The sequence below is a fragment of the Falco rusticolus genome, chromosome 6, assembly GCF_015220075.1.
Source record: "Falco rusticolus isolate bFalRus1 chromosome 6, bFalRus1.pri, whole genome shotgun sequence".
Lineage (NCBI taxonomy): Eukaryota > Metazoa > Chordata > Aves > Falconiformes > Falconidae > Falco > Falco rusticolus.
In genome coordinates this window covers 23,043,213-23,115,301 of record NC_051192.1, presented here as the reverse complement: position 1 = coordinate 23,115,301, position 72,089 = coordinate 23,043,213, and the positions used below count along the sequence as shown (strand labels likewise).

The following is a 72,089-nucleotide window of genomic DNA, read 5'->3' as shown; positions in this document are numbered from 1 at the left end:
GGTTTTTTCTTTCTTTTTTTTTTTTTTTTAAAAGAGCTTTATGGTTTGAATTGTTAATGTACAAAAGCATTTTTACCACTACAGTCCCAGCCCTCTTTAACATGTCTCTGTTTACACACTCTTATTTATCAGTTTAAATATTTTTAAAACTGTTAATAATCTTACCCTAGAACAGTAAACAAAGGCACTGGCTGGAGTAACAAGGATCTATAGTTTAGTTTGAAAATCCCTCTAATGATATTTTGTCTTTCGTGAGTTAAAAGCTACCAGTGTCCAGTAGCATGCGTGTAGCAAGGCCTGCCTCTGCATCTGTTTAGTCAAGATAGTTGCTGGGAGCACTGCTGTGTTCCCAAAGGCTTCATCATGTATTTTATTGTGGTGCAAGCATAAAAGACACGCCTTCAATGTCTGCAAAATAGGATCCATTTCAGAGCATGAAATACTGTTATTGCCAGTTCAAAGAGTGTAGCAATCGCTACATCTCAGGGGTGGTGTTATATGAGGCTACATCTTCATATTCTGATTTTAGAGATAGAATTGCCTTTCTTAGCAATTTGCAACTTGCAATATGTTGATATAAAGCTGGAAAGTAGTTTGTATGTTTATCTGAAACTTTTTGATCTTCTATTGGTACTTTATTAGCTTGTTCACAAGCATCAACAACTTCTTCATCCATACTTTACAGGAGGTTTGGGATACCAAGGGGAGTCTACCCACATAGCATCACCAGCAAGTAGCAGAGAAACAGCAGATCGATTATCTCCAGTTATTACTGTGTTAAGTAATGAGAGATCAACCCAGTATTTTCTCATGTGTATATAATTTATTCATTCATTTATTTGCTTAAGAGAAGAGTTACTTTGAAATTTTCTGAGTGACAGAATATTCCGTTGTCTCCCAACTGCTAAAATTAACCCAGTTTTAATACACTTCCAAGGAGGAAATCAGTTGATCTGGAAGAAATTAATAGATTTTGCTTGTCCTTCAAAACAGAATCAATTCTAGAATAACAGCAAATAGTGTCAGCCTGAATGCAATTTTGACAGTTAATGAGGACTTGAAACAGGGGTAGATAATGACAATCTCAGTATATTGTAAACTCTAAATTTGCAGCAAATGCAACAAAATCATTAGTTCCACTGTTCAGTTAATACATTTAGATGGTTCAGGATATAATGTAGTATTTCAGCATTGTTCACCTTGCAGGTTTCCTTACTGTGATCTCTGCTTGAGTATAGAGATAAGGAATTACAGGACTTCAAGTCATGATTACTATTGCAGAACTGCAAATATGCATGTTCTAGAAACATGAGAGAACATGCAGAAATTGCCATAATTATCTGGAGGGAAAACCCTCACATCTGTACTGAGCTGCAGCTGAACAGAGTAAAGTTGCAAACACAACTAACCGAAGAAGTGGTAGGGAAAACGTAAAAGCCAGCAGGAATATTACAGGAACAGCATCCCAAAGTTAGACAGACAAGGACAGAATGATTATCAACTTCTTTTTGCCCAAGCAGATGTTGAAATAGTTGGCTCTTCGCTGGTTGCACCGAGGCTAATACCAAGAGGAGCATAATGATTAGCAGAACAAAGGCTTGTGTCTATGTCTTACACTCCTTTAGTATTTTCTGCTCAAAAATGCTTTGTGCAGAAGACGGGTTTTACTAGAAAAAGAGCGATGCTGTTTTTTAAATATGAGACACAGTTGTACGCTTTTCAAGCTCCAGTAAAGATATGCCAAAGTTAAGGGCTATGACATTATGAACATAGTTTAAAGTATCTTCACTGTCATCCTTGAGCACTGTGGATTTGTTCTGAGGCACAGCAAAACTTCCTTTTGAAAAATTAGTACAACAGAAATGTAGCAGAAATTAACAGAACTGACAGTTTCTTCAGAGCAGAAGCATGGCCATATTAGACAAAGAGAGAGTTAAAAAATATATCTTCAAGACGGGATGCTTTGTTACTGACGAATTTCAGCAACTCAGCTTTAAGGAAATGTAGGTAGGTGTCAAGTAGTGCTAATTGCTCCACAGAGAATAGAAATGGATGCTGCACAAACTGTAACTGATGGTCCTTTAGTTTAGAAATGTTGAGAGTGAGTGTAAATCATGTGGGCCATTAAAACACACAATAATGTTTTTAACCTTATGTTGAGTTCTAATTAGAATTACAAGAAATTTTAAAAGAAGATCTGTAGCTCTTTTGCAGCCCTGTCATAAGTCTCAGAAAGAGAAACCAGGATTTTGTATAGTTCATCTAGCAAAGCAGGAAAGAAATAGAAGGAAAATTCAATAATTCAACCATGCAGATAAAGTCAGAAAAAGTGATGGGGAGTGTCTCTGATGTCCGACCTACAGCTACTTACCTGTCAGTTGGCAGAATCAAAGCAACTGCAGTGCTTTCATAGCCTTTTCTCAGTGAATTTCCCCCCTTGATGAAATCTCTTCATAGTAAAATGAGAAGAAACCCAGTCAAAGTATACACAATTTGTACTTTTCTTGAACATGGTTTTCAGTATTACCTAAGGAACTATGTTTGTCCAGTAAAAGAAGATATTAAAATGGCTTTAAGAAATCTCATTAAGGGATTATAAAACCAGCATCTTTTAACATACAATAATATTCCTCAAAAATAAGAGAAGACATAGAAATAACATCTTATTTTGTGAGATTTCTTATTCTTACTACTGCTACTACTACTACATGTCTCGGTTTCATCTGGGACAGAGTTAATTTTCTTCTTAGTAGCTGGGGCAGTGCTGTGTTTTAGATTTGGTGTGAGAACAATGCTGACAGCACACTGATGGTTTTAGTTATTGCTGGGTGATGTTTATACTAAGTCTTTTCAGTTTCTCAGGCCCTGACAGTGAGAGGGCTGGAGGGGCACGGGGAATTGGGAGGGGACACAGCCAGGACAGCTGACCTGAACTAACCACAGGGATATTCCACACCATATGACGTCATGCTGAGTATATACAAGCTGGGGGAAGAAGAAGAAAGCAGGGGAGGACATTCACATTATGTCATTTGTCTTCCCAAGTACCCGTTACGTGTGATGGAGCCCGGCTTTCCTGGCAGTGGCTGAGCACCTGCCTGCCCATGGGAAGCAGTGAATGAATTCCTTGCTTTGCTTTGCTTTGCTTGTGTGCGCAGCTTTTGATTTACCTATTACACTGTTCTTTATCTCAATCACGATTTTTCTCGCATTTACTCTTCCGATCCTCTCCCCCATCCCACTGCGGGGGGAGTGAGTGAGCAGCTGCATGGGGCTTGGTTGCCAGCTGGGGTTAAACCACAACCCTACAACCTCTGTTAGTATTGCTTTGGCACCTATATCACAAATAATGAGGCTCAGAAGTAAAATCGGAACACAGCCAAGCTCACATATCATTTGACAGTAGAAATAAATGTGGACATAATCCATACTATTATTATTGTCTTATAAATCCCATTGACAACAAAGTGAGGTTGCATTGATTGTTTTTAAGATGGATATGCAAATGGAACAATTGATTTCCAGTCCAGATAACAGATAAAAGTGAAATAGCTTAATGTTACATTTTCTCTACCCTCAATACTATTGATAGCAAGGTTAAAGATGGATTTTGGAATGCAAAAATAATCTGGATTCATGTATATATGTATAAAAAACAAGGATTCATGTATATATGTATAAAGCCTATCTATCCAATGTTAAACAGCTAATATATCCTGAAAAGGTTACTGTCTCAGTGTAGTAGCATTTTACATGGTCAGAGGTACTAAAAATACAGCTGTATGAATTAGTGTATAGGACAGACACGCAGCTGCAGTAGTAGTGCAAGTCACAGAGATATATATAGATCCTCTATCATTGTTTCCACTGCGATTATGCACAGTTCTCTCTTTGGAGTGGCTTGATCTGGTTTCCTCAGTCCCTAAGAGCATATATCCAACAAAAAGAGCTGTCCTCTCAAGAGCAGGTAGAAAGCAACATGCACTCGTTCTCTGTATGTTATATGTTCTTTGGTGGTAACATAGGAAAGAGGAAGGCAGCTGAAGTAGCTCTCTATGAATTAAGTTGATCTCTACTATAATTCTGCAAAGGTCCTCTGTTACATAGCCACATCTTCAGCACAGGCAAGTTCCTGCATAGAAGATGAAGGCAGTTTCCAACAGTCTGTTGGCGTGTCCAGAAGAAGCTGGCTCAGCCTGCAAGGAGCATGTGGCTATTGGGAAAAAAACCTCCAAGCCACACTCCGAAGATGTGCTGACTCCTAAGACTGCAATGTAGCGGAGAAGAAAATCTCTGCTGGCAACACAGCTTCCAGGAAGAACTCAAATTGCACTTGTGAGTCTACTGCTAGGGAAGGGAATCAAGACTAATGGAATTGCAAGGGAAACACATTGGATCATGCCTGCCTATCTGGAGCATCCCATAAAAATATGCTCTGTTAGATTTTTAATTCATTTGTTGATGAAACATAAGCTACCACATTATCAGCTCCTCCAGTATGAGTGGCAGACAAAATAAAAGGAAATATACTTTTTTACCTATTTGTAAATATTTAATGATACTTTTCCTTTTTGAAGAGATTTGATCTTTTCTTCAAGTAGTCCTGTCTGATAGTTTGCCAGTAACTGAATAGAGCCTGCTGAAGTGAATATGAACTTTAGTAGAATCTCTTTTTATGGTAAAAGGAGACAACAGCACATAGCTGAAATGCGCTTTCCCATACATTGAATTAATTCCTACATTTTGGCATCCAGTGATGCTAAAAAGGTCAAATTTAGGACCGGATGCTTGAGCTCAGCACTGTCTTCCAGAGAAGACTCTTTGTGAAGACCTATCAATGTAATGATAGAAAAAATGCAACAAAACCAGATCCAAAGTTCACTTAAGTCTTTATGCCACAAATTTCTCTGGGGATTTAAAAATACAACTATCAATATCCATTTCTCTCTTTCTTCTATGCTGTAGGCTAACAAGTTTAAAATTCTTACAATTTTGTATGTCTGTGTGAAGAATGTACAGAGGAAAAATAGAGTGAAAGAGCTGAAGGTTTTAATGTTTACTTGGTACTGCATTCTCTTTCTGACAACAATCTGCATTCCTCCAGATCCTGAAATAATTTTTGTCTCCAAAGAAGATTTTGCTCATAGCAAAATAAATGCCACAAGGTCCACAATTTTAATTGTTTTGAAAAGAAACACAGTCTATCTCTGGTCTCCCCTGAGAATGTTCACAGCAATGAACTTCCTGTAAAGCCCAGGGACAGTGTTTCTCTTGCAGGACTGATAATTGACTTGCTTTCATTCATCACAAGAGACAGATCTGACCAACTGCTCTTAGGCGGTTGAACATGACATTTTTAGATACGTGAGTGCAATGGATAGATGTATTGGTGTCTGCTTATTTCAGTATTGAAGAGAACTCTGCTGACTGCACTCAATGAGCAAATGACTTAAAAGCTGCAAGTGGGAAGCTGGGAATCTTAGTCTTTCCTTGGGATGACGTATTTTCCCTTGACACCATGGAAGTGAATAAATTTTGAAAGTATTATTGATGACTTCTCTCATGGTGTAACTAATTTTAGACGATTTTACTACTGTCAGCTAATTTTAGTCATGTAAAAGTTTTCAGTTTGAGACCTAGTCTTACTGCAGGTGTCTTACAGACACTTCAGAAGGTGTTTCATCCCTGTGTGATACTAATTTCTAAACTAGAATTAATTACCATCTGGAGTTGCTTAGTTCTCCATGGCAGTCAATATAGGCATGGACAGTTGCAATACCACTGGAAAAGCACGCTGCTCAAATCAGAATTTCCCAGAACATACTACCAGCTCATATGGTTGAGCTGAGATTTTTTTTAACGATGAAGTCTGCTACAGTCTACTAAAAGAAAAAGACCCTTAGCCATTTATGCAGCCCTCAAACCAGCTGTGTGGATCTGGAATTTAAGTCAGCCTCTGAAAGTGATACTGAAATTTGTGACCACTGATACTGACCATTGGGATCGTGTTACCACTATCTGGTTTGCCTCTGGGCTTCCACTGGATTTTCCTTCCTTGAATTTTTGTACAGTCATCAACCAAAAGAGTTGTTAGACTTCAGGAAATGCTTTTCACTGTAGACTTCTTCCTGCTACATTGGAAAGAATAAGGCTTCAAAGCCTCAAATGCCCATCAATTTATCCTATCTGTTTGGGAATATCTTGGCAGGTAGAACGAGTTTGCGCAAAACCCCCTGAAATAGGGTCAAAAAATGCAGGCGCAAAATTAGTCAAGGGGCTTGGCTGATGATTCTCCCTTATGAGTCAGGGGAAAAGGTCTTGGTTTTCCTGCCCTGATAAAACCCAAGCTGTTTGGCTGGATAGCAGAGCTCATGATATAGGTAATGGAAGACCCTGTATTTAGGTGAAGGAAGACCTTATATTTAGGGTTGGGAGACTGTGGAGCTTAGTGCTAGGGAAAGGAGTCAAGTAGTATCAAGTATCCTTCTTTCCTTCTTTCCTGAGCAGTTTGTGACAACATGGAAGGTAATAGCTACTGTTTCTATCCATCCTGTGTCCCAAGAAGAACTAAGAAAAATCTTAAAAACATGATAAACTCAAGCAACTGGCTGACGTAAGAGCAATAGCTTATGTTTTTCTTTCTTCAGTGCCCACCTGCTCTCTAGTAGCATTTCTACCCTGCTGAATGCAGATCACAGTGCACACAGTGTTCGACTATAAAGCATTCTCTAAAACAAAATTTACTAAGGATTTTATATCACTGCTGTAACAATCCTTTAACTTTTGAACATGCATCCCTGAATATATTTTGTGTTTAGCACTGAACTGGAAGCTAAATACATAAGAATTTATATATATATATATATAAATAAACAAATTTAACATGCTGCAATTAATTGCATACCCTTAATGCTTTTCTTTTGTTTCAGCCCTTTACTGTGATGTTCTTAAAAGATGTCACCAAATACGTCCTGTGGCACTGGTATACCCTTGAAATATCATTGCACTCAGAGAGTCTCAAAAGGCATTAATTTAGAAAGGACATATATTCTCAGGTTTCCTTACTTTTCTCTTCTTCGATTGTTATGATGAAAAAAGGCAAACAGTAGTTGTTCATGCATGTTGTGGTTCTACCATTAATGTACCCAGAATCGTACACACACAAAAGGAAATGGAGTTCAAGAGGTCACTTAATTCATCCTCTACCCTAGCAAGGCCATTTAGAAATTGGAGTAAGCTCTGATCTTAGCCCCTGAACAACCTTAGTTCTTTGAAACCTGGAATAAAAGGAAAAAGCTCTGGGTATGCTCACAGATTGTCACTGTTTAATAGCACACTAATAGTGTTTGTTTCTATTAGCAGCATCAGCAGCCTTTGGCAAAGCTGAGGGTGAAGTGTTGCCAACTCGCCTACAGAAGACCAAGGAGGGGAGAATTACATTATACTGCTTATTTTAATTAAATAGAAGTTACAAATAATTTTTCTAAGGAACACTTAAGTATGGAGACATTCTGTAGCTGGTCCTTTTTCTTTCTTAATACCAATGAAATAAGAAAGAGAAAAAGACAGCTATAGAATATTTTGGACCAGTAGAGGTAGACTGTGACACGGGATGGATTTCAAAACCATGAATAATGTGATGACACCTCATTATCTGATTGCTTGTTCCATTATCTGCCAGAACACGTAATAAACTCAAATTTGGCTAACATTCTTGTTGTAAGGGCTCCTCTGCTCCATCAAGCATTTGCAGCAAAATAAATCACATTTTTCACATAGTATTTTAAAAAGTATTTAATTTTTATGCTCTAAAAGGTGTGTATAGGACCCATTTTTCATCTTACACCCAAGCCTCCACACTTAGACAAAGTGTCCTGTACAAGTGCTGCCGGTAAATATTGTCCTGGCAACAATATCATGCTGGTCTGGAAAGGAAGGAAGAAAATGTGGCAAGATCCAGGTAGCAGAACCCTGTGAACAAGGGAAGGAGAAAGCATTGTTTTGGTGACACAGGGATAGGCACATTTGCTCTTCTGTGGAGATCAGCAAAGGCATCTGCATGGATTTAAAAATGCCAGGACAGAGCACATGCTGTTCCAGGTAAGAACTGTCATACCACATAAGGCCAGTCTGGCTTCTTGTGTCTGACCATGATGGGTGATGAATACGTCCTCTTACATCTCTTGCATACTTAAGAGTTTACAGAACAAAGTGTGCACAGTGTGATTCTTTACCTGGTTTCCACACCTGGTTGTGGAAGTCTGAAGTTCAGCAACTGCGTCATGTTGCACCTACACCCATCATGCTTAAAATCTGCTGATGACCCAGTGCTCCATGAACTGTTTAATTTGCATTGGAACATATCTTGCACCCTGGCCTCCGGCAACACATTTATTCTAAGCTTGTTGCCTGTTAAGTTCATTTCCTAGTCACCTTCTCCATATTCATAATATTTTAAGATTTTATAAATCTTTATAATGTCCACTTGTATCCACCCTTTTCATATGCAAGAGTCCTAGTCTTGTCTCATTATCTCACAGACAAGCCATTCCACATCATTGACCATTGTTCTTGCTTCTCTTTGTAACTTTTTGGAGGTAATAAAACCTTATTGACCAGATGTGTGCCCATCATATTCAAATTTTTTTTTCTGCTTTTAATTCCTTTTATGTGTTACAGAGCTATAAAACCAACAGCTGTAAATAACTGTAATTTTTCGAGGAATGAAGCTGGGTTAATTAGCATTGATAATATACAGCTGTGGGCTGGCTTCAGAGGCAGAGGGTTGGCTGATGTAGATAAGGTGCAGGTGTGGCTGGTTCTGTGAAGTGGTTGAGAGCCAGTGAAGAGAGAGCAGCTGAGGAAGAAGCAGGGAGAGGAAGAAGCAAGAGAAGAGAGAGTGGGCCTTGGATGAGGAGAAGGCAGCAGAGGGACTGGCATGAAGAGTATGTTGGTATGTGGTGGTAAAAGACCTTGTTGCAGCTTGATAGTTTGGAGAGTGCTGCAACAGTCATTCATAATTAAAACTAAATAATACTCTTCAATCACTAATCAAACAAAAGCTTGAGAAGACAGAAGGACTTTGCAAAGTTCTTGAAAGTTGCTATTTAGGGTATCGGATCAATGGAGACAATGAATTCCAGTGCCAAAGGTCCTCCACTGTGTATGGCCTCTCAGCATTCTCCAGATATTTTAATTGACTGACTTGTAGATGGAATATCTCAACCGCTATCATCGACCATGGGACTTCAGGCTGTCATCTGAGTACCTAGGAGCTTTCTGAAGATCAGGCAGTTTTATTATATGGTTGTGTTTGTTGTTTTTTGGTTTTTTTTTTAAAAAATGATATGTAGGCAGGTTAGCAACTGTTTTCCTCCTCTGAACCTCCCTTTGATTTCTGTTCTTCTTTTTCCCTTGTTAAAGGCTGTCTTAGTATTTAAACACCTACTCTGATTTTTATCTGCTATCTGTAAACTAAGTCTGATACCTAGGAAGCGCAATGTCTTTTCATTTATCATCAGGGTGTGTTAAATTCACCTCTTGTCTGCATAATCAACATCTCAATTACCTTTTAAAAAACACTGAAAAATAAATTTGATACAAGGACTGGAAGCTATCAGATGGTTTCTTAGAGAAGACTGGAGTCTAGCCACCACATGCCTCATAGGTATTAGTTCAAGACAGGATCTTACTGACGCAGGATGCTAATCTTTCTTTTTCTTCTTTTTTGACAGATCAAAAAAGTAAACTTTAAGCAGTCAGCTATTTAAATTTGTTACATGGAACTAGGTATTGCAGTACACCAGGTTATTTCTAGTATCTTACAATATTCCATGAAATGCTAACCAGTAGAATCGTACTTCTAGCAAACCAAGAGTTACTAAAACTGCATTCAAGTAATTAATTTTGCTGAGAAAAGACAGTTGTTGGCTGGTACCTCCTTTATATATTAAAGGTAAAGCTTAATTTTTGTTAAAACGTTAACATTTTCAGAATAGAAAATTTGCACATCACCAATTAACACAGAGTTCTTTTTTACAATGGTGTGGGTATTTGGCACGTTTATTTTTGAACTATGGAATAGTTCTTTTTACATTTTCACAGTATTCCATCACCCTTTGCTATAATATTAAAACTCCTGTATAATTTTATTCTTCAACAATTCCGTATTTTCACTTAAAATTACCCTCCTCACGTGCTGAATATTTTTATCTTACGTATATTGCCTATTATTGGGATTGGGGATTCTCTTTCAAAGACTGTTCAGTAGTATTGTGATATAAGTAATGAATATCTAGTATTTTCCACAGATTTTTAGGAGGGGACTCCAAGGTGGTCATCCAGTCATTTCTTCATCCCAAAGCAACGTCAAAGGATCTACATCACTCCTCTCACATGCTTCTCTTGCAAATTATCGAATCATATGTCTTCTCAGACAAGCTACTCTACTACTGCAATGGCTATCAGGAAATATCTTTCTAGTATCAAAGCTAAGTCTAACCTCCAAACAATTTAAGGACAACTAGGAGCTTCCTGAGACAGATAATACAACTACATTGTTGTATCTTGGGTTTCCATAGCTGGGGGGGGGGGCACGCTACAGAGAGGGGCTTCTGTGAGAAGCTCCTAGAAGCTTCCCCTATGTCCGGTGGAGCCAACGTCAGCCGGCTTCAAGATGCACCCGCCACTGGCCAGGGCCGAGCCCAGCAGTGACAGTGGTAGCGCCTCTGGGATGGTGTATTTAAGATGGGGGGTGGGGAACCCTGTGCAAGAGCAACTGCAGCCAGAGAGAGGAGTGTGACTGTGTGAGAGAAACAACTCTGCAGGCACAGAGGTCAGTGAAGAAGCAGAGGGAGAAGGTGTTCCAGGTGCCAGAACAGAGATTCCCCTGCAGCCTGTGGTGAAGACCAAGGTGTGAGGCAGGCTGTCCCCCTGCAGCCCATGGAGGTTAACGCTGGATCAGATTTCCACGTGCAGCCTGTGGAGGACCACACTCCAGAGCAGGTGGATGCCTGAAGGACTTTCTGACCCCAAGGGAAGCCCGTGCTGGAGGAGGTTCCTGGCAGGACCTGTGAATAGAAAGGAGCCCAGGCTGGAGCAGGTTTGCTGGCAAAAGTTGTGAACCTATGGGGGACCCACACTGGAGCAGTTTGTGAAGAACCGCAGCCCATGGGAAAGACTCATAGAGAAATTCATGGAGAACTGTCTCCTGTGGGAGGGACCCCACACTGGAGCAGGGAAAGAGTGTGAGGAGCCCACCCTGAGGAGGAAGGAGTGGCAGAGAAAATGTGTGATGAACTGACTGCAAGTCCCATTCCCCATCCTCCTGTGCTGCCTGGGGGGAGGAGGTAGAGAATTTGGGAATGAAGTTGAATCCAGGAAGAAGAGAGGGGTGGAGGGAAGCTGTTTTTTAAAATTTCATTTTTGTTTTTCATTATCCTACTCTGATTTGGTTGGTAGTAAACCAATTCCCCCCCCCCCCCCCCCCCCCCCCCAAGTTGAGTCTGTTTTTCCCAAGACAGTAATTGGTGAGTGATCTCCCTGTCCTTATCTTGACCCAAGAGCCTTTTGTCATATTTTCTGTCCCCTGACCAGCTGAGGACAGGAGTGATGGAGTGGCTTTGGTGGGCACCTGTTGTCTGACCAGGGTCAAACTGTCACAGATGTCTTCTGTGGATGTTCGTTCTATGATCTTTACTAGTGTTACCACGGCAGTTTTCAGCAATCACCAGAGTTTGGCAAGAACTGCAGGACATACGCCCTCTCCTGTGTTTCTCTTCCAGATAGCACAGTTCTAACTCAGTTCCCACTTATATGGAATCCGACCCATATCTCTTGATTGTCCTTGTTGTCCTTTCTGAACCTTTTCCAATTTTTATATCACTTTTCTCTGATTTATGCTTCCAGGTTGGAATCATTGGAACATGTTATGGTATTATCTCACTGAAACGTCTTGCAGAATGAAAGAATGAAACAGTTACACAGGATCAGATTACGACAGACCCTTGTGGACACATAGGTCCTTGCATTTGGAAGCAGATCATTAATTAACAGCTTGTTGGGGTATGATTATTTCACCATTTTTACATTCTCACTGTACAGAATTTTAATGTAACCCATATTTCCTGGGCTTGCCAAGATTACATTAAGTACACCTGAAGCATTAAAGCCATAATACCTGACACAGGGTATTTCTTCGTACTTGACAACATGTATTATCCTGCCAGAGGAAGAAATTAATTGATAGACTCACACTGGCAGTTGTTCCCTTGCACAATGCTATGTGTCTACAGGTTTTGTTCTGGCGATTTCACTGGAATTTAAGTTACACAGACTTGCTGATAAATCCCCTGGTTTTCTTCCCCCCCCCCCCCCCCCCCCCCCCCCCCCCCCCCGGCAGGTACTACACCTGCTTTTTATGAACCCAACCAGTCCTCCAGGAGTCCATTTCAGCTCAGTGTTGACAAGTCTTCGGAGGGAGATCACATGGCACAGCTAGCTTGAGAGCACCCAACTGATATTTCCCTAGGTCGTTCTCAGAGTACAGCAACTTCTCTTTGGATTCAAATGCTTTATCTGCTTGTTGTAGCTGGGAGTGACAATTGAAACAAAAAATCTCAACAGATAACTTATGAACATTTGTTCTTTGCTTCTTGTGTCATACTCTGTGTGTTATTTCTATTATGAAGTCCTGCTTCGGTTTTTTTTTAAGGTTATAGCTCCTAAATCCTCCTTTTCCTGTGTTTACTTTGAAAGTGCTAGTAAAGTCAATCACACTTTTCATCTTTGCTCTGTGTTTCCTACTTCATTTTCAGTCACCCCTCAAGTTTAAAGCTCCCGGAGCTTGACGGGTGAGCCCTCTTCAGGGCAGAGATGGTAGCAGAGCTGCCCTCTCCCGCTCAGGTGCATTTGCCGGGCGCCATTGCCACCTGTAGCTCTGAGGAAACTAAGGCCCCGAGCCACCACTGACAAGATCAGTCAATCGACATGATTTCAAAAGGCATTATTTTCTTCAAAAACTGATACAAGCTGTTAAATAAGATGTTCAAATACCCGTATTCCATAAGTTTTGGAAATTTATCCCTATCTCCCCGTTCCTACCCCTTTTCCTTTGCCCCCAAGGAAAAAAGTCAACTGAGGTAAACGGGCGCGGACTACTGCCAGCGCGCGGCTCCTGCCCGCGGCCCCGCCCACCGCGCCTGCGCGCAGCCGGCCGGCCGCGGAGCATGTGCAGAGGCTCGGGGCTGGCGGCGGCCTGGGCAGCCTCGGCGCCGCCACCGCCGCGATGGGCTGAGGGGAGAGGCGGCGGCAGCGGGGGGTGTTAGCGGCTCCGGGCTGGGCGCCCCGAGGATGGAGAGAGCTATGGAGCAGCTCAACCGGCTGACGAGGTCCCTGCGCCGCGCCCGCACCGTGGAGCTGCCGGACGGTAGGAGAGGGGACGCAGCCGGCGGGGCGGTGGCGCGGCGGTTTGTCCCGGCGCCGCGGCGGCCTCCCCGGCCCGGCCCGGCGGGTGAGCTGAGCCGGAGGCCATTGCGTGCCCCTCCGCCCGCGCCGGGCGAGGAGATTCAGGAGAATGGAAACCGGTCCCTCCATCCGCCTGCGAGGAGCCGTTCTTGTTTGTGGTGGCGATAACCACAGCGGCTGCTTCCCCCGTCCGCTTCCTTCCCCGCTGCCCCGCCGCCGGGGGACGGCGGTGACTGTCACGGGGCGCGGGTGCCCCAGCTCGCTGCTGCCGCCGGGCCTGGGCGGGCAGGTGGCCTGGGGTGATGAACCCTCGTGTTGTCCCGTGTTAAAGCCTTCGTTAGATGCTTCGTCGATGACGCACTAGTGATGGCAGTTCTTTTGTGGTTTTTTTTTTTTTTAATTTGTTTCTTATAGTGCTGAATTTTGTTTGAAAAGGTGTCACTGGCCATAGCCTAATTTTTTTTTTTCTTCTCTAAACTACTACACTTGGGCTAGCCACTCCATATCGGGATGGATTTGAAAATACAGTTTCAGGCTCTTAGGCAAGCAGTTTAGTGTTCCAGCCAGATCCAGCTTTTGGGAGGGCTACCTCTGCAAAAGCTTTTGAGATATGCAGAAGTTTCTGTTCTTGTGAGTCACATGCTGTCGTTGTGCTTTCTTCAGGGTTTATTTTTACAGATGAGTCACTTTGGCTGTCTGCCTGCCAGCTTTCATCTCTGACGGTGGAGAAAAGGGAATAATCTATTTTCTCTGTGTGTTCCCTGTTGGGACTTCCTGGCAGCTGCTTATGGACTTCCCCCAACGCTGAGCTGCTGCACCCTTTCCTTCTTGTCATCTGTCAACAGTTTCAATATCTGCCGGTGCAGTTGCTCATAAATTTCAAAAGATTGACAGATGAGTTTCATTCGGATTTTGCTGCTTCTTGTAAGTCTTTGAATGGCAGCAGTGAAAACTGATGTACTACATTGTTAATGTGAGCTCAGACTTACAGAAATATTGTAATAGCACCAGTTCAACTAATTGATGATGGTAATATGAATAATGCTTAGCACAATGTGCCAGTTGGAGCTGCTTTAAATTTACTCCAGTATTAGTGTGGGCAGATTAATTCTGAATTTGAGTTTAGCCGTTTTCTTCCTATCTTGGATGTTACTATCTTAACACTTCAGAGGTAATTATGTCTGTGGTAGTGCAAGCCCTGTGACCTCCAGAACAAGTACTTTTCTTGCCTTATAGTGCAGAAGGAATGTCAGTCCTATGTATTCTCTAAGAATTACATGAAACAAATCACAGCTGGACTGAAATAAAGAGATAAATGGTCTTCAGGCGCTGGAGTCTCAAATTACGTTCCAAGAAAACCTCCATTTGATGGCCACCTAACTTTGGGTCCCTCTTAGCTCATTACGTGCCTTCTTACTTGACCTTGGTGTTCCCTAGGTTCATGCAGGCCTGCCCAAACTCTTCTTGAGAAGCAGGTTTGGGTTGTAGTGTTTTGCTCCAAACATGTACTGACAGGATCAGCTTAGAAAATACCACAACCAGCCGAGTATGTCATGCAGTTTGGTAGCTTCTTGTGTGCTGTGTCTGGCTTCTTGAATTACAATTCCCGCGCCCCCAGCCCCAACATTTAAATAGCTTTGATTTGAAAGATGTGTAGTTTTAACTCTCCATCTTTAAACTGAGAGTTACAGTACTTAGGAAATGGGAGATGTATGTTTGAGCTTCCTTATGCTGAAGAAGGCACTAAATCCAAGTATTTAACTTCCTCTGCACGTGCTGTAGTCATTAGGGTACTATATGGATGGTGCTGACATTTCTTTAAAATTTCTAAAGATCTCTGCCAAATCCAAGCCAATATCTCTTATGAAATAGAATAATCAGTGTATCTTGTCAGGGCAGGATTCTAGATGATGAATTTTAAGTGTGTTCTTTTTTTTCTAAAGCAAGCATTAACACCTCTGTCCAGTGCCAATGAATACCCTGAGCTGACCTTGCCAATAGGAAATAGTATTGTTCTTTTCATCACTCTTCTGAAGTATCCTTCAGCAGGAATTTTCTGGGAACTGAAGAGCTTGACACAGATTTCTGGATTCTACTGTTAAGGCTCGGTGCCTGAAAACTAGGTCGTAGAGCCCAGAGGCTGTAAGTTTTAGGCCCTTTGTTGTCTCTGACTCTGCATTTTGGGTGTGCTTTTTGTCTTTAGATATTCATGACTTGAAATGCAAGCAAGTTAGATAACAAATAAGTTTTGTAAGTGCATGAGGCATATAATGCTTTTTCTTTCCCTGGTGTCATGTACTTTTACATCAGTAGGAGCTTGTTTATGAATGGGGTAACATTTACCAAAAATAGGCACAAAGCCTCTGTAGTCACATACTCTTTTAATTATTTATGTACAGAAAAACTCTGGGAAAATCTGCATATGGTCCGCAGTGTAAATTTTGTAACTAGAATAGCAAAAGGCTTATTTTTATAACTGTACCATAAACACCTTTTGTGGTCCAGCTACACTCATATTTAAGTGTCTTTCTAGATAACTGCACTTGCAATATAGTTACATTTAATTAGGCAGAGTATTAAGCATTTCAGTTAAGTGTGTTGGAGTATTTAAATTTTCGTGGTTTTTTTATTTGGCCTTTTCTCTTTAATAGGGCATGATTGTGCAAATACATAAAAATGTTATGCTTAGATTTAGTTGGTGCTCTCATGTTCTGTTTTTTTTTTTTTCAATTGGAGAGCTTTATCTTCCTGCCAAGAGATCTGTGGAACAGAGCTCAAGCAAGAGATTTATTTTTTTTTTCATTTGTACATACTGGGAGCTAATAATGGATACATTTTTAAAAAGTGATCAAATCTTTTCCACTGTTGATATCTTTATTTAGCATCTATTTAATTTTATTTCCAGGACTCTCCCTCCATGTGTATCATTCCTGCTTCTGCCCCCCCACTACTTTCCCACCCAGCAATGAAAATTCTAGTAGTGCATGTTGGGGATGGAATTATCTGGTACTTACAGTGCTCTGATGTAAGGAGCAATCTATAGACAGTTCAAACTCTTGATCTTGGGGATGGTTAGAGTGACTCTTTGCAGCTTTGAAACATCATTTGGTGTTTTGAGAAGCTTGTGTATCTTCTACCATGTGATCACTGTAAGCAGCTTTATTTTTTTAAAATTTTTATAAATAGTAGAATTAATGTGATTTGAATTTGAATATGAATATGACTTACCTCTTTTTATTGTTCAAAGGTAATAATAGATTAGCATTGCTTCTTCCTTTTGTTAGCTATAGACTGCTTCAAATAGTGGGTTGGAACACTGGAAGAATAATGAGTAGCATAGCTGCAGCATGATAGGTAGGGGTTTCTCTGACTCCACTTGATAACTGAGGAATTGTTTGTTTAATATTTGGTAAGTGTCAGCTTGCCTATCTAATGAATATATAGAAGCATGGTACGTAAAAGGTATGAGAAGCTGTACTTGCGTGTCTGTTTTAATTCTTCCTGTTCTGATGGCTTTGTAACTTTGATATTGGGATCAATTAAGATGATGAGGGAAAGGTTCAAAATAAAAGTTTTATGAGAACAGTCCTATATTTCCATATCCTGAAACCATATTCTTGGGTTCCTAGGAAGTATAGTCCCTCCTGTCATAAGCTGGCATCTACATGAAGAGTCTGTAGGGACTGTACTCTCAACAGTGGGTAGTTTGCTTCAAGCTAGAAAGTATAATCATTATACATCACTAATTAATAATTATTGTACACTAATATTTTTAATAATTATACATTAAAACCTTTTAAGTTTTATCAAATTTATCTTTTCAAAATAATATTTTACTTCAGAAAGTCTGTAAATGACCAAGCAGGCATGTCATACCCGTACAGTGTGCTGGTGTGTGCAGCAGGAGTACTGACAGGGACTGTGTAGCTCAATGTCAGTTTGTTCCCACCGTTGACTTGGATCTTTCGAGTTCTGGTCTGTCTTCATTGCCTTCACATGTGGAATACGAAACTGATTAGAAATTGAAATGAAATTTATTCCATTCAGGTATTCAAGTTTAGGGACAAAAATGAATAGTTATGGAGTAACTTCACAGAAATCACTTTTACAAACTCATAGTTATCAGGACTATGGAAGTCACCTTGGAACACAGATTTCCTTCTTTTTAAAATAAGCTATTTACCTTTTTTGTTAATGTGCATTTCTTAAATACTTTGGCTTAATCAATAGAGCTGTCAATTTAAATAAACTGATGCTCCATTGAAAATTCTGCAATTACTTTGTAAAAGAGCCACACTGAAATTTCATGTGTTGCAATCCTGTTAATTACCTCTTTTGAGTGGTTTTTTCTTTATAATGAAACTTCAGGTATGTATAACCTGTGTAAAAAGAATGATCTATTGAGCATTGGACACTTTAAAAGGTAAATAAGTGTCTCTAGAGGAATTTATTTTACATGAAAGATTTCTTTATGATAATGGAGTAATTTAATTCCTTCACAGATAATGAAACTGCTGTCTACACGCTTATGCCGATGGTTATGGCTGACCAGCACAGGTGGGAACTTCTTTAAATTCCTTTTTTTTTTTTAAGATCCAAAAAAGCATGTTTGCTAGAGCTGTAGCTGCTAGAGTACTCTCAGAAATTCTGCTGCTGAATTGCTGAGACCTTCTGTAGCTGAAGTTAGTAATTGCTTCTGCACATCCCAGCATATTTTTACCTGAAAACCTGTTTTGTTTTACGCCATAGACTGGAGCTGGGATTTATTCTGCTGATGCACAGATAAATTTGTCTTAGGATAAGAACAAAATCGTTGTTCTGTAACTGGGTTGTGGTTCTGATTGTGCATGTATTGATGACATAGAAGCTCTTAGTCTTGTTAGACATCTCAGAAAGACATAGAACTAGAGCTGGACAATGAAATTGATACTTCTGGGATTCCTCGGATGAGCAGCAGTTTCTCTTACCTATTTGTCAAAGTGGTTGGGACCTGGGGCTGTATAGTGCCAGCTAAGCGGTGCTATCTTCCGAGTCTTGTAGGCAAGCAGGTAGTAACTCTTACTGATGTTGTAAACTGTGTATCTAATCAGGATAAACATTTGTTCTGCTACATAATACTTTGTTGAGATTTTATGCAAGGGTTTTAAATTATGTGATCAGCTCATTACTGGAGGTTGAAATGTTAGTAGTTCACTTGTAGTTTCACCTATTTTGAAATATTTTCTCTTAACTAATACTTTAGCTTTACTAATTCGTTAGGGCTCGAAGGGCCTTACCCTCTTGGCGTATCATGTGTCCAACTACTTCATCATGATGATTTCACATACCAGTCTCCCTTCTGAACTTTGCCTGTTGTTTGGGAAAGCTGTTGGATATGTGGTTAGGGTGTCTGTGTTGAGGTAAGGAGGAAAATAGGAATTTATAGTGTTTCAAACCAAAGCTATTAATATGCTTTTTTTCCATGTTTGTAAAGAAGTGATTTGGTAGTGTCACAGTTAATTTTTTATGTACAAGTAAGAAGTGAAAGATTAAAAGCACTGTTAACATGCGCATGCTTGAAAGCTGTTGGATCTCTTGTTCAGAAATTAGTTGGAGGGAAAAGAAATAGTGATCAAGTGAAAACCAGAGTAATTGTGTACATCTTACAGTATATACTTTGCTTGGATATTGTGAGCTTTTCTAAATTAAAATTATATTTCTGTTTGAAGGTCTGTCTCAGAGCTGCTATCAAATTCAAAATTTGATGTGAATTATGCATTTGGACGTGTGAAGAGAAGTTTGCTTCATATTGCAGCAAAGTAAGACTTACTTGAGTCCGGTCCTGAAGTTAACAATGAAAGTATTACCACAAATCTAAGGCACCAATGTAAGCTGGAAAACTCTGTAGTATGAGTTAAAATTTTGTTTTTATATTTTTTTTATATTTCATTTTTTCTTTTAGCAGTGTGCCTGCCTCATTGAGAGGACAGGTTTTATATGTGATAGCAAATGGCTTTCCAAATTCTAGTGAAGGAAGTCTTGACAGATTCATTTTTTCCTTTCTGTGAAAACTCAGTCTGTGAAGACATGTAGCCATTATGTGCATCCTGTAGACTTGCCTTTGTAGATTTAGAGAAATCTTGTCTGCAGATGCTGCTTGTTTATGAAATACTCTTAAATGGTGGGAAGCCCTTGGGTGTTCATTAGGAAGCAGCTGTTCCAAAGCAGTTCTGTGACAAAGTACTGTGACTGTAGCTGTAGGGTATATGACTTGGCCACTCACTTTTACTAAATTTTTGTATCCTGGATTAAGTATTAAAGTGCAAATTTCAAATCCATGGCCTAGATTGTTCATTATTTATGCACCTTTTCAATGGGGATAAATCTATATTGCCAAGAAACAACCAGATTAACATAACCTTAATAGAAATGAACCAGTTTTTGAAATGGCTTTTCAGCAAACTAAACTTTAAACTAATGATTAAATGTTCTATATTTGGGTCCCATTATAAACACTCTGAAAGTTACTACATTTAAACTGTTAAAAAAAAATGAAATTACAATAAACAGTAGTAGTAGTATTGCATATAAATAGCACAAATACCTGGTAGAAAAACGGGTGGAAGTTCCAGATGTCAAAGCAGGCTGTTTTACAAAAGTTTGCCAAACTTTCTATCTCAGAATCACATGCTGCTTATATAAATTTATAATTAAGAACTTAAAAAATAAATGCATGCAGATTTTTAGCATACTTTCTAGATGTATCTTTGAAAAGCTGTATTTATTGATACGAAACCCCAGGAAATTGTTCCACTTAAATTTCTGGATTCTCTTTTATTTTGGCTACTTGTTGGGTTGTTAAGAGGTTACGGAGATGCACTTTTTGTAACTTATTGTACAGCTAATCTTCAGTTTCTTTGGGTTGTTGTGTAGCAGTTCTGTCATTGGGAAGACTAGTAACAATGGATAAGTCAGTCATGACAGATATAAAAATACTGTATGTTTAGCCTCCCAATCAGCATTTCCTCTTGAAGAGTTCAGGAGTAAGATAAACATATGATGCAAAGTTTCTGTGTTCTTGGTGATGTTGATTATCCTGAAGAGCTGCTGTACTATGAAAAGTGAAAGGGAGTTATAGGTTCAAAACAAGTAGCAAAGAAATATTTATATGAGTTTTAAAGAATTTTTTTTATATTTAAACTTTCAAATGTAACTTCCAGACAGTGAAGTGTAACAAAAAAAGAAATTATATTGGAATTTAACGGAAAATTTAGTCCTGTGAGTAGGTTAAAGATGAGGAAGGTGAGAGGAAATAGTAAGCAAAACATTTTAAACAATTGGCAGTCTTAAAGATTCACTGTTGGGTTTTAAAGTCACGAAAATCACACAGAAGGCTAGCATCTCTTCATTAGTACGAGTTATGTTCAGTCAGCTCTCACTGCATTGAAGTGTATTTCCTTTAGCTTTGTTTAACTTGAACTATGAGGGTGTAAAAAGTTTTGTGTAAAGAGTTTCTACGGAATATAATCTATACGTAGTATTGCTGTTGTCTTTATGTCAATATAGATTTGATCTGTAAGTATCCTTGTTACAGTTTTTCCCTTATTTTGTTCTTAGCTGTGGATCAGTTGAATGTCTCGTTCTATTATTAAAAAAAGGAGCAAATCCAAATTATCAGGACATTTCAGGATGTACACCTCTCCATTTAGCAGCAAGGAATGGGTAAGAAAAGTTTTTAAAACTCTTAAAAATGCATAATGTGCTTGAGCTGACATGTTCTGTAATATTTTTGCATGGTTCGAAAACAGTACTTTCGTTTTGGCACGCAGGGAATGTGGAGGCTAAAATCCGTAATTAATACTCATAAAATATTTTTTTATAAACAGGAAGTTTCTGAAATTCCAGTTTCAGTGCCAGTCATATTAATGTTTTCTGTTAAACACGAGCTTTAATGGTTTTTACAACAGTAATCGAGCAAGGGATGCATTCACCTTCCAGTTAGCTAAGAAAGAAAAGGTTTCCAAGAGGACACTGAAGGGTTTGGAAGGTTCAGAGATTTCGAATTTTCCTCCGATGGTGTCTCCAAGGAAGATTTTACTATGAAGGAAGGAATACAAATTTTGCCTGCACAGTATTAGCAGAAGGGAAAAACAAAACTGTGAGCAAGCACCTTTTATAAGATCTTTTAAGGTCTTATTTCTTGAATTGTAGTATGTGGACACACACAACTGATAATAGTAATGTCTTTTTAGAGCATATATGTCTTACAGTAACTGAACTGTATCACAGCTAGTATTTCAAATGAGGAAGAGGTAGTGTTTAGTGGCTTTTAGGTACGTGGGAGGAGTATTCGTAGGAGAAAGGAGAAAGAAGCAGCCAAGTGTGGTACATGATGAAATACAGAAATACACAGAGGAAACAGTTATGTGGAAAGGAGGCATGAGAAAGGTGCGAGTGGTACCAAATAGAAAGAAGTAAGTTTAAGGGTAAAGCGCTTCAAGCATTAGAGAGCATTAAAAGACCAAACAAAACAAGTACGAAAAACACCCCTACTTTCATTAAGGCTTTGTACTTGCCAAAAATTAACATAGTGTTATGAGTGTCTCATTAAATGATTTAGTGCTGTACTGTAAATGTGTTTATTGAAGTGTACAGACCGTGAGCTTCATAGATTTCCATTAGTTGAACCCTAGCTTCTTGTCTTGAGAGTGTAGTTCATGCTGAGCTGAAGCTGTTAAGAGTGGTGGTGAAGTACTTCTACACTTGACAAAAACATTCAGCTACACAACTGTGGTTTAGCCCTGTCCTGTCACATGCTACACTTGTGTTGTATGAGTGGTGCTACTGATGATCGCTTCTTTTTCACCTACTTACTCCTTACAAAGTGAAACTACCTGCTGTAGTTTGTACAATGATGAATTAGAGTGAATGGAGCTCTAAGAAGATACTTGGTCATATCATAAATTATTTTCCCTGGCTGGATTTTAATGTATTCTTTTGTTTATAGCCAGAAGAAATGTATGAGCAAGCTGCTGGAATACAGTGCAGATGTCAACATTTGTAATAATGAAGGCTTAACTGCAGTAAGTACTATTATCATGGTGCTCATAAAATGAATGAAGAATTTGAAGGTTCTAATTTCTTAAGCTTCTGGTGTCTCACATGTAAATAAACTGCTGTGTGTCCACTGCCCTTAAGAATCAGGGGATGTGATCAAAGTACCTAAGCATATGATATTGTTCAAAGCTTCTCTGTGTGAAAATGTTGACAATAGTACAGTGAGGTTTAAAACCGTTATGAAATACTTACATCATTGCTAAAGGAAACATACATATTATCATTTTGTACTTAGATTCATTGGTTGGCTGTCAATGGACGAACAGAATTGCTTCATGATCTTGTTCAGCATGTCAGTAATGTAGATGTTGAAGATGCAATGGGACAGACAGCCCTTCATGTAGCTTGTCAAAACGGACATAAGACAGTAAGTTTTTACATTTTATTAACACAGTGGATTTGTGAAGTATTGAGTAATGCCTCAATGTTGTTGTGTGCGGGTTTTTTGTAAACTTCAGGCTAGTTATGCACATGATAATGGTTAGAAGTATGAAGAACTCTGTTGTTTGTCTTAGTACTGACTGCATACACTTCCATGGGAGCAACTTGTTTATTCTTGTGTGGGTGATTGATCTCGGTGTTAATGGGAGTTTAAGTGACGTACTGTATACTATTCAGATGTTCTGTAAGCTGTTACTGTTTTGTTGATAACAGGTTTTGATGTAACGTTAAACATTTGACAATGTTCTTTCTTACTTTTTAGGATGTGTTTGATTTGTAATTATACCAGCTATTATGTGCTTTTGAAATCTGAAATGATTTTACTTTACTGTGAATAAAAAATGAATGTGGAGTTTGGTCAGTAGAACATCTAACAGAAATAAAAAAGTTCACAGGCTCTTCTGTGTTGATCTGTGTGAATAATTTTTAGGCCTGGCCTTGCATTAGGGCTGACTATTTACTCTCAGAGTGCAGGTCTAGGTGCTTTACTTGAACTGTGTTACAGCCATGTGGAGTTACACAGATTGTCTCCAGGACTATTTACTGTTCAAAAAAATTTATCTTTCTTCCCAGATCCTTTCTGTTGTCATTGTCAGAACTTGACTTTTGAAGACCGAATTCTGAGAAACTATCTATAGACTTACCTACTTTGTGACTGGAATATAACAAAAGTTGTTTGAGAGCCTGCTCAATATTTCCATATTTTAGAATTTGCTTACTTATTTCTTCTAGTGTGTGTTTAAAACTTCAACTTGTGATAAGGCTGTTTATGGCTGTCAATAAAAAAATGTCATTTTCCTGTTTAAATGGCTTGTAGTTCCAGGGGTCTTTGGGGTTAGCTAAAGTTCAATAAAAGGCTTTGTTATTAAAATGGGAAGTTCAAAGGAGGCTTTATGAGCTCTGACAGCCCTGTTTTTTCCATATAATGTTTAGAAATTTTGGTTTTGAGATTCATTACTGAAAATTAAATCTTTCAGTGTAATTAGACATGCATGATACGAAATCATTGCAAGCCAATAGACTTTTCTATTGTTTTTCTAATGCTGGTGTTTTCTTGTGTTCTAGACGGTGCAGTGTTTGCTAGACAGTGGTGCAGATATAAACAGGCCGAACGTGTCAGGGGCAACTCCGCTCTATTTTGCCTGCAGGTTGTATGTTCTTAACTTTTGATTACTGTGCTAAAAATGAAATATATTTTTTAAAATTATTTTTTTAGAAAGCACAAAATTTAGAAAACATAAAAGCTGACTGGTATTTAATCTTGTCTCATGTTTGAATGTAGTTGGTGTCTTATCTAAATGCTTACATTAGTACCGCAGGCTTATATACCTCTTCCTAACGGACATGTTGAACACATAGCCATGCATGCTCTAGCATGAGTCATAGATAATGACTGCAGAACTTTTTTCTGAAAAAATGAGATACACCAACTTAGATTACTTTTGAGTAAACTAAAAATGCAGCCTTTTATAAGGCAAGTGTGATTAGTTTTTAATGTGCATAATGGTATTACAGTGTATGTGAAATGTGCATATATGCCTTAAAGTTGCGATGTTGAATCGAAATCATATTCTTGCTTTGATCTGTTTTGTTTTCTTCACAGTTTAGTTGTATTTCAAAACAAATCACATATGATAAATGGCCTTTTGTTTTAATTGGAGCATTTCTGCTGTTTGATAGAACATTTATAACTTTATAATCCAGTGCTTTGGTTAAAGGTTAAATAGTTCACCTGTGATTAAATGTTAGTATAAACAAAAGGAGAAATGGACTGGCCTGCCAAGACTTATGTTGCGAGAGCCCTGGTCTCTGCAGCTAGTGTATGCTGACTCTTGGCAGTTGAGAAGAAGGGAAGTGGAGAATAAATAGCTGCTAGTTAATTGAATGCCTTGGTTCTTGATTTAGGGATTGTTATTGGCCCACTTTAAAAAAAGTAAGTGACTTGCCTCATCCTGGAGGTTTTCCATGAGAAAGGAATGTGTTCCAAGTACAGCAGTGATAATTCTTTTAGAAATTAACAATTGGAGCAGCTGGCAAGGTAGATTGAAAAAGGTGTGTAGTGGAAGACATTGCCACCTTGTCAGAAGTGCTAACTGGTGGTGCTGCCATCTGGGAAGAAAGGTCACTGATGGCATGGAGACCAGGATGAGGTAGCAGTGGCTGGTGACGGCTGGAGAAGGGGTATTGGTGCTCAAAGTCTGACTCTGAAATACCTGTTTTTTCAAGGTGTTGAGTTGTGCACTTAGTCTAGAGAATTGCAATGAAGAGGTGCTTCTAGTAGGCTGTTACAGTCTTAGCTCCTTTCTGGTATCTGGAAGCTGACTCTGAATGTTTGCTGACATTGGGGCAAAGTCCAATTATATTAACCTGTTGGTTTCTTGGGCTGGAAGGACATGAATGAGGAGAACTCAGTGGGGAACTATTGAGAGACCAATGAAGCCACCTCTTCCCCTCATCTGTTAATGGTCACTCTTCTTGTGCCCTTCCTGAACTGTTAGTGCAGACAGCCTTGGTGTGTTCCAGGACAGCAAATACTCATATACATTTGTGTAAAGGGTGAACTGCACGCTAACTTGTGATGTAAAACTTTATTGAAAAACTTGTATCTGTAACTTTAATTGCTATGTCTTTTGTATCATTTCATTTCACCCATTAGATACTTCTGTATTACATTTGTCAGTATATGCCGTTACCAATGAAGGCAATAGTCAGCTAGTCTTACAATGTGTTTTCCATGAAGTCAACATCTAGTCACTGGTACCCAGTTTCTCATTTTCTTCAGAGGAAAGGGTTTTGGAAAGTATATGCTCTAGATGTTGAGGGATATAAATAATCTTTGGTCTTATTATTTTCTAGGCAATGATGGCATGTAGAATAGTTTGTGAAATTATTGACTCGAGGAAATACAAGCATCCTATACAACCTATAAACAGATGAATGAGACTGTGAAATAGACTCTGAATGGAAAAGTAAAACTCATTACTCTTCACATTTAAAGGCTAGGCAAAACATTCACATATATTGGTTAAAAGAAATTAGAGTCAAGAGTGATGCACTTATTTTGCACTCGTGCAAAAAAAATGTTTTATCAAGAAAAAGTCTTATTGATGGTTAAAGCACAGACACATACACCCCAATCTGGTAGGAATGAGCAGAGAACTCAGTGAAGGAAACTTTCTCTGTGAAGTATATTAGGATGTGAATTGAAAAAGAGCTCTTTTGTTTTATTTTCACGAAATACAGCTCCTACATATTTATCAGGCTAGGCTAAGACGAATAATTTCTGAATGAGGTTGACTGTGGCTTAATAAATGGGCCATACCTAATTTTGCACTGTGCTTCAGCAGTGGCCTTGAAAGCTAGTGGAAGAATATAAGTGGCATTATCTTCCATCCTGTGTTTCTGCTTAGTTTCATACCATAGCTATTTGTTTTCTTCTAGATTATGTTGTTTGATTAGATGCAATGAAGTCAGATATATCACGTATTGTACTATAGTATTGTACTATAGTAGAACATAAGTGCTGTATTAACTTTTTCTTATTTTCTTTTGAATAGCCACGGTCAGAGAGACACTGCACAAATTCTTTTGATGAGAGGAGCCAAATATTTACCAGACAAAAATGGTATTACTCCACTGGATCTCTGTGTGCAGGTACTGGTGTTTGTGGTTTTTTTAATGACCTTCTCCCACTTACTACAGTGTCGCTTGATGAGCGTTGCCTTTTCTTATTTTTAAGGCCTATGAAAGATGATAGTTCTTTGGTGAAACAGAAATATAAAAATAATTTTTTTGCAAATAAATTGCTCCTACAGGCAGGCTCCCAATTTGTACCCTTTGCAGAAGCTTTTAACATGTTTAAAGACTGCAAGGTTAGAGCTCGTCAGAAACAGAGTTTGCAGAACTCCATTTGACTAGAAAGTTTGGGAATCCTTGGTATAATGGTAATAGAATGTTTAGATGATTAACTGTTAACAACTAAGCGGTAAAGGCATGCATTAATGGGTTGTTTTTATTTAAATTAACAGATTTTCTTAATCTTGGAGAGAGATTACTAATGAAAACAAACAAAACTTACATGGTGCTGACTCTGTTACTTTTCAGAGGTATTCCCAATACTATATCTGGATGAGGAACAAAAGTCTTAAGCATTTTTAACTACTGTGCAAAACAGTGTCTTTCTTGTTTGATACCAAAAATTGTTTGTGCTCCTTGCTAGGGTGAACAATTCCACATATTTCTGTAGGATCGGTTTAAAGTTAGTATGTAAATAACACATAATGAATGAATGGAGGCTTTTGAACCTTTGCAGGTAGTCAGACTAGAAAACTGAACTGGAGGCTAAAAAAAAATAAACCACTGCATTTAGTGGACATCACATTACCTCAGTGCATGTCATTAGTTTGGCAGGATAAAGTTAAAATGTTCTAGTCTTTTCCTGTACTAGCAGATCATTTCAATCTCAAATTACTTAATTTCTGAAGACTCTTCGTGGGCCTGAGATCTGCTGTTGAAGGTAGCTCTGTGCATGTGGTAGATACGACTGTCTCCAATACTTGTGGGATATTTTTTGAATGTTTAACTCTGAAAATTTTATTTCATAGAATGTCTGTGGAAGATCTGCATCAAGTAATGTTGCTTACAGCATTTTTTCTTTGATATAAGAAATCCTAAGAAGTCTTTAGCTCCAGTTGCACAGAAGTACCAGACGTCTATACTGTCTCACTACTGATTCATTTGTGAAGTTAGATTTTTTTTTCTCTTTATTATGGCAAAATCACTTACCATTACCATAAACCCACATGAAATCTAGTCAATTTTGATGCTTTCTGCAGCCACAGACCTGTAAGACAGTATACCATTGTATACTTAATGGTGCTATTCTTAGTTTTTATGATTAGTGTTTCAAATGTCTGCTTCAGTCTCCAGTTTTACAGTCCCTAGGGCACCGCTTTATATGTCAAAATTTTGTCAACTTTTTTTAGGTGTGAGTAGTGACACCTGGTGTTTGCTATTTTGTAGTGATGATCTTACTGTGTTTGAGATAACCTAGTTTACAAATTCATGATACTAAATAAAAAAGGAGAAACCAAAATATTTTCTTTCCATTTACATCAGGTGTTTTAATCTATGCTTACAGAGCAGATACATGTTTTTAGAAGACTGAAATTATGGATTCATATATTTCTTGCCAACATGTTATTACCTTGTTTTTGAAGAGCTGACTGCAATTCTTGTGGATTCTGGGTGGTTTTAATTTTAGTACTTAATTTCTTGGTGCCACGAATAATTAAATGAATCTGTTATCACTGAAGCAAGATATAAACTGTCCTGATACGAGTTGCAGCATGTTGTTAATACATTACATGGTCATCTTTCCAGTGTAGAATTTGATGTGTATGCAGTGTTAGATGCCAGCTTAAAAATGCAGCTGTGTTAAATAAGAGTTGATAGAAATAAACCACAAATTCAAGTTTTGTTCTTTCCAAAAACCGCTTTTCTCAAAAGGTTGTGAAGTTGGTCTGAGCTGAAGATTAAAGGCACAAGCAGAATCATACTTGTGTATTGATTTTAAAGTTAAGTAACTGTCATGGGTTTATCTTATTTCTTCCTTCAACAAGTCAGAATTGTGCCTTATGAATCTTTAGGTAAATACTTGTTTTGAAGGATTAGATTCTGGGTGTAATTAGGTAGACATGTTTCATCCGTCAGCAATGGGAAGAGGAGCTAAATACTGCACTATTCCTGATTTCTGGTAAATTGTTATGTGAAGAGTTGTTCTAATGTAACTTGGCTTTCTAAGTAGGAAAGTGTTTCAAAACACCGAAGAAAGGGAGCGGCTATATGTGAGCCACTATACTGAAAGAATTTGATTCTGTCTTCTCCCAAGTTTTGTGATATCCAATTTTGATACATTATTTCAGTTTATTTTAGGATTGAATTTCTCTATACAGTATTAAAAAAAAAAAGTATTTGTAATCCTCAGTAGGTTTTAATGCCTATAATAGTATAAACCCAATTGTAATGCTTCTTTTAATTAAAACATTTTTTGAACTATTGCTTTTTAGGGTGGTTATGGAGAGACTTGTGAAGTCTTAATACAATACCATCCTCGACTTTTCCAGACGATAATTCAAATGACGCAGAATGAAGATCTGCGAGAAAACATGGTAATACAGTGTTATGTGGTTTATAGTTACTGATCTCTCTGTGTTGAGGAGATCTGATTGCTCAATGTTAAGTGCCCTGATTAGAAGACAATATTGGCAGCTGCCTGTTAGCGCCGCAGTAGTTCAGCACTATGTATTTTTCTTCCCCCCATGGAAAATGTACTGTCTTCACATAGTTTTAAACACAAGAATTTTGGATTAAGTGTAGGATCTATTTTAATTTAGTGTTTTAACTTTGCATATTTGGTAAAGTGATCTAGACAATGTAAGAATTGAAAGAGCAGACTTCTTGCAAGCTTCAATAAAAGGTGCCATAGAGCATTCTGTATATACAATTGCTTTGTGCAATGGGGCCTGTTTTCCTTCATTTAGTGGTTCTCTGCAGATACCCATTTTAGGATATTTCTTAGGCCTTGAATCATCTAGAATGAACTTGAACGTTCGGAGTATGAACACTCCTCTGTATGAAGTTGCCTTATATAATTAGAGTTTGAAAGATTGCAGCAGCAATTTTATTTTATTATTATTGATGTAGATGAAACTATTGTTCCTCTTACAGTGGTTCTTGTATACCTTGATTCTTCTGTTGTTGTGGGCTAGTGCAATCTAAAGCAAAGAAAAAGCAAGGAAAAGAATTTTTGTTTCTTGATTTTGTAGGAAGAAGGAACCATAGGGTGCTTTTTTTCCCCTTCCAAATCTAGCTAGCTGTCGGGTTTTATATTTTTTCTTTGCAAATAACTGCAAACAATTTTACAGACTGCAAATTAAAAAAAAAAGAAAAGAAGGAAAAATAGATTTAGTAAGGTATTGGCTGCCACTTCACTGCACTTGGTTATGTAGATTTTTGAAGTTTTTTATTTTCTCTGTAATCCCATTATTTCCACTACAAGACTGAGGATTTATAAGTCTATATAGAAACAGTGTTTAAATTTCTGATACAGGGTTGAGTTTTACAAAGTAAAATGACAGAGAGGTGAGAATTCTCAAAGTGTATGTTAGAAGCATGGGGAGATGGTATAGATGATTTCAAATAAAAGAAAATTTAAGAACTGAAACCATGGAACAAAAAAGATTTTCTACAGAAAGGTAAATGGCAAAGTGTATTATTGTATATTGTAGAAGTAAAGACAGTAAGCAGGAAAAATTAATTTCATCTGTCTGAGTAATAATGGCGGAGGTACGTGCAAACCCAAGATCTGAATGAGAGGATATACAAAATATATTAGAGATACATATATACCACGTATATATATAGATATATATGTGGTATAGTTATGCTTCATTGCTAAAATAGAAGCATATTTTAAGTGTGGTTTTCTGTGGCCAAGTCTTTTCTGCCCAAAGTCTTGGCTAATTACCAGTTCATGTGATCTGAAAGGACTGCTGTGAAGAGACTGAATGTGCCTTAGAAGTCAGGACTCACATTTTAAACGCTGACAAAATGGAAAAGTTATCAACAGACTGCAGGGAGAAAGATACTGCCTTAGCCATTTCTAGCCAGAGGTTCAGCTGAACCTTGAGAAGAACTTTCACATAGTCAAGGACGGTGAAGTATTAAAGAGATCAGTTAGTGAAGCTGCAGGGCTTCCAGAGTAGAAGGCATCTGAAAGTGAGTCAGGCAAACTGGACAAGCCAGTCTGGATCACAGATAGAAGTCCTGCTTTGGGGCAGAGTGTTGGACTAGATGACCTTATTTCAGATTCCTTTTCATTCCACCTTTCTAAGGGGAAGGTGAGAGGAATTACTGAACTTTGTGAAAGTGAGAGAGAAGGGAGTAAAGGAGGATGCAGTAGGAGTGTGTGAAGAGCAGTGTCACAGAAGAGTGAGTTTATCTGCAAGAAAAAATGTTTAGGCTAGAGAGAGGTGTAGAACAAAAAAGTTGAAGACAGGGCAGTGTCTGGGTGATTGCAGCATCCCGTCTTCATGGGCCAAGTGGTGGTATTAGCAATAAAAAGGACAATTTTGGGAAGAGGGCAATCATAATGGTTGTTGCTTAGCAGGGTATGACTTCTTATCCAAGGAAGAACATGCAGTATTTTGAGCAAAAACGAAGGTAGTGAGAGCAAACTCCATGATCCGAGGTTCATTTATGCTGTATCATAAACTAACAGTACACTAGTTTTTCAGATGAAAATAAGTTGTTCTTAGGAGTTAATGATACATGGTTAAGCATTCATTGTTCATAGCATTCTATAATACTGTATATCCTGTGGTACATACACTAGAACATATACCTTTTCAGTAATCTTTGTAAATTATAATGAAATGCCAACTGAGGTTAAATTAGATTTGGACAATATAGATGTATGTTAATATTGCTAGATATTAATGCTTGGGTGATAATGTTCTAAATTAAATGTTGATCTGACGCTCCATGACACTATGTCATTTCTTTTGTTCTAATTTATCAGTTGCGGCAAGTTCTGGAACACTTGTCTCAGCAGAGCGAAAGCCAGTATCTTAAAATCCTAACAAGTCTTGCTGAAGTTGCTACAACAAATGGTCACAAACTACTTAGGTAAGTGAGAGGATCATAAGTAGGTTGACAAGCTACCTGGTGGTTAGTGCCACTTAGTAGTTTTAATAATCTAAACTATCTGGTGCTGGACACATGCTGGAGTAGATGGATCTTGAATCTGATTCTGTATGACAGTACCTGTTTAGATCACTGTCTTTACAAGGACTTCAGGAGTGAAGTTTGGTGTCCTTGTATAGCTGCTGCCACCTAGAAGCTTGAGTTGCAAAGTGTATTTTTTGTTTGGTTAGTTTGGCTATGGTCAGCTTTAGGAAGCAAAGCTTTTTAAAAGCCTGACTTGTCAGTCATTCCTTACCGCCCCCCCCCCCCCCCCCCCCCCCCTTTTTTTTTGCTTCTCTTCCACATCGTTACTTCTCTGCGTGCTTTCTTAGTATGTTTCAGGAGAATTTTGTTACTTCAGATGCTTGTCTCATGTTTGCTGGCTGTCATTGCCTTCCCTGGCTATTAATATATGTAAGACAAAATTTCATGTACTAATGCACTGTCTCAGCAACACAAGAAGTGATTACTTGGGGAAACACATATAATAGGCAGGAATATTTTCCTAGTATGCTTTCCAAGTTTTTGTGGCATGTGTTTGAAGGAGTTTGTGCAAAAGGCCTCATCTGTGATCTCTTGGAACACCATTAACATTTTACTGTTTCCAAAAGGTAGCAGAATTTGCTCTAACCTTTATGCTTTACTAGCAGCTAAGCAAATCTTTACTGAAAGAGGTCAAGAGCCTGTAAGTGTGAGTGGAAGTTCCTTAGTAACTTGTTCTAGATGGCTTTTTGGAAAAGAGGTTTAAGAGTGTTCTGTGATATGAGGTGCCTGGCAGCATAGGATGTAGAGGAATACGACTTTGAAAGCCTTTTCTCAACTGGGGCTGGGGTGCGAGGAGCCCGTCAATTAGAGACTAAATATATTCTTAGTTCTAGTTGTTGCTTTTTTTTTCTTCCCCATCAGTCATACTAAATTTGATTGGAGCTTGTAGATAGCAGGCCAGAACTCCTAGACAATGCTAGGAAATTCTTGTTCTGATGGGTGTTCATCTTGATGAGCAAGTGTAGAAGACTGAAACACTTCAGGTGTTTGGGGTTAAAGTGCATAGACACATTAATGACATTTTGTTGCTGCAAAGATAGCTTTTTTGAAGAACTTTAGCTGTTGATGGGCTTCATTGTGCAATCAGCTTAACTTGTAACACATTCCTTTTGTCTCTAGACTTCACTAGAGCCAATAGATCTTCCACAAATAAACAATGATGAAGTGTAAAACCATTCTGCAGGAAAGGGTTTCAAATTTGCTTTATTTGGGGACATTTATCAGAAGTCATGGCAGCAGTATTAGATCATATAAGGCAGTATTTGTTTCTATTTAAGTATCTTCAGAGATAAATTAAAGAGATTGTGTGTTTAATTTGATTTATTACTGTTATTGCTCCTCTGTACTGAGCAATGCTTCCTCAGTATGGGTGTGGAAACAGTATCTGTGTGCCTGTACTGTCTCTGAATTTAAGCCAGTATGTACTCCTCTGCGGCTGCTTGTGGGTTGACTAGTGGAGGCTGAAGACAAGGTGGGAAGCTTTGCATTGTGTTGGATGAGCAGGCATTTCCAGAGATGTCTGTGCTTTGGGTGTCCTGTGGACCCTAACTGTCCCACTTCTCTTTGGTTCTTTGTACTTTGTAATATATCACAAGGGAAATGGAATTATTTTCTTTTTCTGTTGCAAGCTACAGTTTCACAAAACTGTTTCTCTGTTCTCTCCGATTCTGTTCCCTGTCAGAGGCTTCAATATCTGCTTCAACTAAGTATTTCTGAGTTCCTTTATTACTAAAACCAAGGATGAATATAGACCCTCTGACCTTGGGCCTCTTTCCTCTCTTCTCCTCCCAACAAATAATGTGTAAAATGCACTCTGTACATGAAATCCTCCAATAACTGTACTCTTACATAGCTGAATTAGTATTATCACTGTTAGTTTTCTGGGTGCTAACCCGCAGCCGGTTGCTGTTGGGTTTGTTTGGTTGGTTCAAGGGTGTCTAAAGTTGTTTTTTGTAATGCTTCTAGCAGGTAGCCAGGATTGCCACCAAGTTTCTGCCTGAGGACTTGCCTTGAATACCAACAAGGAGCTTGTTCAGTTAGCATTACCTCCATCATCTATTTCCTCTTTCCAAGAAATAATTGTAGTGTGATGTGACTTGGTCTTGCTGGTGCAGATTGGGCCTAGCTGAATGTTTACAAATGTGCTAGTAAAAGCTTCAGTAAACTATTAAAAGCACCTGAAGGTGTTCCTTTGTATGTGGGTCCTCTTCCTGGAGACCAGGAGATTTAAACTGAATTTCACCAGGAAAACACTGCTGCTGAGGGATGATAAACCTCAAATCAAAATGTTTGGGTTTTCAATACTTAAGTTAACTTACTGTATTCATAGATTCTTTTGATATATAAGCAAAGATTTTACAAATGCTAATTTGTGGCTGTGACCAGAGCATCTGGTAATATAATTACAGCATTTTAGTCAGGGGATTTTCTTTTACATGGTTTAAAAACTTAATGTTGTTAATGTTGCACTGTTTAACTCTGTGTTTCTTTCATATCTCCATTTACTGAAAACCTCTCTGGTTTGTCTGTTTAGATTGTGACAAGAAATTCATACATTGTGTATCAGTTTGGTAAAATTCTTAGTATGTGGCTTTTAAAAATTAACATTACATTGGCAGCCATTAAAATGTAGTGCTGAAAACAAACAGGTCTTTTGTTTTTACCCATACCATTCACAGAGAGAGTGAGGTCATGATAAAGGTACTATGATGTTACAACTAGTTATGTTACAGATTTGTGAATTAACAGACTCTTAATTGTATCAGAGGTTTACAGCATCCTCTAAGACGCCAGTTCTCTGGGCTATACCAATCATAGTTAGAAAGTGTGCTTTTAAGTTGGCAAGTACTTTAAGGATAGAAATATGTGCTTGCTTGCATTTATGAGTAGAGTTCTGTAGAAAAAGTTTTAATTTGCAGTTTTTGTTATATGTTCAAGACAGAAGAATTCTTACTACTTGAGTTTTAAGGAAAGAAGACAAAGTTGAATTCAGTGAAGATGTTTTGCTTGTACATGAACTCACTAATATCTCATATTCCACACTGACCAGTTCAGTTAAGAAGACATAAAACTTTTATTTATTGGATAAATAAATAACATAGTGGTGCTTTTGTGTAGATGCTTTTAGATGATGTTCCTCCCTAGTAGAAAAAGTGGCATCTTTATCCTGATCCCTTGTCTGTTTGAGGTAGTTAGTGGGCATTTAGGATAATAGCTAGGTGGGGATGCGCTGTGGCAGCATATCTCATGATCATGCACTTTTACCATTAGAATGCTATCTTTTCTGGATTGAAAAGCATTTTCATCTGGATATCCCAGTTTGTTTTATATGTTTAGGTCCTTACTGTAGTAAGCTGAACTTCTTACCAGCAGGTCATAAGAAGTGTACATGTGTGTAAAACCAAATGAAGTATTTTACAAGACCTGGAATTTGCTGTTCTTAACTTCGCTTCTTGTTAAAATTATGAGTACATGTTAGTAAAATTATAGTGCTCATATTTGACTTTTGGTGCTGGTGCAGGAGATGAAAGTTAAAATTCATTAGGGTTTAAAGCTTAGGGTTTTTTCGGCATTGTGTGTCAGACCCTGCCATTAGATTGCTTACTCCTTAATATAGTAAATTGTTTCATCTAGGAAAGAAACTTAAATATTCCATTTTTTCCCCCAGCTTGTCAAGTAATTATGAAGCTCAAATGAAGAGTCTCTTAAGGATCGTGAGGATATTTTGCCATGTCTTTCGCATTGGCCCATCCTCTCCCAGTAATGGAAATGACATGGGCTACAATGGAAATAAAACTCCAAGAAGTCAGGTGTTCAAGGTCAGAAAAGTATATGATGTTGTTAGGAAGATAGACGTTAAAGAGGTGAATTTCACAAAGCATGCATTCATTAATCAGACATCTCATGAACAGGAAGTAAGTTTGGTTGATGTCCCTATCCCTTCTTAAGTTAAGCCTACTTCTTTCCTCGTCCTTATTTTTTTCCCACTGGATTCATTTAACCACTGATGTACATATCATCTTATGATTTCTGTTTATTTCTTATTTAATGTATGGTTTATTAGATGTTGAAAGTTTAGTTACCCAATTGATTTTCATAAACTTTGGTTTTATTTCTACTATGTTATTTAAGAGTGTAGTAGTCTCAAAATGTGGTAATATAATAGATTGTGTTAATGTAATTTCAGAATTATATTTGGAGATTCATTGGGAGTTATGATCATTCAGTTTTACCTAGCTTTACAAGATAAATGGAAATAATTTAATTTTTAATCTGTTCATTGCTTTCACTGTGACCATGGCGTGTTTTCCCTGAGTTGTTCTTGAATTTTATTATTACATGCTTTGAAACATACTAGCTTACTACTGCCCTTGCAAGGTTATTGATTTATAGCTGTTTTCAAACACTTGCTTTAGGTGCTTGCCATTTAGATGTTTTATTTCTGAAGGCTTTTTTTATATTTGTTGGGTGAAGAATCCCTCTGTAGAAAATTATAGCTTACCTTTGTGTGGAGCAGTCCCGGTTTCGTACACACCACTTAATGTGCAGTGGGTATATAATTGACATACTATTCAGAGCACCTAAACAAAAACTGAATGACTTTTTAAGACAGAGCTTTATCAACAATGTCATGAAAGACGATACCCTTAATTCCAGATATATTTAGTTAAGTAGCTCAGTTTTTGTTTATATTTCTTCTCTTGGAAAGAAGGAAAGCATTAGACTATTTAGAAAACAAGCACAAATGTTTGTTTTTCTGATAGCAATACAGTTTTAATAATGAAATGATTTATATAATGACTATAAACTAGTGCTTGAGAATGAAAAACACTGTGGTTAAAATATTGTACAGTGTGCAGTGTAATAACTGTCTTTTAGTTGCTCACTAAAATATATTAGATTGGCACATTGTGAGTTTAACCAAATTTCCATTTTCAAAAAACAAAGCCCTCCACAAATCACAAGAATAGTTTTATTAAAGACAGCATTTTCTAACAGTTTTAATGAAAAATGATTTAAACTTACAAGGCCAAATAACAAGCAGATGTTAAAAATACAGGAACTATCTGCAGTGAGATATTCTGCTACCTTATTTTCTTTAAGGTTTTAGGAGTAGCTGCTCTCATCTCCTTGCATTTTGTGTTTGCTCATAGCCCCAAAAGGAAACCAAAAAAAGTGTTCAATGCTTTTCAACTCCAGATCATTTCAGAATTCAATATAAAACAAACAAAACCATTCAATTGCAAATTTTGAAGGAAGTTGTATTTCAGCAGAATCACTTATCTGTGTGCCCCAACTACTCTGTATGCTGAAAGAATTGTTTCTCATGTAAGTATGGAGTTAATTCTTGTGCAATAGACATACATTACACAACTGGCATGGTTGTTCCAGAAAATACCAGTAATTCTTAATTGTGTAAAACCAACATTTATGTTTTCTAATAAATGAGCAAAATACATACTACTGTTACATTAGCTAACAAAACAACAATTTCAGGGTTATTTAAAAATATTTATCGCTATTATTTTAATTTATTTTAAAATTATTAAAAAGGAGGTAGCTCTTCATTAGGGCCGCTGCCGACTCTGTGATTCTTTTAAAGAGTGATTTAAATTTCAAACTCAAAAATACAAAACTGCTGATGAGATCTTACTCTCATTTGGGAATGATGCACACAGGTCTGGCAATGCTAAGTAAGTCTTCAGTCTTCAGTTGTGGTTGTTAGCCTGTGCTTTGTTGAATTTATCGTAACTGGATAGTGGGAGATCAGACACAGTGCTGAGTCAGTTGGGTGACTTCCTGTTCTCTCTTATTTCTGCTTTCCCTTTCCTTTTCTTTTTTGTCCTTTCCTTGAAAACATGGTTGTGATGGTCCCTTTTGCCTTTTGGGAGGAGGGAAGAGAAGTTCCCTATATCTAGATTATTACAGTGGTATGGAGGCTACTTGAAGACCTGGCAGTTGTACATCTTCATTGGTACCAGTACTTGTGTGTGGGACATGCAGGTCAGTGCCAAAGAACTCCTCTTCTGGTTTTTGTTTTATTTGAGTTTTGTTGAATATAGGCTGTGTAAATGTTTAGTACAGGCTATTAAGGAAACCACAGAGGTTGGTGCTCCAAAATGATAGTTAAATCTGTATTAAAAAAGTCAACATAGAACTTAAAGATTTTAAATTTGAGGTCTGTATTGAAGTTGGAATTTGCTGCTGATCTTACAATTCAGTTGTGGGAATAAATGTTGTAGATAATTTGAATTTTGATAGAGGTTTTATGGGGAAAACAAGTCTCCCAGGCTGCTGGTTCATGTCCCATGTGAGGAGATCTTGAATACTTTCCAAAGCACAAGAAAATCGTACAGGTCACCCCCACTTCTCTGAATGCTGTTTATTTGAGTGAGTGAAGACCTCTAGATACTGTCTTTCTTTTACTGTATGGGAGGCTAATGTGTTGTTCAATACTGCCTTTTTTTTTTTTCTTTTTTTTTCCCAAGAATGGAACTAGAAACTTATCTGGAGAGGAATGAGGGTAGCAGTGATAGGAGTTCTGTCTTGCAGTACACTTGTGCGTTAGGTGGAGGAACATTGTCAGGCCTTATCGCATGGTATAAGGCATTGTTTCCTTTCTGTCTGAACACACTCCTGTTAGGTCCAAATAGATAATTTGCATGACAACCTTTAAAGATGTACTTAGTAACTCCTTTTAAGAAGCTGGTGTAAAAACATTGTTTATCCAATATAAGAAATGAAGAAAAACTTTCTTCTGACTTTTTTTCTTAATGTTGTATGTTGAAGTTTTCTGTTTTTGTGTACTGATTGAACTCATTGTGAAGAGTTGTCACTGTAATCTAGCTTGGAAGGGATTGAAAATGTGAGTGTATCTTGATCTAAGGCTACTGAGGAATGTTATTGCTTGGCAAGGACAAGAAAGTCATAGGGCCATCTTTGCTTTACTCAGTTTTCTGTATGTAATTAATTACAGGCCTGGTCAGTTGAGGCCTATCCGAATGTTTTAAAAGTGGAAACACTAGCTAATTAAGATGTGCAGTTGTACTGATCTTGCAAGGAACAAAATAGTCACCAAATTTCAACACCCACTCTTGAAACAAGTTACTACTAACTTAAATGAGATCTTACCAATGAGGAACTGTATCAATAGTAATTTTAACCAGGTTTACATTCATCACTTTTCCATGTATCCCTCTACCAGTTGCTGTTCAGTGTGATCACGTAGTAGGTAAACTTGCTGCAAAATCTCTCTGTCTAGTTGAACAAAGTTCAGAAGCCTGTAACATTTTTCCTTTCTTTGAGATACTTTTCTAAATGGAATTGACTTTTCTGCTGTGACACAGTCACATCCTGGATTAGCAGTCTTATGCGCTCTGTGTCTTAAAAGATTAGCTATCTCTCACCCGGCCAAAGATTTTGCTCCAATGTTGCAGTTTGAGTATGGGTTTGGTTTCTAGTGTCTTTCTTTCTAGATGCTGAAGAAGGGATCTAGAAAGCATGCTAAATCCTTGCATTTTGGAGATGAGGTGTGCAGCTGTAAAAAGCTTGGTACTCAATCAAGATTCAGGTGTGTGATTCCAGAGAAACTTTTCTGAAGTGTGAGATATGAAAACTGAAGGTTGAGTGGAGGTTTCTGTTTAATATGTTGTTCATGGTAAGAAATGACTGAAGAAAGCTGACTTGTAGATTGAAAAAATGTTGCTAATGGTTTGATTGAGTATGTCCATATTACACTTGAAAAGGTCTGATCATGGATGCTAACTTAAAATGCTGATAGCCATGGATAGATACAGAGGTAGTGGGCAATATTTAGAGGAGTGCTTTATATTCTGAAATTAAACTAGAAAGCAAGTGAAATGTTGAAGTCTGTATGCTTATCTATACTTTTGTAAGAGTTTGTGATCAGAATCTGTGGAAAATTAGCTTTGGAAAAACTAGTTGCAAAAGTTCTGAAAGGCATGCTAAGTCTGTGGGGAATAAAAGATAAAACACAAGGTATCAGTGGAAAAATGGTGTCTGGCAAGGTAATAATTGAAAAGTTTGGGAGAAGAAAACTATGTGTTAGTATTCTAGTAAGTGACTACCTAGTTTCTTGTAACTTACATGTTGAGAACACAACTGCATTTTAATTCTTCCATATATTCAGTGAATCATATTTTCCATTAACCAGTTTTTCTACATTATGTTTTGTGGTGAAAGTCTGCCAGGTAGGTCTTGGAAAGAAGCTAACTTGATCCTGGATGGCAGACATTTATGTAGAAAATGGTACCTACACTGGAGGTATTCAGATCACCATTTAGAGAAACGTGGTCACTAGTAGTACAAGAATTAAGTGAGTGTCATACAGTACATTGAGAAAAGCTTACCACTCTTAGAGATCAGGTTGTCTTTGCCCAGAATTCTTACTGGGGAAGAATGGGAGCATGGTGGTAAATTTTTTAATGGTAAATTTCAAGAATTTTTTTTATATACACAGCTTTTACGGGAAGTAATTTATTGTGTATTGAGAGTGTGTCACTGTGAGATGCGCTGACAGCACTCTAGATAGCGTAGACTTCTGGTAGTGTGCTGTGAATAGCTGTTAATTTTTAAAGGCAACTTCAGAAGATAAGAGCATAATTTTCTGTCTGCTAAGTCTTTGAATGCTTAATTGGTGAAAAATGTTGATGCAACAGTAATATATGGGAAAAGGAGTGCATTTAGAAGTTCAGTCTTTGGGAATGCTATGAAGGACTTGAGTCAGAATTGCCTCTCCATAGGATGCATATACTCACTAGACGGTAGTCCCCTTAAACACCATTAAGGGATAGCACAGTCAACCCTTGCATTTTTTTGAAATGCTCATAAGAAAGCCACAGGTATCTCAGCCCGTTCTCTCCTCTGTAGTAGGTCAGCACCTCAGAGCAAATGCATAATGATGGAATTGTACCAGGTTTCAATTATATTGGTTTTAAGCTGGTGGTAGTGAATAAAGAGCAACTTTGTGTCCTGGTTTCAGCTGGGATAGAATTAATTTTCTTCTTAATAGCTGATACAGTGCTATGTTTTGGATGTAGTATGAGAATAATGTTGATAACACACTAATGTTTTAGTTGTTGCTCAGTAGTGCTTACCTAAAGTCAAGGACTTTTAGGTTTCCCATGCTCTTTGCCAGTAAGCGAGTGCACAAGAAGCTGGGAGGGAGCAGGGCCAGGACAGCTGACCCAGACTAGCCAAAGGGATATTCCATACCATAGAACGTCATGCTGAGTATATAAACCAGGAGAATTGGCCGGGAGGGGCCGATTGCCGCTTAGGGGACTGTCTGGGCATTGGTCTGCAGATTGTGAGCAATTGTATTGTGCATCACTTGTGTTGGTTTTTTTTTTTTTTCCCCACTTGGGTTTTGTTCTTCTCTCTCCTTCTCCTCTTCACTACACTTGTTTTTATTACTATGATTTACTTTATTTCAATTATTAAGCTGTTCTTACTTCAACCCATGAGTTTCAGCTTTTTCTGATTCTCCTTCCCGTCCCGCTGGGGGTAGGGGAGAGTGAGTGTCTGTGTGGTACTTAGTTGCTGGCTGGGGTTAAACCACAACATTTTGTTAAATAAATGTACAGCTGTAAAAAATGGATATGTGATTCTGCTGATATTTTTTTCTGTTTCATAAAGCTAGATATTAGTGACCCTTACCCTGAGACATCTGGGGTACTATCAAAATGAGCTATATGAGCTTACACTATGCATAAAGCACATCTTACTAGTATCTGCATGATTCTGAGTCTCAGTGGTGTTGTCTGGAGTATACTCCATGTACCTCATAGAGGGACCTTCTTTGATCAGTGCCTTAAAGAACTACACGTTCTTACTCTGGAAACTCAGTGTGCGTAGTATTGTTTCTCTGCCTGACTGCTACAGTCAGGTAGTAGTGTGTTATGTAACAACCTTGAGGTCAGACTCTGTTAAATAGTTCAGTGTTTTACTCTTTCTAAATTATTTTATCTTTATTCAGTCTGCTGCTTGATTGTTTTCCTTCTATATGAAATTTTCTTTGTGCTCTGTGTCTACAAGTACATAATTTTTTGAGTGTTTGACTCATTGCTAACATAACTTCTAAAGGATCATTTAAAGATTGTAAATGTGCATTTTTATTTGCCTTAAGAGGATTATCACGTTATTAATATCTAATGTCAACATGTTCCTTTTTGGTCTGTTTTTGCATGTGTTTATTGCAGCCGCTGGAACTGCTCTGGCATTCTCTAGATGAATGGCTTGTTCTTATAGCCACAGAGCTGATGAAAAACAAAAGGGACTCTGCCAACATTACTTCTATTTTACTAAAGCAAAAAGGACCAGATCACCAGGATACTGCTCCTACGCCTTCCTTTGCCGCTGTAGGAACTGAAGGCAGAAAAGAGCTATCTGCTGATGCTGGCGAGTTGAAAACGTATGATGTTGCTGGGAAGCAGGAAGCTTGCACTGATTGCCAGGATGTTATCTCCATGACAGCAAACAGGCTAAGTGCTGTCATTCAAGCCTTTTATATGTGCTGCTCCTGTCAGATGCCTCAGGGGTAAGGAGAAGATCCTGTTTGGTACTTAAAATTTACCATTGTGAAATCATACATGCTTTCTTGGAAGAATGTTGGTAGTGACCAGGTGATACTAGTAACAGTCAAGGGTATGCTTTTTACTGCTTTCACTAGTTCAATTATTTGAATGCTTTTTTTCCTGGCTTTAATGGCACCAAACAGCACAGCAAATTTTCCGTAGTGCTGCTGCCTGTGAACATAGATGTGTTGGCACATATTTTGTATTGAGTGTCTGAGGGCCTTTTGTAATCATGTGGGATACTTGCAGGTAATGTAATTTTGATCTCTTGAAACTTAGCTGTTCTTGCTGTTGGTTCTTCTTAATGTGAAATTATCTCTGAATTTAATGTGATTATCCAACAAGAAGAGCTGTAAGCTCAGAAAAAAAATGTGACTTATCTTGTGTATGAAAATGACAGCTGTGGCAAAACTTGTTTGGCTATATTACAGAAATTTATAACAAGGAGAATTAAATCTCAAATTAATACTCACTTGGAATGTCCCAGGTTGGCAAACATAATTTTGTGTGGAACAGGTACTACAGCTTAGGTAAAATGTAATACCATTAGTTTCTGATTTAAAAAGAAAAAAAGTGCATCCACTGTAAATGAGGTCTTTGTCCAAGATTATTATGGATAGTTGTGAACTTGCAAGAAAAGGATCCTTTGACCCTCTTGAATGAACAATTAGGCAAGTATGGTGTATTACAAGCTTCCTGAGGAGCTTAGAGGCAAGGTTCCCACTACATGACAACTCTTGGTTATTCCCAGCCACTGTATGGGTTTTTCTTTCTCTGTCAAACAGAGTGGAATAAAAACTTTCAAGTTGGCCAGTACTGTTTGTCTGGGGCACAATCCTCTGTGGACATTCTGGAAGATGATTTGGGGATCAGCGTGTTCCACAAGCACCTCAATACTTTCACTTTTAATTTTACTGTACCTTGAAAAAGGAACTGCTGTTTAGCCATTTCCCTCTATCTCCATCAAACCTTACTAATATAAAATGCCAGTAAAGTACTATTTACAGCAGCCAAATGAATAGCAGAAACATATATATATATAAAGTGAAGTACATTTTCCCTTCCATCAATCGCTGTACAAAAACTCAGTTGGAGAGGTGACTGTCTCCCTGTGTCCAGGTGACTTGCTGATGGGCCCTTGCCCAGTGGGTCTGTCCCTATGCATAGTTTACACTAAAGGTTAGGGACAACTCCCATGGATACTACATTAAGTTTAACAGAGTTGTTACCATAGAAGACAGGAGAGTAAGAACTGCTTTGATAGTGACTGGGAGAACTCCCTGGGATGCAGAACAGTAATGCAGAGCACACCTGAATTCTGTGTTGCTGTAGGGCTTTTCAGAACTGTGTTGAAGTACAAAGACTTACTTTTTTAAATGAGGTTTTCATATTAATAGGAGTAAATGGCACAACAGTGTAACTCAGTACTGCTGTCATCTTCAAATAACATTTGAAATGATAACAAATGACATTTTCAGACAAAATAATTTAAAATGGCTCAAACTTTAGATTTGAGTGTCTTTATGTTTAATGGAGGAGAGTAAACTGAGCTCATAGTTTTCCATGGTTCCTAATATTCATACAATAGATGGCATTTCATGCTGGTTAACATCTGAAATATTAAGGTTATTTTCTTTCACTTGCTGTCATTGATTTTCTTCTGCAAATGCTGGTATTTAATCTAGACATTCTTTGTTAGTATAGTGAAATACAATGTTCCAAGATTTCAGCATCAAAACTGATGAGTGGTTTAGGTTTTTTTTTTTTTTTTTTTCTTTCTTTCTTTCTGCTATTCACCATATGTTGCAATTTACAGGTAGAGAGAGTTAATTTCTTTTCAGGTTAGCCTCTTTTAATTGTTTAATACTTTTAGATCATCTCTCAGACCAGAAGTGTGTTTAAAATGTTCATATTTGGTCTCTGAAAGATTTTGTTTGTTTTTTGTGGGGCTGAGGAGAAGGATATGGTAAGACTTTTTCCTTCAAAACAGTAAGGGAGAGAAGGAAAATAGCTTAGATTTTATATAAAATGAGCAGCTCTTGTCTAAATTGTGGGGAACAGGAACAGTTCTAGGATTGCTATCCTGGACTTTTTAAAGTACTATTTTTCACAGCCTCTCAAGGCACCTGATGAGAGGATTTTATTCTTGTTTGCAAGTATTCATTAGCTTTTGCTGAAGCTAAAAGACCTAATTAAAAAATTCTCTTTTTTAAAATGTGGAACATAAATGTAAATAAATGGAGTAAAACTTACACCCGTGTTAATCCTTCCCTTGTTGTCCAGATATGTATGGGAGAGAAAATAAAATTTCATACTAATGTATGAGACACTTGCTCGGCAGGTAATTTTGTTATTTTGCACAGCTGTTAAATATCACCTTGCCCTCCATTATTAAGTTTGCCAAGTCTGTAATGTTATTTCTTCCTGGCTCTTTTCCTCACCACAATTTACAAGGTGCATGGTGGGAATTTTATACAATGAACAAGAATATAGAACAATGAGAATATTGTGTATATTGTGCATATAATATCAATCCTTCCATGTATGTGCTTCCAGTGTATTGAAAGCTGGAAGGATTCAATAGAGAAATGTGTATGTCCATTAGTTTAAGCTTTTCGTGTTCATATAGTTAATAACATGTAGTGGTCAGGTTGCTTGGACTTCGTAATTATTGACATTTTTGCCTTGTTTTAGTTTATTGTGAAATCTTAATGCTGCTGAGTATTTAATTTCATGATTGAGTAGTTAAACATCAGTTTCTATTTGCATAGTATTTTATTAAAAAAACCCACAACAATTTATGTAATTCACATTCCTTTTAATTTCATTAACCAAAAGCATCTTATGATTTTTGAACAGGATGACATCGCCTCGTTTTATAGAATTTGTCTGTAAACACGATGATGTCCTTAAGTGTTTTGTTAACCGGTAAGCTTCAAGAAACACAGTATTTCTCATTTCTCCGCTCCCCCCCCTCCCAAAAAAAAAATATAAAAAATTAACACTCCTATTTTTTTGTACTGAGTTGCATTTTAAGGTTATTGTTGTGACATATGTGCCATATGCACTTTAACGGTCCTGCCAAATTCAAAGGAATGTATATTAATGATTCAGAGCTCTGGCTTAAATGAGCTCTTCTGCATATGTAAGTGATCCTTTTGTAAGATTCTGATATTTCATGAACAAAATCTCTTTCACAGAGCAACAGAATAATTTCCTTAATGGATTCTTTCCTCATCTTTGTTCCAAATAAGGCCTTCCTTTTTGAGGCAGATGAAAACTTTCAGTCTTCCTCAAAAGTGTTATACTTAATGACTTCTTAAAGGAGTCTAAACCATCTTTGTACATTTGACTGTTTTCTAGAGTTTCTCTGGGACTACCTAGTTTATAATCTTGCTTCTGCCTGCATTGCTGCTTGTAATCCTCCATGTTCAAAGGTAATATAATATAATTTGGAAACAAGAGTTGGGAAAACATTATGAAATAGAAGAGTCTGTTCGTACTTTTCTGTTTGACTAATAGCATTGTCTCTTTATGAAGGCTTTGTGTATCATGAAACATTGTTAGATCTCTGACTAACAGGCCTCTAACCTAATTTTTTTCTTTTTTATATTTTTTTTTCAGAAATCCCAAAATAATTTTTGATCACTTTCATTTTCTTCTTGAGTGTCCTGAACTAATGTCCAGATTTATGCACATCATAAAAGCTCAGGTAAGTGTCTGGAGATGCTAAGTTACAACTTCAATGAATATAAAGAGGGTGTTTTGTTTAAAAATAATATTTTTTAAAAAATCCATTTGTGGAAGATGTGGCCTCCAGTGCTTCTGAATCTGGGATGTTGAAAGATCAGATTAAATGGACATGGCAGCCATCTTTCTCTACTTGTAATTCCTTAAAATACATGTGTAAGTCTTATTTGCGATGACCAATGTTAAATGTCTTACAAGTCCAACTTTCAGTTAAACAGACTTAACTTTCTGTTACTAAATCTGTTCGTGCACTTCTAATAGACTGAGCTTTAAAATGCTGTGCTTTTTTCCTTAATTGACTTACGTTTTGAGACAAACATATATACACCACTATTAGTTGATTTGGCTATAGTTAAATACCAGCAGTTCCTTCAGTGAAACATCGTGTTGTCTTGTTGCCCTTTGCTCTGTTCCTGTTGTTGGTTTGGATTTTTTTTGTTTTGAATAAAATCCTGATGTCTTGCATAACTAAACTCACTTCTCAGTTTAGCATGTGACATGAATTCAAGACTAAAGAGTTACTCTAGGGAAGACTAGTGTAGTTAAGTGGAAAAATTAGCGAGCAAACCCCCGTGTGAAAGTCCGCTGCCTTACCTAACACTCTGTTGAGCGTTTGCCATGTTTTCATTACTTATCTTTAAAAGCTTATGATTGTCTACATGTAACTCTGGGATAGAGCTGTGGTTTTGTTCTATTACAAATGAAGATGGTCTTTGGGCAATAATGAGTTATTTGGAACTCATTTGTTTAGTGCACACTGGTTTACTTTTCTTTATTCTCTATTAGAAAGGTTCCTTACATTGAACTATTTTAGTCAGAGACAGAATTTGCTGAAAACAAAGGTAAAAATCCTGTAACCAACCAGAACACTTCCCCCGCCTAGTATTTGTGGAGGGTCTGTTCCAAAAGCTTTATTTAGCTGTGGACATTACTGTGCCTTTGTGTTTTAGATATACATTGTTTTTCATAATCCATTTTCATTTTTAGGGCATGGTGTAGGTGTGTTGTGTACTTACTCTTTGGTTGAAATGTGTGTTTTTGAAATTCATTATGTATAAATAATGAAGAGACTCTGAGAACTGACATTGTTAGATAACTAAAACTACGTGCTGCGAATATGTGAGAGAGGCCATACTTGTGTCAGATCTGTCTCAGAAGAACTGCAAAATGTCAGTCTAAATACTGAGTCAAGCAAGCTATGACTTTCTCACCTAGGAATTGTTTTGGCAAGCTTTTGGATCCTTTGGGCTGTTTTTTATTGCCGATGAACTTTACTACAAATAGGACTTGCTTTTATAACTTGTGCTTCTGTGTTCAGTTGATAATAAGTAGTGTTACAGAAGCCAGTGACTTCTAATCTAGATCCCCCCTGCCCTGGGAGAAGTTTTGTGCTATTTTTCTCCTGTGTGGTGAGCTCCCAATAGCTATTTCTGGAAAACTGGTGGTCCAGCCTTTCTGCATACCAGACTTCAGCAAGTACTCAAGGGCATGTCTAGTCCTTTCCTCTTCCCAAAATACTGTGTAGTGTATTGAGGTAGCACCAAGTAGGTCTCTGCACATCTCAAAACTTGAGAAGTACGCGTAACCATTTTCCAGTCATGCTTATTAGAGAAGAATTGTTCAGTTGAATTTTATCTGTATGATACAGTTTACCCCTTGTTTTGTAGCCATTTAAAGATCGCTGTGAATGGTTCTATGAACATCTGCATGCTGGGCAGCCAGATTCGGACATGGTGCACAGGCCTGTCAATGAAAATGACATACTTTTGGTTCACAGAGGTATTGTGTTAAAAATGGAGTTAGTATATCTTTGAAGTACATTGAAATATAATGAATTAAGGTAAAAAATTAATTGGTGGTTTGTATTTAGATTCTATTTTTAGGAGCAGCTGTGAAGTTGTGTCTAAAGCAAATTGTGCAAAACTAAAGCAGGGGATTGCTGTGAGATTTCATGGAGAAGAAGGCATGGTGGGTAAAACTGCATGGTTTTCCTTTACAGTATTTATATATGGAAATATTCTCTTTCACAAGTATTGTTTTGAACTAAATCCTAATTTAAAATAACTTTTGTACTTTATTAAGAAATATGTGATAACCCAGCATAACTGTTTGTGCAGTAAAAGTTCTATGTGCTAATATGTTTTATTCTTTTGACGTGCAGGGACAGGGTGTGGTGCGTGAGTGGTTTGATATCTTATCCAGTGAAATAGTTAACCCAGATTATGCATTATTTACTCAGTCAGCTGATGGTATGTCTTTGCCTTTTCTTTCCTAATTTTTAGGGTGTCTTCTTTTATAAAAGCATTTTTGTAATCTGAGAAAAGTCTCTTGGTTTCAGAATATAAGATTGTTACTTCTTAAAAGCAACACTAATAGAACTTACCTTTTATATATATATAAAAGTGATCTATTAGTTGTATGGTTTTTATAACTATAGATGAAATATTTTTCTTATTTTTAAGTTTCCTTGATTTTGTTCTCTCTTTTGTAAGAGGAGGGTGAGATGTTTGTTTTAATGAATCCATGCTATTTCTGCCTGGTTGTAGAGGGACATAACTTGCTGGGAGCAGTACAGAAAGTGTTTTTCTTCTGCATATGTAAGGGAACTGTGGTTGTATTCCTTTATTTCCTTTTAGAAACCTACAAATTCAGTCAGTTAATTTTTGTGGGAAAACCAGATGTTGATCTCCACAGATCTATCTTGTATTTGACTACATGTCTTTTGGGTGCTTCATATAAAGCAAATCTTTATCAATAAAAGATCTGACATCATCCTCAGTGATAAATGTTTTGCTTTCTACCTTACAAAGCTGTGGGAAGTGGCAAGGAATTCAGTCAACAGTAGAGGCATAGGTTAGTCCCTGAAAGTTAAAAGGGAAAGTTCAGGGCTGTCTGTTTGAGGCGGTCTTTTCCAAGGAGACCAGGCCTGGACTGTCTCCTTTCTGCATCTGGCTGGAACCAGATGAAAGGAAGTAGATGCATTCTGATCCTTTCTTTGAGCGTGTTCACAAAGTTGACAGCAGCGTGGCCCGTTACAGTGAGCAAAAAGTGCACGTAGCGATATAGTAAGATGGATGGCCAAGTTTAGCAGATCGTGGTTGCCCTTATGTTGATGATGATTATTTCAGAGTGCTTAGAGAATGGCTAAGCAGTATGGTTGCAATAATAGGATGTCATTACATTCTAGTAGTTTATTTCCGATATCTTTTTTGTGCAAATAGATATCCCCAAACAATCTTCTAGAACCCCAAAATAAACTCTTTCACTGTTGTCAATGCTTAGTGTATATCATAAATACAAACTTCACTTGAAGAGAAAAAAAAAAGTCGTGAAATGTGATAATATTTTTGTTTTATAGGAACAACTTTCCAGCCCAACAGCAACTCTTCTGTAAATCCAGACCACTTGAACTACTTCCGTTTTGCAGGCCAAATCCTGGGGTTAGCTCTCAATCACAGGCAGCTGGTGAACATCTACTTCACAAGGTCATTCTACAAACATATTCTTGGTATGATTTTATTAAAATCCTGTTTGAGTCATAACAGTCATCAGAGCAGTAAACTTTCTCCTTTTTTACTTTGTGTGATAAAAGTGAGCAAGTCTTGGAAATTAATGTATTGCTAATCTTTTATGTACATCAGAGTCACAACATAATATGGCAGTAATTGCTAGTCCAGTCTGAGCCTTTCTTAGGAACTGTTATAGTTGCAAAATATAGAAATACATTAGCAAAACTACGTGGGAATTTTATATAGTTAGCAACTTTTAATCAAATAGTTAGTCTTCGAATGAATCTTACATTAAAACCAAGAAAAACAAGGAAGGCATCATTAATCTGTCTAAAACATAATAATATAATTTAGTTGTCTTTAATGTTGCTGACTAGGAATGTCTGAAAGGCAGACTAGTGCGACCAATCGTTTTTGTGGTATATGCAGTTCTTTGCATCACAGTTGTGAAGTTCATCTGTCTTGCCACATAATGTCATTATTGAGAAATGAAAATAATCATACCATACATAATTTAGGATGGACTTAGAAAGTTGATAATGTTTATGAATTCCAGCAAAAATCTATCAGGCATTCTTTATTATGCCTGCAGTTCTTCAGTTGTGTAATGTTTTAACAAGGTGAATCCATATTGTTGTGAAAGCTCCCTGTCTACTCACTCCAGCAAATACTACCTATTTCCTGAAATAGTGTTTCAGAACTAATGCAGGTTCATCCTGTCTCTTTCCTGAAGAGTGTTGATTCATATGTTTACTGTAGCATTGAAGAGGATTGGTCAGAAGTCTTTACGAAAATGTACCTTTTCTTTTTAATAGAGAAGGACTGCTGTTACCTGGTGGTATCTGTGGTCTAGGGCTCTTCTCTGCTCCTCTTTGAGAACCTTTGTGCTTCTTGGTTGCTGAACATGATGCCCCTGTTCTGCATTGTCATGAAAAGCTTTTTCTCTTGCATGACGGATGTGATGGAATGGTAGATTCCCTTTGCATTCCTGTTACTCCTCCACGTATATAAATACCTTTGCTGTTGCATGCAAAATTTCCTTTGAGTTTAAGCACTGTTCTTTAATCCTCTTTGGAAATATAAGATAGCGTAGTATCAGAGGTTTTATTTTCCTCAAGAACCACTCCTTACTTTGAGACTTAGCAAGGTTTTCAAGGAATTGTTTGCACCTCGTTCTGTTTTTCTGTAATTATTCTTTCTGTGATGTTTGCTGAGTTCAGGACATAACAACTCTTCACTTCAGATTTACTGTTTCTCTTCCCTGACAGTGTTCAGGGAAGACTGTTGCCATTTGGTGGAGGCTTGATCATCTTAGTCAAGGTCATCTTGACAAAGAGATGCATTTTACGTCTCTCCCTCAATACTGCTTTCTGCTGCAAGAGAGTGACTCTTCACTGGGCAAGAGGACAGGCAGTCTGAAGCAGCACCATGTTGGCAATGCCTCATCAGGCTTCCCTAATTATTGATCTTCACATAGGAAAGCAGTTCCAAAGTAGACATATCTTTGTGTGGTACAACTTGGTGCTGATTTAAGAGTTGGCCTCTGGCATCAAGAGATTCCTCTGTGAGCAGAATGATGTTCACAGGCTAATCTCCATGTGATGTATTCACAAATGAGAAAAACTTATTTTTCTGCTGTTCAGTGACACCTTGAGAATAGTCAAGTGTTGCTCTTGTCACCTTTTTTTGAAATGACTACTGATGAATTTGGGTTCTTTTCTAGTTTGACTTATGATTATGTACTGGATTTATTTGTTTCTGAATTGACAAGATGACCTATTGTTTCCTTCTTTTTTTTTCCATTTTGCTAGCTTAACTATTGCGAATCAAACAGCAGTGAGAGTAGTCTGTTAATAAGATCTCATCAGTCCCTTTTAGTAAAGTAATTCTGTTGAACAGGCATCCTGGAACTCTCTAGAGGTTTGTGTATGTTTAAGTTCTTTAAGTTCAAAAGGTTAACAGGTTTTTATCACTTCTTGTTATTTATCAGACACAGAGAACTGCAAAAGTTACACTTCTGCTTCCCAAAGCAGTTGCTTTTTCTGCCTCACAGTGTATTTATTTAAACCTTTCCAAGGCTTTTTCCCTTGGCTGTGTGCATCTCCTCCTTTCTTGTCTAAGGAACCAGAGTTGCACAGCAGCAGATGTTCCTGAGGGGTTTTTATTTTATTTTTGTTTTGGGTTCAGCTGTCGGTTATGCCAACTGTTGTTCATGCCAAATACAAGTTACTAAGTTACAGACATTAAGATTCCCTTCAGCTACTTGTCAGGCCTTAAGTAATGGAGTATGAAACCTTTGGAAGCCTGAGACCGTTTCCATTCCTTTGGTTTCTCACCGTGCACTCAGATCTTTGTTTTCTGTAGCCTTTCATGTTGATCGCACTGAATCCACCAGTTCTGTGGTAAGACTTCCTGTATCTGAGGAACAGTGTGAGCCTCTTTCAAAGGAACTCTTCTCTTTAGTCAACAGACATGATGTTGAAGTGTGTTAATTAGAAGCTGAAACCTGTATGAAAAAATGTGGCTATTCTTTTGAGACTCAGGTGGGTGCATCACCTTTTTTCACTGTGATGAACTGAGATCTTTCTGCAGTATCTGGTAGGCAAGGAAAGATCACCAACTTGTGTGTTAGCTGGGTCATCACTTAACTAATGTGCTTTATAATATGTTAGATATGTAGCTTGCATGATTATTTTGGTTTGCCGTGATATCAAATATACCATAGGTTTTCATGTTTATTAGGGCTGCACTTTACTACAGATGTAGAACTGAGGCAGAAATATAGTCAGAAATTAATAAGGTCTCTTAGGTTTGTTTTTTTCGAACTTCCTGTCTGCCTGTTGCTTATACAGGGGAGAAGATACTTTCACTAGTACTGTTGTCCAGTTACTGTGTATTTTTTCGAAGGAGCCACTTTGTTTGGAAAAGGAAACTTCTACCTCCAGCCCACAAATACACATAGCAGATAAATTCCTCACTGTGCTATCTGCTGTTAAGCCTCCTCTTTCTCAGTATAATAGAAAATATTCCTTGAAATGGCATAAATAAAAGCGAAAATTAATTTCTGGGTCAGTGTGTTTTGAGGTTGAAGCCTTAAATCCTTGAATACGTACTGAATTTTTCTTTTTCTCAGAGCTTACCTGTAGTATCTTTTTGAAGTTGTGTTGCACAGAAATACCTGTTTATCACAATTATACTAGGTTAGATTTCTCTTCCTTTTCAAACTACAGGTGCCTTAAGGATATAGCAAGAGAAAGATATGTAGTATTTAATGGGATTCAAATTTTGTCTTGATAAATCTGACAGAGTTTCTTTATAACTTTATAACTGCCTGCTGTTGACTAGTATCTGTCAAGCAAATGAGTGAGCTTAGTGCTTTGGTCTCACAACATGGTGACTACGAGTGTAGTCTCATCATAATGCTCCAGGTCAGTTTCTTCTCTGAAGGAGTCTCTGATTCCTACTTTTCGTTCTTCTTTTCCCGCATGTTTTGCTTATATCCCTCAGAGACATCATTATTTCCACATCTCTTATCTGAAATGCCCATATGCTTACTAGTTGTCAAAAGTGAAAGTTCTCTAGAAACTACTGGAGAGCTGTTAGATTTTCTTTGTTGTATTTTTTGAGAGATGACAGTGGAAATTCATTAGTAAATTATCTGTCCCTCTCGAACTGGAGTGTTCCTTTATTTTATTAGAAAAACAATGCCTTACGGTTTGTGTACACACCGTTTCAGTGCTGGTCAGCCCTTCCAGGGAAATGCTGCAACATGTTTGCACTGGCTGCTGACCTATGAATTCTGTGTTACTCTCTGGGGTACTGCAGTTCATAGTATGCTAAGACTTCTACTAATGGGCACCCTTGTGACACATCACAATGCACAGAAGAGGAAGCAAAGAGAGTACTTCTTGATAACTTACAGTTCTCCAAACCTGCTACCATCCTCACCCCCTGCCCCTTCTCTCAGGTATTTATGTGTCTTGGTAGAGGTAAAGAATCTGTCATGACAGTTAAAGTAATTGTAATTTGCTTTCTTGTGTAGTGAATAGGGTAGTTCTCTTGTGCAAACTCAGGGTCACCTTGTTCTCGACACATTTGCTGAAATTTGCTTTGAGCGCCATGTCTGTGAAGGGACTGTAAATAAACAGTTTCTATATTGGATAGAAGTCAGACTTATAGCAGCTCTCTTCTTCATGCTTCTAAATGACTTGTAAGTTGAGTTTGAAAATGTAAAATTCCTAGAAATAATTTTTTCAGCCATATAGTAGGTCTCATAGCAAACATGATTAAAAAGAAGAAAACTGAAAAGCAGAAGTTAAGTACAGAAAGGTTATGTGTGTTTTTTTTTTTCTCTACACTATCACCTCTAACACACCCCCCCCCCCCCCCAAATAATTTTATGGGGGAAAAGATATTATTATAGAGAGATATGATATTTGGGTTTCTAAAAGTTACGTAGAAGATGCCAAGATTTTTTTAGGAAATTCCTTTAACATTGTGTGTTCTGTATGGTTAGAAGCTTTTACTGAAATCTATTAGTGAGCTAAAATTGTGCAAATTCTTGTTGCTCAAGTGGTATGCCATTTGCTTCACTGTGAAGAAACATAAAGAAACATAAAGAAGCTTGATTCTTTAATACTTTTAAAATGTAGTAAGTACAGGTCTGCTCTAGAGAGTAATGGTGAATCCCTTTTTCCCTTTTCCTATTAGTGCATTATTCTGGTTTCTCTCTAGAGGGCAATCTTCTACCATATATTGATTTGGACTGCTTTTTGCTTTATCCTATTCATTTGAGGGGTTTTGTCTCTATTTTTTCTAGGTATACCTGTAAATTATCAGGATGTAGCATCTATTGATCCAGAGTATGCAAAGAATTTGCAGTGGATTTTAGATAATGATATCAGTGATCTGGGTTTAGAGCTGACCTTCTCTGTTGAGACTGATGTGTTTGGAGCAATGGAAGAAGTGCCATTGAAGCCAGGGGGTGCAAGTATACTTGTTACACAGGAAAACAAGGTGAGTATACAGGTTTATTTAGAAGTTGATAGTATAAGAAAAGCAATTGGACTGACTTTCTGGATAACTGGAAGCATAAATGGTATACCTGTTTTGAAGGAAATACACAAAAGAGTTGCCAACACTCTTCTTTCTTATCCTAGCTTAGCATGTTATAGTACTATTTAAAGTCTTTGTAAGTGTTCAGGTTTGAGGTTCTTCTTTCTGTGACAGAACTTTTGGAAGGAAAATAGGATCAACTTTAACCAGGAAGGTTAAACAGTAGCAATTGCTAAAAGTAAAATTGTAGGTAATGTTGCAAAGTGTGCTGCCTGCTAGTGCAGTCTATGGCACAGGACTGCTCTACTTTATCATACAAATAATTGACAGAGCGAAAGGCTGCAGGAAGCTTTTTCAGCCATTTGCAAGTCATGTGGTGAGTATGGAAATAATCTACCTTTTAAAATGTAATATAACAGCTTGGAAGGTCCCTGAATTCTGTGCAGCATTAGTTCAAAGGCAAATATGGAAAAATGCAGCCAGACTTCGAAATTGATCGAGAAATTAAGGTAGTTATCAGTCTGATTGAATTCTGCAGTTTCCAACTAGATAGTTTTGAGTAACTGCAGGAGTGTCATGAGTAGACCTGCAAATTTTTGTATCATTGACTCTTTCGATCCTTATATCTGCTTTGTTTCGTGATGTTCATTTGTGTTGAGCTAGCCTAAGTTGTTCTGTGCAGTGTTTATTCAGCTTTACCAGTTGTGTAGACAGCTGCTGTACTGGTAAGTGACCACGTGGTGTCAGCATTTGTTCTAACAATTCTAGTTTGTGTTGGAGCAATTGGCACTGGATTTTTGCATGCTTAATCCTTATTTTCGTTAAGGCAGAGTGTCATTTCAGTAACGTGTATGCATATTAGCCTGATTCTGCACTGTTTCCTGCAATACAGTAATTCATGAAAGAATACAGATAGAAAGTCTAATAGCGAAGGCAGTGGATGATTAATTTCTTTATCAGGGAAAGCAAGGGTGGTGATTCTTGTTTCTGGGTAGGCTCAGCTTCTCAATATATAAAATAGATGTGCTTGTTGTAAATTGTGGTTTCATAAAACCATTTAAAAACTATTACCAGTTAACATGAAATTAGAAGTTTGCCCACATTGCTACCTGTTAGTCGCTTAAATCGCTCTGTTGACTTCTGACTTGGAGCACACTGAAAAGAGTGGTTGGACGTGTGTACAACAGAGGCATCTATTCTAGCTCTTCAGCCCTCCTCAACTGTGGCAGGAGGGGATGAGAGTTTGTATAGCTTTTATTTGAAAGGTGGTAAGAATCAGATGACAGTTGTGGTAGCTTTGAAACTGTTAAATTGATTTTTGAATTTGAAACTGCAAAATGTGAAGTCAGAAAACATCTGTAACATGGCACTGTCTCTTGTTCACCAATTTTGACAGTGGCAAACCAAATTGTTGAAAATTGTAGATCTGTGTTTTAGTGGTGTTTGGGGATTTTTCCCAATTTCTTTAACATGATGTGGTTTTGCAGTATGTTTTAGCTTGGAAGTTCTAGCAGATTAAACAGGAAAGTGACTGCTTTACTTTATAGAGTATCTTTTTTTTTCCCTGCAAGAGTTATCTCCCGCCCCCCCACCCCCGGCCTTTACCTGAGGAATAAAAGATTTAAAACTGTTTAAAACTCATTGTATTTTCTATACCTCTGGAAGAAGAAAATTCAGCATCTAAAGGGATTTGCTGTGTATGCACACTAGCAGATTACCTGTTTAAAGGATAGTATTTTTTAAAAAATGAAATGAGTGAATCTTTATTCCTTAAAAAACCCAACCAAACAAACCAAAAAACCTACAAAACCCCCCACCCGTGTAAAAACCGAAACACAGCCCCACAGAAACCACCCAAAGAATCTGTCTCCCTCTTATTGAAAACCAAAATTAAAGAGTAAATGCTCCGTTGAAGAGCAGTAGTAGTAGCTATTTGTAAAATTGTTTTCTTTGAACAAGGGCATGTTTGTTTTTTTTTCTTTTTTTTTTATATCAGCTGTTAATGGTGAATGGCTGTGGGGCCATACAATGAAAGTGGTCTGGTCTTGCAAATGGAGCATCTGTGTAGTGCCAACTGAAGTATCAGTAACAGTAGTGGTTCAGCTGTCTTTTGTCAGGGTAATGACAAAGGGAAAAAGTCAGGCTTTGTCCAGTGTCCATGCTACGCATTTATCTTTGGTTTTTGCTGTCTATATTTTGCAGGTTTTTATTTAGTTTTTAGGAAAAAAATAAAATTAGAACTAGGCAAAGTTTGACTGTATGTTATTTTAAAAACATGATACAAATCTTCACAATCCAGTGGCTTTCTCTGTCCCCCAAGGACTTGTCTGTCTGAACTGGCTATGCTGTTTGGCTGTAAAAAAATTATGTATTTTTTTCAAACAGCTTTAGAACGGAGCTGCTCTTTGAATCTGAACATCATAATGAACATTGATCTTTGTCTCAACAGTATACGGGATTGTGAAATCGGGGAAGCATGATCACTACTTTGTCTACCTCAAAGGAAAATATAGAACAACCCCTCATCCAGACTAGACCTTGTCATTGTATTTGTGATGCCCATCTTGTGTGTTCAGTCAAATCTCCCCTCTTAAAAGAAAGCTGCATTGTACCGTTTATGCACTATGTAGAAATGCATATGTACATCTGAAGCTATGTAGATATTTCTGTTTGTAACGTGCTCCTAAAGCTTCTGAGAGGGAATAAAATGTAAACAAAGTGAATGGAGAGAAAAACAAATTGACCAGTTTTTTTACTGACATGTATTATGTACAGTCTGTGGTACAGGTCTTTCAGCATGTGCCAGTGCCAGGATGCTCAGCTGTTCCAGGCTATTTAAAGCATTTATTGTTACACCTAAAGCACAGCAACTACTCCTTCTCATAATGAAAGTATTCAACGTAAATATTTTTGTAATGCAGAAAATAAGTGTTTGTCTTATTGTTTATAATGGAGTTTTTTAGACTTGATGTGAATTTTTTTTTTTCCTCTACAACCTTGTTTTCTGAATAGCCTAATTTATGTCACAGCAACTTTGAGAGTTGCAGAACAAGTGTTTCCGATCATCGAAGACCGGTGTTAATGCTACTTCTAATCCTGGTATTGGTGAAGTTTCTGATTTCTTCCTAGAGGTTATAAGATCTATTCACAGAGGCTGGCTTTTGTCTAGTTTGGGTAATCTCCTTTGGCTGCCCCTCTAATTCCTTAGAGAAGAAAGGTGTCTTCAGTTCCATTGACAGTAGAAACAACCTAGGGAGATTACTAGATTGAAACTAGATTTTTGCGAATAGCTCTGCAGTTGAAGGTATGATTAGGTAATGTTCCTCCTCTTCAGAGCAGTTCACAAATGAGTTGTCTTCTCACTCTAATGAAATGGTGGTAATGCATTTAAAAATATCTTCCAACTGCAAAGCACATGACAACCCCTCTATACTTCTGTGAATGTAAAGAACTGCCTTTGAAAAATACTCTTCTATTTTGAAATGTTTCATATTTCATTCTGTATGGGAGGAAAGAAAGAATGCTTTGTTGCTTTTGTGCAGGTTCAGAACCTAAAAGTTAAAGGTAATTTATTTTAGAGTTAAAAATGTAGTACTTTTGTAAGATTATTGTCTTGAAAAGAAAGTGGTAGTTGAGATGGTTTCATTGGGAAATATATTTCATTATTAAGAATCATGATTAGGAAGTCAAAGTGTTACTTTAAAACTGAATACCTTAAGTTATCTAGAGATAAATTTTTGTTCTCAAGTAGGAATCTCTTAAGTAAAGAAACTTTATTAGACTTGTGTAGTTTTGACAGGGTAGATGAAACATGTTTATATGCTTTTACTGTAGGCACTTCTGTTGGCCTCATTCAAAACCCTTCCTCAGTTAACCACTTCCTAGGATTTTGTGTTTTCAACAAAAGCGAAGTTCTGGCAGATTCCTTTTCTAACTGGCATCTTTTAAAGGGGAAGGAGCCCCGAAAATTCTAAAGCATGCAAACTATGATATTGTCTGTTCACATGGTTATGATGTGAATGCTTTTCTGTTTCTTTTTTCCTTTTTAAAAACTGAGGAGACTTTCAAGACTTTCTTTTAAAAAATTGAAATTGTTACTGTCATTAAGATAACAAAGCTTGCAAGCATAAGTCATATATTCTGTTAGATGTCCAGAGTTAGGCGGAAAGCAAGAAAGCTTTTTGGCTCACAAATATTCTTTCAGAATTAACTTTTTCCTGAGTTATGTCAGATTGCTTGATAGAATACTTTTCTCTATAAATATTGCCTTGTTTATGTGCTTAGATGATCACAGTGGCAGTTGTATATAGATGCAGGCACGGCAAACCAAGTTTTATTCACTTCCTTTATCTTAATCCAAGTCCCTGTTTTTTGACTGGTTTGTGTTTTGATTTAAACACTTCTGTTTGGGAATTACCTTTGGAAGGAAGGAAGGGGAAAGAACAGAAGGGGCTCTGAACTCTGAGGGGTCTTCTAAATTACTTTGGGTTGCTTCTGTGGATGGGAAGTGCATAGGGACTCTTAACAGAGTAGATGAGATTTGTAATGTATTGAGGATTGCATTTGTGTGTGTGTGTGTGAGTCTGCGTGAGCACTGTGAATTTTTGCTATTGTGTATCTTAGTGTTCTTTTCTATATTGCAGGCTGAGTATGTCCAACTTGTCACAGAGCTTAGAATGACAAGAGCCATTCAGCCTCAGATAAATGCCTTTTTACAAGGCTTCCATATGTTCATTCCACCATCTTTGATCCAGCTTTTTGATGAATATGAACTGGTAAGCAGAAATGCCTATACTTTTAAAAATACTTTGTTCAACATACTTCATCAGTAGCGTAGAAGTAAAGCTCAATACCCACAAAATAAACATTTTGTGTCTTTCACTTTGGTTTTTCTTCCAGGGAATCTGTCAGTGAGGATCTCAAGACTGTATTTCTGCTTATCCTAATTACGTAGAATTACCGTCTTTCTGGAATGTGGTAACTTCACATACCAGAGATGTCTTAAATTATAGTTTCAAAATGGGATCAGGATGTTTTGGCCTTTTAAGCCTTTTCATATTTTCTTTCAGGAGGACAGAAGTCCTTTAATAGTAAGGAGATGCTATTGTCTTTACTTTTTCTGAGTCACAGAATCAAATTCCAGTAAATTTTTTTTAAGTGGTGGTTTGATCTTCTGTAACCAACACATCTCAAATTTTGTTTCAAGTTATAGCAGAAATCAGAGCTTTTTTCTTACATGTTCTTTGGCAATAATTTCTCTTGATGCTGTGTTCTTAAAAAGATCATATAAAGTTACCTGAATTCAAGGATCTTCTTGTGTAAAATTAATTATAGGTTCTTTAAGGCTGCAACTAAGCAGAAAAAGCATTGTAATTTTTATATTTCTTAAAGCATTACTTTTTAAAATAGCAGAAACATTTGAAATCAATGATTATAATAATTTATAATAATAATATTCAGGAGGATTAATTGCAGTCTGTATGCTTCCTCTGAAGGAGCTTTTGTTGTCTGGTATGCCAGAAATTGATGTGAATGACTGGTTAAAAAATACAGAATACACCAGTGGCTATGAGAGAGGAGACCAAGTTATTCAGGTAAAATTATTTTTTAAATAATGTAGACTATTGCGTTTTATTAAAAAAAAAGGTGCTTTTGTTGTCATTTTCTGTATGTGTTTATGGAAGCTTATTTGGCTGGAATTTGTGGAATTCTTTTTATACTATATTCCTACATTAAGTGACTTATGTGTGAATTTGATATGAAAAATTCCATGATTTAAGTAGCAAACACACAGACATTCTGTTTACTGTTTTACCATTACTTTTTGAAGTACTATAAGTATTTACTGCAAAATACAAACTAACTTTTTTTTTTACTTAGTGGTTCTGGGATGTTGTGGAAGAACTAACTCAGGAAGAAAGAGTATTACTATTACAGTTTGTTACTGGCAGGTGAGAAACTCTTCTGTAGCAATAAATATATTGTCTGGGTACCCTGAAATTAGTCAAGAGGCTTTGTATTACAAGATCACCTAATTAGAAACTTTTGCATACTTCAGTGTTCTATATGTTGATCAAAGTAGACAAAGTATGTGTTAATACTTTTGCTGCCTGTACTGCCAGCAAAATGATTGATTACGTATTTATTAAACTTTGCAAGAGGCCTTTGTTGTTGTCCGAGGCAATTTTTAATGAGGCAGTGGTAAATTTAAGTATGCTTTATATTCTTCTTTCTGTTGCATATTTATGTGGCTCTTGGCTGCTCCAGTAATCAATACGGGCTTTAATATATGAGATGACTAGGTATCACTTCACTGAGTGTAAACAGAACATCCTTCTCCTAAAGCTGAGGTGAATTTAACATTAGTGCAGTGTGTTAAGATCAAGTGAAGACATAACCTTATGCAAGACTGTTTGCTTTGTATAGGATTTCTGTCCTAAATTCTAGTTGTTCTTCAGGGAAAGCTACTTTTATTTCCTTTATTAGTTTGGGGGCCATGGGGAAGGTTTTGAGCAATAAATGCCCGTGAGCTGAGTGAGCTGACGAGTTTGTGTGTACAGACATTTTGCAACATGAATCCATAGACATGTGTGACACCTGAGCTGTGTAATCCATGTCTTTTTCTGGTGGCAGGTAGAGATCGCACTGTTGTTTTAATGTGATGTTCCCTTCATACTCTCACGCTGTAGGATTAGTAGAGTAGTTGACCATTTGTGAGTTTTGTGGTTAAGCAATGGTAAAATACAAATTAAGATCATCAAACCTTGTCTTTTATACCAAGGAATCTCAAGAGTCACAGCTGTCTCATCAAATGGCACGGTCTTCAAATTCTAGTAGTTTCACTTGATTTATTATGAATTTCATTGTTTCCAGGGATCACAGACAATTTAAGAAGCTGGTTCTGTGAACATCAGTCTTTTCTTTTTGTCCTCTGCAGAAATGAGTCCTGCAGTTCTAACTGCACATATGTTGCATGCCAGCTGCTGGTCTTTCATTTTTAGTGGACTAGTCCATTTCTAAATTTAGATGGCAGATAAGGATCTTTAAGATGTGAGATCATGTTTCAAATGCTTCTTAAAACATTCCAAATGATAGCGAAGGGGCATTCACTATTTTCATGGCATTTGGGATAACCTGGATTCAAAGGGATGCTTTCTATCAAATAAACAATTATGTTGTGTGATTAATATGTGCTTGAGCACTGTTCATTTCAGTCACAAATCACATACTGACTTGTTCTTACTCATTCTGTGTAAGTAGGAAAGAAATTTTTGGTATGTCTTTAGAACTCTGGGCTGGAATTTAAAACCAAATTGCTTAGGTTTTTTTCTGTATCAATATAGGAGGAACCCATTGTGCCTTTTCTTCAGTGATTGAAATGTAATAAGTATATTTTTCCATAAAAAATTAACTTATGAAAGCTATTTCTAATAGTGGTATGCAGCTGGTGTTTTTACACAGAAATCCCCAGACAGTTCTAGTTTCTGGGCACGGGAGGATTTAGATGCTGGATTGTCTATGAGCTAAAATGCGAGTAAGTAAAGGCCAGTATCTTGAGTAAAATTTTACACTAAAAGTATACCTGATGTCAAACTGTGATCTTTTTCTGGCATCACATCTCCTTAGTGAAGAATTTGTTTCTGTGTGTACTGGTGAGAAGGCTGCCTTAAAAATTGTCATTGTTTTTTCCGTTTCCCTTTAATTTATTCTGCATATTCATTTGATTTTTATTGTGTGTGTGAAGTGGTACTATTCTTTCTTTCCAATCAAAGACTATGAAATTAATTTAGCAATTTAAATGAAAGTAACTTTTATGATTACATCTTCAGCATTCCTCTGACATCTCTAAGTATTTCTTAAACTTTGTCTTTTATTGTCTTCCCTTGTTTTTACACCTTTTTCTCTTCAATGTAATGTCTTGCTTTGGTAGTTTCAGTGGAGATATCATGCATTCATTCTTAATACCAATTTTGAGACATCTTTTAACAGAAAAGTAATTTGAGCAATGTTTCAGTAGCAGAATCTGTGTGTTTGGAGGGCTTAGCACACTCAAGAAAAAGCCTAAATATTCTTGTGCCTCATGTTGAGGATCTAAAACATGTATTTGTGCACTATCTACTTTTCCCTCTGCTGACAGCTGGTTAAAATGGCAATTCTGCATGCTTTACACACACACACAGAAACACACATACCACACCCACACCCCCACCCCCCCCCCATTAGTTTGGTTTTTATAATAGTATTTGGCTAAATTATTGGTAATTATCCACTGGCAACTTTTGATTTTTTTTTTTTTTCTTTAGTTAACAGTTGGAGGGAAGCGTTGACAGCTTGTCATGATAAATTTTACTTTATTGGTATTCTGCATGTATTGGGATTGCTGTTTGACTTAGGGGACCATAGTTTCTGTTGAGTAATAAGCTATATGCTGTTTTAAGGGAAATTCAGCATATTTGATAAATGTGATAGATATATGTGACTACTTTTAAAAGTAAAAGATAAGGAAACTGGCTTAAAGTATCTCTTCTACACTCTTTTCATTTCAAGTGAATTTATGTGAAATCTGTAAGTGGGAAAAACAGCTAGAAAAGTTAGGATTCAGATGTAAACTTAAACATTTTAATAGTGTTGAAGTTTCCAAAGCTATGAAATCATATTGTTGCTCTCGCTGAAGGCTATTGCAGACGCAGTAGGAGAGGTAAGATACTGTGATCTTACTCGCACATACTTGGAAGGCTTTCTTTTCTATATTCTCAGTGTTTTGCTTGGAAAGAAACCTGATTCTTGGAGGCATGAGTTGGCAGCCATCTGTTGCTTTTAAATGTTTAAAGCTCTGATCATACTATACAGTTTTGACCTGAAAAACATTGTATTAAGGTTTAGTAAGTTAAATCGTAAAAATTTTTAGCTAATTGTGGACTGAATGAGAAATGTTCAACAGTTAGGCCTGTGTTTTATTGCTGATTTGAATGTGCAATTGAGGGGGGAAAAAAAGGGTCACTGCAGGAGAAATGGCGCTGTATTAGAAATGCGAGCCAAAACCATGGTATGAAAGAGTATCACTGTAAAATCTTTTACAATTGCTCTGAACTGTGGAATTGTGAGCACATTTCCAATTGTATGTCAGAAATAGTATGCTGCAAATAATCAGTGCTTCCCTCCGTAGTAGTTGCCTTATATACCAGTGCTAAAACTACATGCCCAACTTTGCTGTCATTACGTTACGTGATAACGGATCACTACAATGGATACTATAACTGGCCTTTAAATGTATGTCTGAAAAGTAGTATTTTGAGCTCTGTCGCAGGTCCTTAAAATTTGTCAGTAGCACCCCCTACTCCTTTGCGTTTTTGCCAAGTAGTTTTACTGTGAGCTGAGACATTCATTTTTCTTTTCTATTCTTGCTCCTGGTTTTTACAGTCACTTTGATTTTGTGAATGTGGGAGCATTGTTTTTAATGTAAGTACCTGTAATCTAGCATTTAACAGCTGTTATATATTTTTATGGAAGGTTTATTTTGTTTTATCAGATTCTTTCTTTGCTAGTTACAAAATCACAGAATAGCTGAGGTTGGAAGGGACATCTGGAGATTGTCTAGTCCAACCCATGCTCAGAGCAGGGTCAGCTAGAGCTCGGATGCTCAAAGTCTTGTCCAGACAGATTTTGACTGTGTCTGTGAGTGCTGACCCCTCAGCTTCTCAGGGCAACTTGTTCCAGTGTTTGACCACCTTACAGTAAAAAAGTTTTTATCATGTTCAAATGAAACTTTCTGGATTTAAATTTGTGCCTGTTGCCTCCTGTCCTGTCGCTGGGCACCACTGGATCCTCCATTTTACCTGTTCTTCTTTTCAGGTATTTATATACATATACATCAGATTCTGCTGAGCCTTCTCTTCTCCAGGCTGAACAGTCCCAGCTCGCTCTCCTCTTGTGTCGGGTGCTTCAATCCCTTACCATCTTTGTGGCCCTTTGCTTAAGTTGCTGCAGTGTGTCCCTGTCCCTGCTATAGTGGGGAGCTTGGAGCTGGACTCCAGGTGTTTCTCACAGAGTACAGGGAAAGGGTCACCTCCCCTGACCTACTGTTGACCTTCTTTCTGATGCAGTTCAAGAGTCTGCTGGCCGCCTTTGATGCAAGGATGCATTGCTGGCTCACATTCAACTTCTTTAGTCCTTATTCTTTCATTATAGTTTTATGATTTTTTTTTTTTCTCTGAGAGCTTGTTAAATTGTGACACACATACCAGCTTAAGTTGATGTTATAAAAATATCTGAATTTGTTCTCTTTGCCTCTGTTAGTTCAAAATTATAGGGAGGGACTCTGAAGACTCCAGGGCTATTATCCATTTACATCTTGAGTAATCTTTGAATAATACATTGATAAAAGGAAAAAAAAAAAGAGTTAACATGATTAAGTGAGAATACATTCCTGAAGAAGCTAGTGACTTGTTTTTAGTGTGTTCTGATTTTGCTATGGGTCACGTGACTGATGTAATGGTTTTATTAGTTAATTGAAATACTGATTTGAAGTAGTAAATGAAAAGACTTGTCAAGGACACTGGCCAGTTGTGCCATGGATAATAATCAGAGAATGAACTTTTTTGTGATGTAGCATTTCTTAAACTGTAAATATAAATAACCGTAGACGTTTGCCTAAACTGAGATAATGTTCTGTTATAAAAACTGGTGGTTGAAATGAATTCTTCTTGCAAATGGAATTATTATCATTCAAACAATTTGATGCCTAATGTTAATGGACGAATGTGTTGTTCAATATTGTAATTAAAAGCATTTAAAAATGAGAATTTTGATAAGGGTAAGAACAGGGGAGCTTGATAAAAGTATTGGTAACTAATTACTAGCAGTGAGAGAGATTTGCAGTGTAAAGATTATATTTTTTTGGCTTATGACATTCTTGTAATGGTCTAATTTCTGTGAATTTTCTCAGTTCCAGGGTGCCTCATGGTGGCTTTGCCCATATAATGGGTGGCAGCGGACTACAAAATTTTACAATTGCTGCTGTGCCATATACTGCAAATCTTTTGCCAACATCAAGCACATGGTATGCAAACTAGTCTCTTTGAAGTATCTTAAAAATGGGGGCTATCTCATGTCAGTTGCATTCAAAAGATTTGTACTTTTGACCATGTTCATTAAAAGGCCAAAAAAAATTTCAGTTAGTTTGTGGAGTATTTGCTATACAATAGATGATGTTACATTGTTTGCTTATTGTTTACTCCTTTGTTTTGCTTATTTAAAGGCAGTAGGATTAATTAAGGAATATTCAAGTTAAATAATTGTATTACAATTTAGTGAAGCGAAAAAACCCCTAAATTTCCTACAGTATATTTGAATGTTCAATGGTATTGTAATGCAGCACAGGTTTGTTTTCTTCCATAACTGTGAAATCTTCTGGGCTTTCAATCAGAAGTCTTTACTGTTGGGTTTCTTGCTGAGCTGTGATGTGGTGCTTTTTTTGGTTTTTTTTTTTTCAGTATCAACATGCTCAAGTTACCTGAATACCCAAGTAAGGAAATCCTCAAGGACAGGCTGCTTGTGGCATTGCACTGCGGAAGCTACGGTTACACAATGGCATGATGAAGTCTAGAAAACTCATCTGACTACTGATGTGCAATTCCGAGTGGCAGAAGTAATTTTGGAAACTGTCAATAGAAAAACAACTTAGATGCTGCAGCCCATTCGCAGGGCTGGGCTTCAGAATTCATACAGGATCATCAACTTTTCCTCCATTCTGTGTTGTCAAAGTAACTTTGATACTGTCATGCCAAACCTCTTGGTATGCTGTACTTTCATTTTTTAAAATTACAGATCTATGTGGGAGATTAGTTTACATGCTTTTCATTATTACTTCAGTCTGAATCAGAAAGTTTGTCAGAATCTGTTTCCACAGTTTACTTTTGATTTTGAACTATGTGGTTGAATGACATTTGTGTTTTAGTTTACTTTGCACTCAGATGGCATACTGCTAATGGACAGGCTTGTACTTTATGCCTTGTTGCATGTGAAAGTGCCATTTATTTTTGCAGAGAACAATATAGAAAGTTCAATTGGGATATTGTACAGTAAGACAGAGGTGAAGTATTTTCCATTTCTTTGCATAGCAACAGAAATGAAATTTTATAACTTTTTAGTATTTGAATGTATATAGTATATAAAGATTAGACTGTTACCACTGGAAAAAATAACTGATGAAGTTGATATCTAATTTATATTAGAATTTACACTATATTCTACTAAATATTTAAAGTATTTGTGACTTTATAGTCAACTTGCAGTTTAGAATTTGTAAATATTATTTAAGATCTATAGCTATTGTTTGAATGCCTTTACTCTTTCCTTGACATAATTGTATGTTCAAAAGGTATTACTAAATTTTAATATTTTAACCAGAATCTGAATGTGACAAGTTTTTGTGTCTTTGTGAGTGGTTTATTCTTTCATCCCCAGGATTTTATTCATCTTACTGTAATTAAATTGTCATGGAAGCAGCATTTGAGAAGGCATTGTCAAAGTGGTATGGATAGACATAAGCAAATGCACAAGGAAAGAACTTGAGCTTATTGAGGTGAACTGACAAGACTATAATAATTAGAATTTCATGTCTAAATTTTTATAACATTATTATATGTTACTCAATATGTAGAAATACACAGCAGTGGCTCATCAGCATGTGTTCTTGATAAGTTGCTGCACATGTTGTGGTATACAATGGACTAAGAGCCCTAGGGTAGTTTTACATTATTATTTTGGTTCAGACTAGGAGTGTTTTTTTGGTTGTAGGTGGGGTTTTTTTGTTTGGTTTTTTTTTTTTTTTTAATTCATCTGGTTATCCCTGCTTGTCATGCTTTTGCTTTAATGAATAAGCAAACTGGATTCTCTCCAGGTGAAACTAAACAGAAAAATATGATCAAAAAAAGTGCCAGATATTAATGGATGAACATCTAATTAAGTCTGCAAGACCTAAATGAAGTGGTGATCTGAAGTGTTAGTAAATGAGTTCAGACATGGCAAACCCCCCAAATATGAGTTTTAAGGTTCAGATCCTCAGCAGAAACTGTTTGCTAATGATCCGTTCATGTTTTACTACACTAAGTGCTAGTACTTGTGTAGCCTGAGTTCACCAGCTAATCTGTCTAGGCTGCTTACTTAGTGCTGTTTTTTTCAGATGTTAGTTATTTTAATCTAAAGTATACATAACGTCTCTGGGGGGGTGAGAGAGAAATCTGTGGACCATGTGATTCAGTGGGGCCGCAGTAATTTTCCTTTGGTTTAAGCTTTACACATAAGGCACATTATTTCCTTACTGGTTCTGCTTGTGTACATGTATGCATAAATGTTGGTTTAAATTCTTTTGCGGTCTCTGTGACTGCAGTGGAAGGAGAATACCAGCAGGGCAATCCAGTGAAAGCTGGTTAGACTGTTCCTTAGTCAGTGGAGAGATGCTGTTCCTTTCTGGCATGCTCTGGGAAGCTTAGACTATTTAGATAGGTTAGATTTTGAGATGGGGTGTGTGTTGTTAGCATTGAATCCCAGTTATCTTGCATCCTTCAGTTAGCAAAAGTACTTTGCTTTTCTGTGTGGTTGGGCTGTGCGTGGTTTCCTGGCTATATAGTTTATTTCTTTCTGTGCCTCTGTAAGGTGGATGGATAGCAGGACACTGTTTTGAGCAATGCAAGTTGTTTGTCAGGAATTCTGTGTTTGTTTTCTTCATGTAAACTGGGTTTTTTGTCTTTTATCTGAGGGTTTTACTATAAATACTGTTGTTTATTGACTGCTACGCAGTCTGTAACCTGTTTTTTCATTTCACTTGTTCTGTTTCACTGTAATACACAGCAGTTTGCAGGAGGCTGAAACCTTGTGTACTCCTGCATAGTGTCCAAAACATGTCATGCTGTGAGGCTGAATGAAGGGAAATAAGAGTCATATTTTTTGTCTCTGCACTCCTGTACTATATTGTGACGTAAGTATCAACAAGCTGAATTTGGTCTCAAACACCGTTCCTAAAATGCTCAGCAACTGGTTTTGAAATGTGACAAGGGTGCAGAGTTTAATGTTCTCAACAGTTTCCTATGACAGATCTGCCTGTTACAGCTTCCCAACTGGTGAAGTAGATTACTCCTTCCTCCCCTATGCCACTGTTAGTCATGTCTCATATCAAGTATCTTACAGTATTTCTTGTAATATTTGTACTAAATACTCCCACCATTGTGTCAGAATTGTCAGAATGAAATCCTTTTAAAATACTCCTGTAATAAAAACCAAGATGAAAATATGTAGAAGACGGGAATAGGGTTCTTGGTACTGGACTCTTGGTATAACAGCAACCTTATTACTGCTTGTTTTGAACAGGTTTTTTTCCCCCTGCTGAAACACTAAACAGTACTGCCTGCTGCGGCTGACCATGTGAAGTTAGCAGAATTTAGTTATTGCATTGAAAGACCGTTTTTAGGACACCTGTGCCCTATTAGCAACGGGGTGTGAAAAGCCTGTTGAGAACCTATAACTTAATATAGCTTATAGTTTAGAATGATTAATTGGCTTATATCTGTTCTCTCCCACTGTGCCAGAACAAGGCAGGGTGAGTGTTTTATCTCGGAAAGAACAGAACAGATGTCTTGTCAGATCATAGATCATGAGCGCTCATTAACTTTTATTATCTTTATGAAATGTTAGGTAGCAAAGCCTAGTTTTTGGTGCTTGAAAATATGTTGTGCATCTAATGTTGCAAAACCATTAAAACTGTAAACTGTAAAATGTAGCTTAATGACTTCTACTGTATGTTTCGTAGTCAGTAAGATTGAAAATGGAATGAGAGAGAGAAGGTGGTTGGCCTGAATTTTCTGGGGTCTTGGAGACTTCCACATGTATAGTGGAGAAAATAGTAGGACCACCTCTGCTTTGGAAGGATGTGAACTCTTTATGTAGGAGTATAAACTCAAAGTTGTAGTTTGGACTGCTCTTGAAGTCTCATGAGCTGATTCAGCTCTGCAAGTACAGCTCAATAGTGCCTCAGAAAAGCCTTGCTCCTTCCCCTTCCGGACCTGAGCAGGAGTGGAAGCTCTCTTCATGGCATCCAACCTGGATGTATGATGCATAGAGCAAGGGAGGAGGAGAAGATTGCTCAGACTGCTTTTCTAAACCTTTTGAATAAATAAAAAACTTTATTTGTCCCTCATGAAATGCAGACAAGCAACACTTGGTAGGTGTTCCTTCAAGCCTTAACGTGTGGGGGATTTCCCAGTAATACTGTTCCTGCACGAATCGGGTATAGAAATTGAACCAAGCAATTGTCGTTCCTTTTGTACCTGTAGTGGGTTGATGTTTCCCTCTGAAGGAAAGTAGTCTTAGCAGCTCTGCTCCCTAGACACAAAGAGGTCCATTGATGTTCAGGCAGTGCTAGTCTTTTGGTGGCAGTGGCCTCTTCCTCCCAGTGCCCTCTGCCAGCCAGGTGTCCGTGGCTGAAAAGCAGAATCCAGAGTTCCTTCAATGATCAAGGCTCATTTTTTTTTTTTTTTTTTTATTCAATCTAAAGAATGCAGCTGCTGAATGCTCCCAACAGGATTAACTGGTTTTGTAATAAAGCTATTTTAGTTTTTTGTGTGAGTTATTCCTGGTATTATTTAAATACAGTTACCGAGTTCTGGCGTCTTGGATCCCGGGTTTGGTTAAGTTTGGTTGTTTAGAGTAACCCTGAATTCCTCATGCTGTACCATTGCTGATTGTGTGTCAGCAAATCTTGACAAAAGACAAATGTCTCAATCGATACATTTTTCATGTTTTTTCTAGAATTAAAAAAAAAAGCCCATCATAATCAGAAGTCTCACTAAGAGCACCCAGTCACTGTTTTTAAAGACCTTGTCAATAACTGCTTATTATAAAATATTCTATTAAAATACGTGTTTCAAGCAGTTATTAAAATACTAAAGGATACTGCAGAAGTACTCAAACATCTCATTTTCCAATACAACTTTTGTGTTGATAATTTCAAAAGAGTCCAGGGAATTCACAAATGAGATTTTTTTAGGCACCTTTATAAGGAAGGAAGACAGCTAGTGAATTAAAGAATGCCTTATCTTAATAGCTTGTTCCTGTTACAACATCACCACAGTCTCCAGAGCAGAGACAATCTTTACCTTAAATGGCTTATAGCCTGTAAAAATAACAGTGTTTTCCACGAGTCTTTTTTTCCCCCTTCCCAAGCTGCTATTCTGCTTCTGTATCTTAGCTTTTGGGGAGTGGTTTTCATCTGGGGGAAAAGGCAGAAGAGGAGGAGTGTCTCCTGGTCTACTCACGGGAGAAGCAGAGGAGGAAGGTGAGATAAGTACTGTCATGCTGGTAGTTTAAGAAAGGGGTATTCCCTGAAATCAGGTGTCTGATGTCTGCCTAACGCTTGCAAGCCAGAGTGGAAAGCAGGACTTCAAGATTTGTTTTCTCTTTTTCTCTCTATATTGCATCTCTTTTTATTGATGTGAAACAGAAGTAGTTGGTTCATGATTGATGTCAGCCTCAAGTCTCTTGATTAATCAACAGAGATGTAAGGAGAAAAAGAATATAGGATAGCTTCTAGCAGAAATCTGGGATGGTGTCAGTGTATCGTGCAGGAGCAGCTGTTTGCCTGGGAACCCTCACACCAGTTGATGCCTACAAACTCTTCTGATGCAAGGTGGTTTTCTAGGAGCCGGACTTTCTACAGAAAGTCTTTCTGGAGAGGGTAGTTTAGGAAGCCAAATAGCTGCAGTACTCAATTGAACATAACTGCTTTATTGCCTGTCATTCTGGTATGCTCTATTACAGGTAGTAAGTAACCAGTTCCCTTTGCAGAAGTTAGAAAACAAGGGTACTGCTATCTCTACGGGAAGTCTTCTTGCATGTTGGACAGAATGCTTGAAGAAAAGCAGCTGATTAATTAACAACCTGATAAATATGAACTGTGGGAAGAGGAAATGGATGACCTTGGCTTAATTCTTACCGGGCAGCCATAGTGATTTGTGTTGAACACCTTTTATCTGTACCACAAGCTGTTGGACTGTGATGCAGATGTTGAAGAGTGCAGAGCAAGAAGCTGTTTTCCCAAGATAGCTTTTCATAGTTGGAAGGCTGGTTTCTTTTTCTCTGTAGTTTCCATGCTATGTTATATATAATATATAACAATAAATATTTTTTAAAAATATAAAACAGCAATATATATAAATTACAGAAACCCAAAGCATTTCAATTATATATATTTAAAATAAATGTATAATATTTTTAGTAGTACTGTAGTAAAATGCTATGTACTGGAGTGTCCTAGGCTGTGGAGAATTTGTTTTCCTCTATTGATTCTACTGACTGAGTGATTTTTGTATAGATTAAATAAAATAGGCTTTCCATT

General features: G+C 37.4%; 1 protein-coding gene across 3 annotated transcripts; it reads left to right on the top strand.

The window, feature by feature from the left end:
* The first annotated feature begins 13,225 nt into the window (after positions 1 to 13,225).
* Positions 13,226 to 67,110, top strand: HACE1 (HECT domain and ankyrin repeat containing E3 ubiquitin protein ligase 1). Of its 3 annotated transcripts, none has more exons than XM_037391373.1 (24): positions 13,226 to 13,426; positions 17,967 to 18,021; positions 19,173 to 19,262; positions 21,061 to 21,165; positions 22,451 to 22,526; positions 22,796 to 22,927; positions 24,067 to 24,149; positions 26,559 to 26,655; positions 29,070 to 29,171; positions 31,583 to 31,689; positions 35,459 to 35,609; positions 42,012 to 42,349; positions 45,246 to 45,314; positions 46,011 to 46,098; positions 47,804 to 47,915; positions 48,007 to 48,104; positions 48,298 to 48,385; positions 49,495 to 49,644; positions 54,465 to 54,661; positions 59,344 to 59,475; positions 60,196 to 60,294; positions 60,581 to 60,651; positions 65,646 to 65,759; positions 66,193 to 67,110. In XM_037391373.1, the coding sequence occupies exons 1-24, from the start codon at positions 13,351 to 13,353 to the stop codon at positions 66,293 to 66,295; spliced, it is 2,733 nt and encodes a 910-aa protein (XP_037247270.1). In that variant the 5' UTR covers positions 13,226 to 13,350; the 3' UTR covers positions 66,296 to 67,110. The 3 variants fall into 3 exon arrangements, with proteins under 3 accessions (XP_037247270.1, XP_037247269.1, XP_037247271.1); XM_037391372.1 differs by having other exon boundaries at positions 35,459 to 35,705; XM_037391374.1 differs by lacking the exons at positions 13,226 to 13,426; positions 17,967 to 18,021 and having other exon boundaries at positions 19,173 to 19,330; positions 35,459 to 35,705.
* The last annotated feature ends 4,979 nt before the right edge of the window (positions 67,111 to 72,089 follow it).

Coding starts and splice junctions, on each gene's coding strand:
- HACE1 (XM_037391372.1), top strand. CDS start 13,351: ATGGAGAGAGCTATGGAGCAGCTCAACCGGCTGACGAGGTCCCTGCGC. Junction 47,916..48,006: donor CATACTTTTGGTTCACAGAG/GTATTGTGTTAA, acceptor GTTTGTATTTAG/ATTCTATTTTTAGGAGCAGC. Junction 54,662..59,343: donor TTGTTACACAGGAAAACAAG/GTGAGTATACAG, acceptor TCTATATTGCAG/GCTGAGTATGTCCAACTTGT.